Raw genomic sequence first — 69,907 nt, forward strand, 5'->3', positions numbered from 1 at the left:
CCAGGGACAGAGGAACCTGGTGGGCTGCCGTCTGTGGGGTCGCACAGATTGGACAGGACTGAAGCGACTTAGCAGCAGCAGCAGCAGCAGAGAAGCAGAGAACAGACCACTGCCTTTAACAAAGTGACTGCCCCGGGTGACATTGACATAAGCCGTTCAGTGGCTTGGAAGACAGAAAAGCTCCATTGGAGTCAACTGAAGAGAGAACGGAAGTGCGGAATCAGTTCAGTTCAGTCGCTCAGTCGTGTCCGACTCTTTGTGACCCCATGAATCGAAGCACGCCAGGCCTCCCTGTCCATCACAAACTCCCGGAGTTCACTCAGACTCACGTCCATCGACTTAGTGATGCCATCCAGCCATCTCATCCTCTGGCGTCCCCTTCTCCTCCTGCCCCCAATCCCTCCCAGCATCACAGTCTTTTCCAATGAGTCAACTCTTCGCATGAGGTGCCCAAAGTACTGGAGTTTCAGCTTTAGCATCATTCCTTCCAAATAAATCCCAGGGCTGATCTCCTTCAGAATGGACTGGTTGGATCTCCTTGCAGTCCAAGGGACTCTCAAGAGTCTTCTCCAACACCACAGTTCAAAAGCATCAATTCTTGCAGTGCTCAGCCTTCTTCACAGTCCAACTCTCACATCTATACATAACCACAGGAAAAACCATAGCCTTGACTAGATGGACCTTTGTTGGCAAACTAATGTCTCTGCTTTTGAATATGCTATCTAGGTTGGTCATAACTTTCCTTCCAAGGAGTAAGCGCCTTTTAATTTCATGGCTGCAGTCACCATCTGTAGTGATTTTGGAGCCCCAAAAAATAAAGTCTGACACTGTTTCCACTGTTTCCCCATCTATTTCCCATGAAGTGATGGGACCAGATGCCATGATCTTCGTTTTCTGAATGTTGAGCTTTAAGCCAACTTTTTCACTCTCCTCTTTCACTTTCATCAAGAGGCTTTTTAGTTCCTCTTCACTTTCTGCCATAAGGGTGGTGTCATCTGCATATCTGAGGTTATTGATATTTCTCCCGGCAATCTTGATTCCAGTCCACAGCAAATCTGGGCAACTTTTCAGATGACTTCTGTAGTGCGTGCGTGTTCAGTCACTTCAGTCATGTCTGACTCTGTGCGACCCCATGGATTGCAGGCTACCAGGCTCCTCTGTCCATGGGATTCTCCAGGCAAGAATAGTGGAGTGGGTTGCCATTCCCTTCTCCAGGTCACTTCTGTCGGAGAACAGGGAATTGGGAGGGAGAATAAAAGATAAACTACGAAGTAGGAACAGTTGCAGAGGCCACATCCCTGGGCTGTTTGAAGGGGCTGGGGTCGGCGCACGGGAGGAGGGCCTATGAACTCCATTTCCCTAAGCCTTCGGCCACCAAACACAGGAGCTCGCCGGGGCAGCGACCCTTCTATAGCCTTTGCACTGTTCAGCCAGGAGCGTGAGCAGTTTGTATGGGAACCACGGCTCCCAGCAGGCGTTGCGCTGAGTGGCCAATGCGCAGGCGCGCGCAGGCAGCCTTCGACTCTCCCCTTCCCCCAAACCCCGGCGCCAGGTCCAGGCTGGAGTCACCGACGCGAAGGGGGACGGGTTCCTCTTAAAAGAGAAACACCGGCGGCGCGCGCGAGGTGGGCCCCTGTCCTCCCGCCGCTCTCCGGGCCTGCGCGCGACACGGGGGAGGCGCAGGCGCAGTCGGGATGAGGGCGGGTGGGGGCGCTCAGGTAAGGCCGGGGTGGGGGTGGTTCGCGGCGGGAGCTCTGGGCGGCCGGGGAGCTGCCTTAGGAATTGGTCCATCCGACGCAGTGTGAGTGTTCAGTGGGGCGGCCCAGAACGGAGTGGGGGGGTGCCCTCCAGACCCCCGCCCCTCCCCCCGCCCCCCGCCCCGGCTCTACCCAAGTCGTCCCAACTGTGAGGAGCTCTTCCAGTGCAAACGACTTCTTCCCTCATTTACCAGTAAAGACTCAGGCCTTTTTCAATATAAAACTGTTACCTTACCCTTTACCCCGCTCTAGTTGAAATTTTCTTACCCCATAGCTCCAGTTCTGCACTTCAGTGTGCCGGGTATCAGGCCATTCTGACTTTGATGCTGTCCCCTTACCTCCCACCCCCACGATACCCACCGCCTAGCACTAGTTTACACGCCCTGACAGGTAAGCAGATGTGGTTTGGACCCGGTGGTGGCGAATGCTGTTGCAGTGGTTTGGTTCTGCCCCAGTTCACCGATGAGGAAACTGAGGCCCCGGCAAAGGGTGGAGTTGGGGCCTCTGGACCCGTATCCGATCAGCATCTCCTCCGGGGCCTCTGGACCCGTATCCGATCAGCATCTCCTCCACCCCGCAGGCCCTGGTACTCATGGCGGCCTCCCCTGCGGACGCGTCCCGCAGGCGGCGGGAGAAGCGGCGGCAGCTGGATGCACGCCGAAGCAAGTGCCGCATCCGCCTGGGTGGCCATATGGAACAGTGGTGCCTCCTCAAGGAGCAGCTGGGCTTCTCCTTGCACTCGCAGCTGGCCAAGTTCCTGTTGGACCGGTTAGGGCCCGGGTCAGGGGTTCTGAGGGAGGGGACCCAGGCTACGACACCCAGCACCTTACCCATCCCCTGTCCCCGACACCAAGTATAGTCCTGCTGCTCCTTCCCACTGGCAGATTTCTCATTTCAGAAGCAAGGCCAGTGTGGTTTGTGACCTCCCACGGTCTTCCCCCACCTCTTGGTTCCCAGAGGATAGAGGACCCCTTAAGTGTGTGAGTGGCTAGAACTGAGGGCAGTTGGTCACATGGGCCCTCACTTGACCTGCCTCTTGTCCCCCTGGCAGGTACACTTCTTCAGGCTGTGTGCTTTGTGCAGGTGGGTAGGGAATGGCTTGGGGTAGAGAATTAGGAGCCAGAGAGGGAAGAGGGGGCAACAGGGAGTGGTGTGACCTAGAAATACCCTCCCTATGGGGACTGGATCAGAGGGAGCCTTGAGTGAGTTTGGGAAGAGATGGGGGGAGTTGGACAGCTGAGAGGGGCCACCTGTGGAGAAGGGAGTAGGGGGTTGGGGTACAGGGCTGTCTGAATGTGGCTTTCCAGGATGAGACGAGAGGGCCTCCCAGCTCACCCTTGACTGTTGCCTTTACTGCTCTAGGTCCTGAGCCTGTGGCCCCCAAGGGACTGCAGTATCTGGTGCTTCTATCTCACGCTCACAGCCGGGAGTGCAGCCTGGTTCCTGGGCTGCGGGGACCTGGGGGCCAAGATGGGGGGCTTGTGTGGGAGTGTTCAGCTGGCCACACCTTCTCCTGGGGCCCCTCTTCAGGCCCCAAATCTCCAGAGGAGCCAAATCTGACCCCTCTTCCAAGTACTGATGAGAGGAGCTGGTGCCCAGAGGCCAAGAGTGGGCAGGAGCCTGCAGGTAGGCTGGGGGAAAAAAGAGTTATGGAGGAAAAAAGAGGGGAACTCAGAACCCTATTCTGTAACTCAGAATCCCATTCTTCAAAAATTATCCTTTCTCAGTGGAAAAACTCTGCTGATAAGGAAATATATCCTCAATATATTTTTAGGTATGAAAAGCAGAATACAGAATTGGATGTATTGTATGTTACCACTGGTGGATAAATAAGAGAAAAAAGGAATTTATTTGTATGTACTTATGAATGTATAAAAATTTCTGGAAGGGCATATAGGAAAACAGGTTACCTATAGGAAGACTGAGGTGGCTGGAATACAGATTGGAAAGGAGACTTTTCACAGTGTACCTTTTTATACTTGTTTCTTTTTTTGGGCCATGTGAAATGTACCATGTCTAAAATCAAACAATCCCTCCCACTCCAGTAGCCTGTTCCCCCTCTTCCTTCTTCCTAAGAGTCTTCCCACCACTTCAGGCCTTAGAACTTCACCTGTCCTCATCCCTCCAGTACAGAATTCCTTCCCTTTTGACCCTACCCATGCCCACAGGTTTGGAATCTAACTGTGATGAGAGGGCTCAGGAGGCCAGGATGCCCAGGTGAGTCTGGGGTTGGGGAACAGCGGGGGACAAGATAGACCTGGGTGGACAATGGAAGTGAGGGAGCAGGACTTCACACTTGCCTTCCTTGGACCTGCAGGGGGGCGGGACCCCCACCGGAGACCTTCCCATCCCTCGGAGAAGATGGGGAAGAGGAAGAGGAGGATGAAGAGGAAATGCTCAGTGATGCTAGTCCCTGGACCTACAGCTCCTCCCCAGATGAGCAAGTTGGGGCTGAGGGAGGATTCTGAACAGAGTGGGCTAGTTGCGGGGCAGGGTGGGGGTGGCTGGGGCAGGGGGCTCTTGGAGCTTTGCTTTGCAGACTTCAGGGAGTGGCTTGTTGGTGGAGAGGGCAGGGTAGGCTTTGGGGAAGGCAGAAAGAATTAGAGATTTTGAACTGGGTGGAAAGTGAGTTTGGGATCTTTGCAATTTAGGGATTGGGATTGGGCTGGGGCTGGCTGAGGATCCATGAGATAATGCCCTCCTCTTCATTCTCCTTTCAGCAGTGAGCCAGATGTCCCCAAACCACCCCCTTCCCCTGTCACCCATGCACTTAAGGATGGGGAGATAGCCCCGGCCCCTGCAGCTGTCCCAGCTCCTCTTGCTTCGCCATCCTCATCAGCATCCTCATTGGGTTCTGGAGCTCCCGGGCCTGTAGAAGTCAGGATCCAGCCAGAGCTCAGGGGGACCCCTCAAGCAGACCAGCAGACTGAGCCCCTGGCCAGGTAACCTGATGGCTGAGACAGAGGGCAGGGGCATCCTGGGACATGGCCCTCCCTCGAGGCCCTCTGCTCCCTCTTTGCTGCCCATAGCCCTGGGAGTCAGGCTCAATCTGCTCTGGCCTCGGCATGGGATGAGGACACTGCTCAGATTGGCCCCAAGAGAATTAGGTAGGACTGGGGAAAGAGGCCCTGGTAGGGAAGGGTGAGGAGGGAGGTGGAGGAGAGCCTGCACAAGTCCTCCCGCTTCCTGTTCTCCTTCCTCAGGAAAGCTGCCAAAAGAGAGCTGCTGCCCTGTGACTTCCCTGGCTGCGGAAGGATCTTCTCGAACCGGCAGTATTTGAATGTGAGGATGTGAGGGGTACAGGTTGGATTCTGTGTAGCCTCATGGGTGGAGGAGGAGGGCTGAAGGAGAAACTGAGGTAAAGAAACCTGGGGTGTGGGGGGAATTCAGAGCCAGGGAGAGAAGGGTTGGGATGGATGTGCAGAGCTTGCCTACAGTTATAATCACTAATCCAGATGACTGGTAGATAAGGCAGGACACCAAGCCTCAGGTGCACAGCTGCTGCCACTACTGCTTGTTGCACAGGCCCTCTGTTGACCACATGGAGATAATGGTGGCATTCCTCAGGCTTTGGAGGTGCTAGTGACTGTTCTAAGTACTTGATATGTGTTGAGTCTTTTGATCTTCTCAACATTCTTGTGGAGTGGGCGCTGATACTATTCTTGCTTTTCTGATGAGGAAAACAAGGAACACAGAAAGATTAAGCATTGCCCAAGGCTTCTCATTAGTGTGTCCTGGTGCTAGGGTTCCTCAGTCCATTGGACTGCCTTGCTCTGCTGGCTTATGTGGGTGGTCCTGCACTAGAAGGTTAAGGAGACAGTCTTGTCCTCAGCCTTACTACAGGAGAGGTGAGGCACAGAGCGGGAAGAGTCCAAGCCCCACACTCAGCGAGAGCTGTCACAGGGTTTTGAGGCTGGGGGACCCTAGACCAGAGGGATGGTGAGGCCTGGGTGGATGGGATTTGGGAGAAGGGGAAGGTCCCCATGTGGTTGCAAAGCTCTAGGCTTTTGATAAGAACAGCAGGGCTGGTCAGACATATTTGATTCTGTTAATGAAGGAGACTGAAGTAGCTCCCAGCAGTAGTTTAAATATGGGGAAATGGGATTATGGAGAAAGGGAAAGAGCTCATGCAGCTTAGTGAGCCAGAACGTGAAAATTAGACCAGATAAAAAGAGAAATATTTCCTAGAAATACTTGGGGAGTTAAGGTTGAAGAACACACTACCCTTAAAAGTGTTCCAAATTGAGAGAGTGCGTGTTTCCAAAGCACATTTAGGAGAAAATTATATAACCCCATGGTGAGCTATTAGTAAAATGTAGGCCATCTGAGAGACACTGTTGGGCATTGATATTGATATCAAGGAGAATAATCATAACCACCTAAAATGTGTTCCCATCCCTGGCAGATGGCAAATATATAGTTAGGGAACCAGGAATGTCAGCAGAACTGCATTTTGTTCAGGGAACTGGGCATTGCAGGGTGAGGTGACAAGGAGGTGAGATAATAGAACTTGAGGGCAGGGCAGAGTAAGGACAGGGTGGGATCAGGAAGGGATGGGATTGGGGTGCTCACGTATAGGTGAGGACTGGACTATAGGTGAGGCAGTGACAAGAATTGTTAAGGAAGAGGGCAGAAGAGCCTGCCTGCTGGGTCAGCTCTGGTGGTCTCCCTGAGAAAGCCATGTGCTTCCTTCCCTAGCACCACAAGAAATACCAGCACATCCACCAAAAGTCCTTCTCCTGCCCAGAGCCAGCCTGTGGGAAGTCCTTCAACTTTAAGAAACACCTGAAGGAGCATGTGAAGCTGCACAGTGGTGAGTGGTATAAATGCCTTCTCATCTCCCCACTGTGGGTCCTGTCACCTCCCCCTGTGGGTACCTTCACCTTCCCCACGAGGCCCATCACCTCTTATCTGCAGGTTTTGTCACATTGCTCTGGGATAACTCTTCATTCACACACTCATCCTGCCCTCTCTTTTTGTTGAGATCTTGCCTGCTTTAAACTGTTCTAAGTGCTGGGATTTGGCAGTGAATAAAGCAGGCAGTACTCACCTTGTAAGATGTCCACTCTACTGGCACTGGGCCACAAGAGCTGTGAAAAGTGCTTTGAGCAAAGACCTAAGTGAAGAGAGAATGGAGGCTTAGCCACACCCACAAGCAGCTCATGAGAGGACCCTAAACTGGCATCTCCAAGCATGATCCAGGAATGGAGAGGAAGACACGAGGTTAGAAAGGAAGGAAGAGAGGTCAAATAGGTGGTAGAGGCCTCCAAGACCATCTTCATGATGGCTTGGCTCCTGGCCACATATGATGGGCACCAGTATGTTGGAGGGAGGGACACAACTGATTTTAAAAGGAGCACTGTGACAGCCATGTGAAGAATAGAGGGACCGCAGAAATGTGCTGCACAGTAATGACGACCTGGACAGTTGAGTTGGTGAGAAGTGGCTGGAGACTGACGAGTGAAGATGGAGCCAGGGCTACTGTGGGTAGAACAGATTGTCCATGGGTAGGACTGTAGAGTCAGGGAAGACTTGGAAAAAGATTTGAACCTGAGCAACTGGGTAGAAGGTGATGTGATTCCCTGAAAATGACAGAGAAGCAGGTTTCAGGAAAGGGACATGACATTTTATTTGGGACATGCTAATCAGGTGTCCCAGAAAACATGAATCTGAAGTTCAGAGATGTTGGGTAAAAAAGAAAAACTTGTTCATCATGAGCACTTGGGTGGTGTTTAGAGCTGTGGGTGGAGTGTTTCTACAGGGAGAGACTGAACATAGGTAGAGAAGAGGTCTGAGCAGGGCAGGTGGGAAGGTCAGCTACAGAGGGGCCAGGGAGGCAGCTGAAGAGCAGTATCCGAGGAGCCAAGTGGAGAAAGCGCTCTAGGGAGGAGGGAGGGGTGACCTATGCCAGTGCTGCCGAACTGTGTGAGATGAGGATGTGGACAGGCCACCAGACAGGGTAGTGGAAAGCTATCCTTGACCAGATGACAAAATGGCATGTAACAAGGGAGATAACAGCCAGCAGTGGGTGGGTCTGGAGCAGAGAGGAGCTGAGGAAGTGAAGATAGTAAGTACGGACAACTCTTTGGAGTTTTGCTGTGAAGGCAAGCAGAGGAGTAGGTATAAGCTGGAGGGCAGGATCGTACAGAGATGATCCCACAGAGAGGAAAGGCTTGCTGATGCCAGGGTTGGGCAACCTCAAGTCAGTGAGGAGGGGGTGTGTCTGGGCACAGTTGGAAGGCAGCCACAGGGAAGCAGGGACTATTCACATATATGGGCACAGAAAGCAAGTTGCCTGGTGGATTAGGTGAGGGGAGGATGTGGGCCTTCTTTCCTGGCTCTTTTCTTCTGGGTGACTTATAAAATGAGGTCATTGTTGAGTGAGGTTGGTAGAAAGAGGAGGTCATGTGGAAAATGCCCTTCTGGACTCTAGAAAGTGGGAGTGAACTGACCAAGGAGATGCAGAGGTACTGTGGCAGGGCAGTGGGGAGGCTCGAGGCTTGCAGTTGTGTATGAAAGTAGAGCCCAAGGTGGGGTAGTGGGGAGTTGTAGGTTGTCTGCCCTGCTCAACACACATGTATGTGCAGGCCTGGAGCAACCAAGTGTTGTATTTATCCTGAGTTGGGTTTTAACCAGGAAAATATAGCTAAGGAAGAGAGAGACAGGTAAAGTGAAGGAAGGCCATGAAGATGCCTTGGAAATGGACTGGTCAGAGAAGGCAGGGAGACAGTGGGCCACTGAACTGGCAGCCTGGAGTTGTAGGATTACTGTAACAGGACAAAGGATGTGACTGGAACTACGATGCTTGAAATTGTGATTTCTACATGGGGCAGTGATGGTGCATAACCTGGGAGTGGTGGCTGAGGAGTGTAGGGGGGCCAGGTTAGTGAGGGTCTGGGAACCAGGAGAGTGGAGGGCTGGACATGTAGAGAACAAATTGACACCAGTTGTAGTGACTGAGGAGAGAGCCTGGAGCAGGAGTTGTGTGGAGTGCAAGTTAGTGATGGGGATGAAGGCTGTAGGTACATGTGTGTGTGGTCTGATGGCAGGGTATACAGAGCAGTGGTTGGGCAGAAGACTACAGGATGCATTGAAAAGGATGGCTATCTCCGCTGCTGCAGGAAGTGTAGGAGAAATGTACCAGGCTGGCGGTCAGGTTCAGGGAGAAAGGAGAGGGGATTGGCTCTTGATACCCACAGGGTGTCTGTCAGGTCACAGGGCACTGTTGTGGGGCTGGGAGGAGTGACATGCAGACTAAATAGGGACAGTACTCCTTTGGAGGACTGGAAGGGGTGGGCCAAGGAGGGCCTCAGTTTGGGGATGGATGCTTGGCTATCCCCTGTGTGCCCACAGACACCCGAGACTACATTTGTGAGTTCTGCGCCCGGTCTTTCCGCACCAGCAGCAACTTGGTCATCCACCGGCGCATCCACACTGGAGAGAAACCCCTACAGTGAGTGTGGGGAAGGGAGCCTGGTGTGGGGTGAAGTGGGGAGGTGCTGGAAGGACACCTGGGAAGCTGGGACCAGGAGGAGCCCCTGGGGAGGTCAAGATGGGCTGAGGCACCTGCCCTCACTCTTCTCCCCCTGGTTTAGGTGTGAGATCTGCGGGTTTACCTGCCGCCAGAAGGCATCCCTGAATTGGCACCGGCGCAAGCATGCAGAGACGGTGGCTGCCTTGCGATTCCCCTGTGAGTTCTGCGGCAAGCGCTTTGAGAAGCCCGACAGTGTTGCAGCTCATCGCAGCAAAAGCCACCCGGCCTTGCTCCTGGCCCCACAAGAACTATCCGGTCCAGTGGAGTCCTGTTCCAGCATCTTGGCCTCTGCATCCCTGGGGGCCAGTGAAGGATCCAGGTCCACTCTGGCTCCTCAGGCTCCCATTCTGCTCCCTTAGCAGCGAGCATTCCTCAGAATTTGGGGATCCAGGTCCCAGGGACTGGAAAGGAGCAAGAAGGGCAAGATGCCTGGTGTCCAGGAACTAGGGTGATGGGGAATGCAGGGCAGGGGCAAGACCAGATTTTAGGGGAGCCAGGCTACTTGAGTCTTCCTAAAGGACAGAATAAACCCAGTATTTTACATAGACCTGTGTGGGCAGAGTGAGTATTTTGGCACCTGAGGTACAGAAATCTTGATTCTTTTAGAAACAGGCTCTGCTGGAATGTGCCTGAGTGTACCCTAAGTGCAGTCCCCCACTTGCCCTCACTGTGAGGACCCAGCTTTCTTTTCCAATTCACTTTGGCTTCCCTTTTTTCTGTGGAGAGTCACACACACTCTTGCCTTCAAGCAAGGCAGGGTGTGATCACTAGGTCATTCCAGAGGGATGGGCTGGAGAAGGATTAGAGGTATGTGACTCGGGGCCACATTTCTATTCTTTGTTAACCAAGACAACCAGATGTATAGGGGCCCCTGAAGAGTCTTGCCTTCCAGTGAAAAAAATGAGGGGGCTATACATCCACGGTTGCTGATGTAGCCTGGGAAGGGACCAGAGACCTTGATTTTTGAAAGGTCCTGTTTCTTGGGTGACTTGGTGTCTGTGAATACAGCAGCCTCAGGTTTAACAAAGGGAGCTCTTGGCATCTAGAACTCAAACAATTCTTTATTTCACCACCTGCAAGAAAAAAAAAAGGCCAATTCCAGGGAATTTTCAGCCCTGCACTGTGGCCTCTGTGGAGCTGTTTTCCTATGGTTCCAAGCGTGATTTGTACATAGCATTCTCACTCCACTTGGCAGTGCCTAGCTTTGTGGACCCATGTGGTCTTGACTCAGGTCCCAGGCTATTGTCCCCTACCTGGAGAACACTATCCTGAGAAGCACCCTGATCTGTACACCAACAGGTCTGTCCCATGAGACAGGTGGGCAGCCATGCTGAGGGCTCATGCCCACCTTTACATGCTGTGAAGCACTTCTCTGAGTGCTTCTGATATGGAGATATCTTTCAGAAAAGTGAGGTCTCCCACTATTTCTCTGCAAATTTCCTATCTCTCAGAAGCTGAGGGAAAAAGCAGCAAGAGACTAACAGCCAAGTGAAAGGAAGAGGCAAGAAGACCACTGGTGGGATGTGACTCTAGCCACATCTATAGTCATTACCTGAAGAGATAGGATACCAAAAGTACCCAGAAAGAAAAGGTAGAGGGGACTCAGGCTGCAAAAAGGAGATGGAATAAGAGAAGACAGAACAATGATGGGAAGACAGGCAAGACCTGAGAGCACAGCAGCAGGGATGTGAAACATCAATACTTGGATGCTCTTCTACTCGTGGGGTCTGAGAGGTTTTCCCTAAACCTACACCTCAGAGGGGAAGAAGGAAGGGCTGAGGACAGGCAAGGAGCTGACAAGCGACATAGACGTAGGGGTGCGGTGAGAAGCCAGGTTTAGTTCTACCAAGAGAGATGGAGAAAGGTGATAGGCCATGCTGTCTTTCCACAGACCTCTGTCTGCGAGTTGTCCCACCGTCCCTGTGGCATTGTATGAGTGCTTGTCTAGCCCACCCCAGAGAAGTCTCAACAAGTCTCTCTCAACTGAGACAAAAAAAGCCCTGGCTTTTCCTGTCCTGCTTGCCCAGCAACGATGAGTGCAGTGCCTGCCTTGGGCTGAGTGGCAGCGGCAGCAGGAGCAGTGGAGGCACGAGCACGCCTGTGAGCTCGCTGGTGCTGTGACAGGGAGCGGCTGTGGCTAAAACATTTGCCACACTCCGCACATTCCGCTGGCCGCTCGCCCAGGTGCGTCTTGCGGTGCAGTGCCAGCTTGGAACCCACACTGAAGGCCTTGCCACACTCAGGGCACTTGTGGGGCTTGTGGCCAGCATGGTTGCGCCGGTGCACATTGAGGTTGGAGACGCATGTGAAGCACTTGCCGCACAACTCACAGCGGTAGGGTTTCTCACCTGTGTGTGTGCGCCTGTGCTTCGTGAGGTCTGAGCGGTCGCTGAAGCAGCGGCCGCACTCAGTACATGGGAAGGGCCTCTCACCTGTGTGGATGCGCTGGTGCACCACCAGGTCAGAGCGCTGCCCAAAGCCCTTGCCACATGTGGCACAGGCATGTGGCCGCTCTCCCTGATGGCTGCGTCGATGGCGCAGCAGCGTGGAGCTCTCACTGAAGCGTCGCCCGCAGTCGCTGCAGGCGTAAGGCTTCTCGCCCGTGTGTGTGCGCTGATGGCGCACCAGTGTGGCACTCTCCAAGAAGCCCTTGCCGCAATCCGGGCATTTGAAAGGTTTCTCACCCGAGTGCGTCTGCAGGTGTCGCGTTAGTGTGGAACTCTTGCCAAAGCTCTTGCCACACACACCACACTGGTGTGTGTCCGGAGCACCTGGCTGCCGAAGTGTGGAGTCACTGGGGCTCCTGGCTGCATGAACACGCAAATGGCTCCGAAGTCCAGCGACGCTGCGGAAGGCCCGCGAGCACTGTGTGCAGCGGTGGAGGGTGTCAGCAGGCACGGTAGGTGTTCCCCATGGGTGCGCCCGTGCCAGGTGGAAGCGCAGCGCGCTCTGGCGGAAGGCTCGAGGGCACAGCGGACAGCGGTGGGGCCTCTCGGGAGGGTGCCAGCGGCGCCGGTGCAGTAACAGAGCCGGGAGGTGTGGAAAGCATCCGCCACAAGCTCGGCAGCGGCAGGAGCGGATGCGCCGCCTGTGTACGCTCTGGTGCAGGTCAAGGCGGCCGCTGTGGCGGAAGCTCTGGCCACACTCACTGCAGATGTAGAGCGTCTGGCCCGCGTGAGCGCGTCTATGTGCACGGAGGTCAGAGGCCTCTGCGCATCGCTCGCCACACTCTAGGCAGCGGAAGCTGCTGTCACGACTGTGGACGCGCTCATGCCGCAGCAGCACTGAACTGTAGCGGAAGCTCTTGCCACACTCACTGCACCCATAAGGTCTGCCCGCTGCCACCTCTGAGGCAGCGAACATGGTGAGGGCCAAGTCGGGAGCCCTCAGCGTGCAGAGTGCCACTCACACTCTGGAGTCCACCTTCTCCATCTGAGTTATTTTTAAGGCATAGAAAGGGAGCAGTAGCAAAGGGAAGGGAGAGAGGCCTGGAAAATTGGTTTGTAGATTCCAGGGTTCCTTCTCTCATGGCAGGTGCTGTGGCTGTTTCAGAGGTGGGCTGCAGCCAGGTTTACCATGTATCATGAGCCCTGCAGAGAGAAGGTAATTGTGAGCTCCAGCAACATCTATGACAGCTACACCTTGGGGAATGGAGGGTCAAGCACAGGCTCCCTGTTTTCTGTAGCTCCCTCAGTTAGGTCATCCCTGAATTCCATTCTCCAAGAGAGGAGGCAAAACCACGGGAGTCTGAGAAATATAGGCCAGGGAGGGGTGTGTCCTTGTGCCACTAGGAAGGGCAGGAGGGACTCAGAGGGAAGTTTGCCTCCAGTACAGTGCTCAGAAGAGGAAGAGTGTCCAGCTTGTTTTAAAGCTTTGGACCAGGGATCCTGGCCTGGTGATGCACTAGGAAATGACCAAGGAGGGATGGGCAATGAGAAGTCCCCTAGGCCTAAACCAATCAAAGCCTTCTTCCAAAGACTCAGGATTTCCTGAGTAACCAATGTTAACTGAGCCAGGCCTAGACTGGAAGTGGTGAAGCATAACCCCCTCAAGCAGCAGCAGCTAGGGCAACAGGCTCAGGAATGGCTGGGACCTGAGCAAAGGAAGGTATTTGAGAAAACTGAAGTCTTGCTCCTTGGCTTTGGATAGCACCTGATAAGCAGTCACTCCACGCCAGGGCACAGTCTCAAGTTCCCTGGCCTAACTTTGAGAAAGTGAAGCAACTCAGGACCCAGGAAAGGGGTAAAAGAATATTATCAAAAGTTGATGGTATTATTAATGAAAGTGAAGTGAAAGTCGCTCAGTCATGTACGACTCTTTGCGACTCCATGGACTGTAGTCCATGGAATTCTCCAGGCCAGAATACTGGAGTGTGAAGCCTTTCCCTTCTCCAGGGGATCTTCCCAACCCAGGGATCAAACCAGGTCTCTCACATTGCAGGCAGATTCTTTACCAGCTGAGCCACAAGGGCAACCCATTATTGAAGAAGTGCCTTTCAAATTTCTAGGGAGGGCGAGGAAGGAAGAAGGAAAATCCTTTCTAATTGTCAGGGCATCCAAGTTGTTTGCAAACATTCTGGAGACTTTCCTCATTACCCCAGCTCCAAGGATCTGAGAACCTGAAGTAGCAAAGAAGCCCCTTTATGGGGATGAAATCTGCTCTGCTATTCTCTTTATCTCAAATGGTATCCCTGAATCCTTCTGACAAGTTGGCCCAGTTGGCTGTCCATGAGCAGGATCAGCATTTGTGCACAGAACTTCCTGTGCCCTCTATCTAAAGCACAAATGGGGCTGCTCTCCTAACCTGGCTGGCCTCACCACTGACTGCCTCAAGACCCACGGCTCTGTCCCCAGTTCAGTTCAGTGGGACATGGGAGACAGGTGTAGTCACTATCAACTACAGCCATGTCACCCAACAGATCAGAGATAGGAAGTAAACAATAGTCATCAGTCATTTTCTTATCAGCAGATGGCAACTCTAAATTTCCAGAGCTGTGGTTAAAACACCCCACAGATGGGGTTCTAATCTTCTGGATGCAAATGGACTCAATTTAAAGAAGGCTTTAAAGCTACAGACCTGCAGGAGTGGGCTCTGAAGCTTCTGCTCCCCTCCGTACTATTGGGCAGGAGTGGCTGATGTAGGATGTTTTCTCTCTGTGCCTCTGGAGCAGGGTGTGCTGAGCCCTGCAGGAGGGATAAAATAAGAGGAACAATGTGATTTTAAACTGAGCAGAGAGGATAGATGCAGGAAGAAAGAAGAAGGGAACATTTCCTGAAAGAGAAGTATTTTTTAAACAGATATTTTCAAGTATAAAAAACTTAACAAGAAGAATATCACAGATTACTCACTCACCTTCAGCATTTATTTATATTCTAAATTATGTTTCATCTATGACATCCCCCCAGCTTGCCCCAGCTCATACTTGTTTTTGGAGATGGGGTCAGGGAGGGGTGCACTGGAATATTTTAAATCCTGGTCATCTTATTCAAAGAGTTTTAAACAAAATCTGTAATTAGGAGCAAGAGACCTCTGCAGACCTGAGAGCAAACTTTAGAGGGAGTCTCTTGGTTCTTCCAGAAGGAGTTTTCAGCCCAGACACTTGCTTGGGTTGCTGATTCTAACTGGTCAAAATCAAAGGAATGTTTGCTCTCATGTGAATAAAACCTCTTAAGGGTCAGTGGTTGATCCCAAATGCCAAGGAAAGCAGGGCTTATGTCCTAGTGAGTGTTCCCCCTCACCTGAGTATCTCTGGAGACCCTGGCACCTCTCAGGCCAAATTTCTGGGATTGAACCCTCTACCAGGCTACCACTTTCAAGGGTACATGTCCAAGGAAAGTAAGACAAATGCACAAACATAAACACACACACATAAATGACATAAACAAAGATACCATTTTCCCCCATTACAGACATGGAATAAGAGACCCCGGTCTAGGGTGCAGGTTTGGTGCTTGAGTGTCAGGGTGTATCCTTCAAGTTTCACTTCTGTTCACCTTACCCCATACTGGAGCTTGCCCTTGAAGGAAAGGGTCTATGCCTGGAAGAAAATCTGGAAAAAAAAAAAAAAAAAGTATTACCCTGCCAACAGAACAATTTCCAGACTGTCCTAACCATCATTTTCCTGATTGAATTTTGAAGTGTTATACCACCAAATTTCTTTGACTTTCGGGAAAAAAATAAGTATGAGGGAGGCTTTAAAGAGGGAAGGGGATAATTATGTGTGAATTTACAAAAAATCATAGTTGTTCAATTTTAGTAGCTTTTAAGCATTTAATACGTACAGATTTATTATATGTAACTAATAAAAGACAAGTACTAAGAAGATAAGCTAATGGCAAAACTTAACATCACAATACATTTCTGAGTTTCGTTTACCACAAAACGTATTTGTTTCTTAATAGATATTGCCAGCATTTCATGTCATATCTAATGGTTCACATGAGTGTTGGACTAAATCAGGATTTGGTACATTTACTAACAATCTTCTGTGAGAGATGTGTAGTTCTTTTTCTTCTGAGTTGTACTCTTCAGTCAGAATAAAGATTTTCCTCCCTGGTTATCTTTTCTGCCAGGCCAACATTTCTGGGGCATTGTGAAGACTCTTTCAACCAGAGTTGGATGCAGATGTGGGTTTGAGGGCTGCCTCAGCTGTGCCACAAGCGACATGAGGCAACTGAAACTTGAAATATGGTTGGTTCCAAATGAGATGTGCTATAAGGGTCGAGTACGGTCCTAACTTCAAAGACTTAGTATGAAAAAGAATGCAAAATATCTCATGAATAATGTTTAATACTGTATGTTGAAATAAAATTTTAGATGTATTGGGTTAAGTGAAATAATGAAATATATTTTATAATTTATTTCACCTGTTTTTAAGACAAGTGATGATTACAAATGTGGCCAAATGGCTTGGAACACATACAAAGGGAGGCTACCCCACCTCACAATCCCTGGAGGGGACTGCATGGAAAGGTCACTAACTTCCCGGACCCTTAGAACCAGAGAAGATGGCCACTCTTCTCATCTCCTAAGATGAAGGGCTCTGGTCACACGCTCCAGAGGGTCCATCTGCTCTTTGGGAAAGTGAATATCTATAGTGCCATGTAGATCTGTTTGGGACTTGGGGTTGTGACTAGTGCAAAGCTACTCTCCTAGTTGTTACTGCTACTTTCCTAGTTGTTACTAGCATCAATATGGAATGGCTCTCGTATGTTCCTGTGTATGTACCACTTTCCTCCTCCTACCAGTCCTTTGAGGTGGGTACTACTGGGCACCCCTGTGTGACCTAAGGTTCCCCTGCGGTGTGAGCTTTTCTAGAGCCACTCGGGCGGCAAGTGGGTCCAGGGACAGGGAAGGGATGGCAGGCCAGGAGGCTTGTCTGATTCTCCCTGATAGTCTCCAACCCTTCTGGCCCCGGCCAGTTGATGGTAGCAGATCAGGAAGTCCCAGGCGACCTCACAGGCTGCCATGGGACTGGGGCTCACTTGTGCCTTGCATTCGATTCTTTGCAATCCTGGTAATGAGAAAGGAAACTGTTGGCCTTAGAAGAGGTTTGGAGAGTGGTAGCTGCATTTGGGAGAGAAGATTCTTCTGCTGGCCTCTCTCTATATACTTAAACTCCACCCTAGTCCCAGCTCTAAAGTCTGTTCTGTTGCCCCAGGCTTAATGAAAGTGTAGTCTCAAGGACTCTGAGATACCCCTAGAGGCAGACGAAATTTTACATCCATTAAGAGGCAAATGATACACTTTTCACGGCTGGGAGGAGGAGGGGGGAGGAATTGGATGGATGGAAAAGTTTCCCTTGCCCTCTGGAGCCTAATATGGGTCTTTTCCAGTTGTAGGTCTTTCTACCTGAAAGCCCTTTCCCTTCTTCATTCAGTACTCAGCCCCAATAATCCCTCCGCAGAAATCCTACTGAGCACCTCCACTCCTCCAGCCCCCTCCTTGGCTTTACTCTGAATAGTCAGTAAAAGTAACATTAAAGACTGATTCCCAGTCCACTCGGAAAGGTTTCAGTCTCTTTTCTAAGTGAGGATGAGGTATGAAATCCAGAGCAGCGAAGTGGCCACTCCTCACTTCCCTCTTTCCCTTAACAGAAACAAGGTCCAGTATTTTAAAAGACCTTGTCTCTTCCAGCTTCAGATCCAGTCCGTTCAGATCCAGATATGTTTAAAGAACTGGTGGAAACAGAAACGACAGTTCCCTCTTCCCCTCAACTGCCCAAGCCTGATCATGATCCAAGCGGATTCATTTGCAACTTTTTTCCACAAAGATTTTTTCTGTGAAATCTGGGAAGTGTGGAGAAGGTATGTATGTTGACAGGGAGAGAACACAGCAGTACAGTTTATTCTCTATATTCCTTTGACACACGGGCAAGACTACAGCTCAGAAGAGCCAGAGGAGCCCAGAAGCGGGATGAGGGGAAGGACTATAAGGTGGTTCGCATTCTTCCTGGGCCTAGCAAGAAGTTGGGCACACATAAGGCACCTAATGCTTTTTAAAAATGATGTATTAATCTGGAATGCTATTCTTTCAAGCATTAGGTTCCTGGAGGAGAGTGCCTCTCTCTAGTCATCTTATCCTCCATAGCCCTATCCACTGCATACACTGCAAATACTCTGCCTTGGTTTACTAAGTGGGAACTGCAACCTCTGTAGGGGAACTAGAGAGGCAAGTATCCAAGTTCTGGGTCTTCCATGGCTGGCTGTGTGACCTTGGACAGGGAAGTCGTGTGCCTAACACTCCTGCCTGAGAAAACTCAGTAGAGGAAACTATTATAACGTCTCCTATGAAAAGAGGTAGGTGTAAAGTCTGAGAACGGCAGTTGCTGAGTTTTTAGGATTTACTCTTCCCAGGACAGTTTTGAGGAACTCTGAAAAAGGGGTTTGACTCCTACCTGGTAAGCATCCTAAACGTTCTGCAAAACCTTTAAGTCCTTCCCCTCCCCGACTGCTCCCCAACCCCGCAAAGAACCCTACTTAATGGGATTAGAGAAGCGTGGTGCTTTCGCAGACCCTCGACAAACACCGTGGGCTTAGAGTAAGTAGTGACGTTGATTACTCATTTTAAGGCTTGGTGTCTAGTACTTAACGGGAGCTGAAAACAACTATTCGAGGAATGAGGAACGCCGCACCTGAGCAGGTCGCCTTCCCCGGCCCCTCTCCGCAGCGCAGCCAATCCCGGGCGCCTCAGTTAGTTTTCTTCATGAGTTGCTGGTCAGATTCTCCTTGGACGAAATTTCCCATCCCTGGGCCCACCTCAACTCTTTGCCCTAGGAGCCAGCCCACGCGAAGGGCAAGACAGGGCACCAAAAACGTAGTGTAGAGTAGGGGGCGTTTAATATGGTCGGGACCCGGAGGCTGCCGCTGCCCTTTTATTCGGACTCAGCCTGGCGATATTTGCGTCGTGTGGCCGCCAGCAACGAAGGTCACAGCGGTTAGACTGGCGAGGACAGATGGAGGGAAGGCCTGGGAGGAGCAGGCCGCGCGGCAGCAGCGGACACGGGCCGGCCAATCCCTTACTCCGCTGGGCCTCTGCGTCACTAGTTGCTACGGAGGCGTTCTTCACGGCGGCAGACGCTGGCCGCCCGAAGCTGAGTGAAAAAGCCGGGCGACAATTGGGGATCGCTGCCCCGCGCCAGCCCTCCCCCCCGCCCCTCGGTCCCCTCACCGGTCGCCGACTGGCTCCTCGGACACCGCGCGGCTCCCACTCAGCTGGGTCGCTGACCCCCGCCTCCCGGACTGCGGGACTGGGGCGGGGAAAGGAGGGAAGGAGCGCGGGGCGGCCTAGTGGGGGGAACTGGGAGGTGCCGCGGGATTGAGGATCAGGCTCCAGCCCCGCTCTCCCGGGTTGGCCAGTGGCCTGCCTCATGCCGGTGCGTCACCGGTTGCTGGGAAAACTACGAGACGTAAGACGGCTCCACTAACGGTTCGGCCTTAGCAGCACGGGGCAGAATTCCAGTAAGGGGGCGGGACCAATAGACGGAGCCCCAGGAGACTCCCGGTCCACCTCCCTCCGTGTCAAGGCCCCACCTTCTTCCTGGGCTCAACCAATCCCTGCCTCCTTCTTTGCCTACGTCCCACCGGGGTCTCTTCCCGCCCAATCAAGAGGAAAGGGCTCTGAGCCCCGTGCACAGCCTCAGGGCCTAGTGGCGGAGTCCGGGTGTATACTTTTGTGTTTCTGCGGTTCACAGGGGCAGGCGTGGACGCAGAAAGATATCCCCGCAGGTGCCGCAGCCTGGCTAGGGGTGCCCCGAGGTGGAGTGACCTTGGGGGCCACCGCCCGAAAGTCCCGTTAGTTAGCTAATGACTTCTTACCAAGAGGCCACACTTGATACCTGTTACCTTAATCCCTGCCACAGCCCTGCCAAGGAATTGATGACCCGTCCAATATTGCACTACCAATATTGGGGGGTACTCCTAGACGGCTTTCCAGTTATCTCTACAAAAGCATACTGGCTGAGCTCTCTGTTCAATGTCTTGTTCCACTGAGAAGTGCTGTTATTGTTGTTTTCCAGAAAAGCATTTGGGAATGTGACCCTCTGCCCTCAGGGCTGCCTATCAGGCTCCGGACGATGCCACTCAGGATCATTCTTTACCAGTTCTAATCTTCCTTTCATGGTCACTTAGTGCCACATATCTTGTCACCCATCCAGAGCTTCTGCCCCTCTCCTCTGCTCAGTTCAGTCGCTTAGTCGTGTCCAACACTTTGCGACCTCATGGACTGCAGCACGCCAGGCTTCCCTGTCCATCACCAACTCCTGGAGCTTGCTCAAACTCACGTCAATCACGTCGGTGATGCTATCCAACCATCTTATCTTCTCTTGTCTGCTTCTCCTCCTGCCTTCAATCTTTCCCAGCATCAGGGTCTTTTCCAACGATTCAGTTCTTAGTATCAGGTGGCCAAAGTATTGAAGCTTTAGCATCAGTCTCTCCAATGAATATTCAGGACTGATTTCCTTGAGGATTGACTAGTTTGATCTCCCTGCAGTCCAAAGGACACTCAAGAGTCTTCTCCAACACCAGTTCAAAAGCATCAATTCTTCGGTGCTCAGCTTTCTTTATACTCCAACTCTCACATCCATACACGACTACTGGAAAAACCACAGCTTTGACTAGATGGACCTTTGTCGGCAAAGTAACGTCTCTACTTTTTAATATGCTGTCTAGGTTTGTCAAAGCTTTTCTTCCAAGGAGCAAGCGTCTTTTAATTTCATGGCTGCAGTCACCATCTGCAGTGATTTTGGAGCCCCCAAAAATAAAGTCTGTCACCATTTCCATTGTTTCCCCATCTATTTGCCATGAAGTGATGGGACTGGATGCCATGATCTTAGTTTTTTGAATGTTTAATTTTAAGCCAATTTTTTCACTCTCCTCTTTCAGTTTCATCAAGAGGTTCTTTAGTTCTTTGCTTTCTGCCATAAGGGTGGTGTCACCTGCATATCTGTGGTTATTGATCCTGGCGATCTTGATTCCAGCTTGTGCTTCATCCAGCCTGGCATTTCACATGATATACTCTGCATGTAAGTTAAAAAGACAGGGAGACAATATACAGGCTTGACGTATTCCTTTCCCAATTTGAAACCAGTCCATTGTTCCATATCTGGTTCTAACTGTTGCTTCTTGACCTGCACACAGATTTCTCAGGAGGCAGGTAAGGTGGTCTGGTATTCCCATCTCTTGAAGAATTTGCACAGTTTGTTAATGATCCACACAGTCAAAGGCTTTGGTGTAGTCAATAAAGCAGATGTTTTTCTGTAATGTCCTTGTTTTCTCTACAATCCAGTGAATGTTGGCAATTTGATCTCTGGTTTCTCTGCCTTTTCTAAATCCAGCTTGAACATCTGGAATTTCTTGGTTCACATACTGTTGAAGCCTGGCTTGGAGAATTTTGAGAATTACTTTGCTAGTGTGTGAGAAAGTGCAACTGTGCGGTCGTTTGTGTACACTTAGATCCTTCAAGCCCTTCCCATTGCTTGTTAACAACTGAATAAACCCATGCAACCAGTATTCGTATTAAGAAATGGAATATTTCAAAATAAAAAGAAATGGAATATTTCCAGAATCCCCCAAAACCCTTTGGCTCATTTTTTGTCTCTCCTCCCATGTAAAGAGTAACCATAATTCTGAGAACATAAATTAGTTTTGGCTAATTTATAGTTTGGACTTCCCTGGTGGCTCAGACAGTAAAAATCTGCCTGCAATGCAGGAGACCCAGGTGGGGTTTTCCCTGGGTGGGAAAGATCCCCTGGAGAAGGGAATCTTCCAGTATTCTTTCCTGGAGAATTCCATGGACAGAGAAGTCTGGTGGCCTACAGTCCATAGGGTCACAAAGAGTCCTGTACAACTGAGCAACTAACACTTACACTTTTCATTGATACATAGAATCATATTATAGGTGCCCTTTTGGAATCTGATTCATTTTGCTTAACTTTACATGTAAGGTTTATTCATATTGTTAAGTGTGGTTGTGGTTAGTTCACTTTTGTTGCTGTATAGTATTCCATTGTGTAAGTATACCATATTTATTTACCTGTTCCACTAAATAAAGTTGATTAACATTTAGGTTATTTCTAGTTTGGGGCTTGTATTAGTTTTCTAGGGTAGTTCTAACAAAGTACCACAAACCGAGTGGATTAAGCAACAGAAATTTATTTTCTCACAGTTCTGGAGTCTAGAAGTCTGAGATCAAGTGTCAGCAAGGTTGGTTCTTTTGGAAGGATACGAAGAAGAATCTATTCCATGCATCTCCCCCTAGGTTCTGGTGGTTTTGGAATGCTATTCAACTCTACTTTGAATTCCACCCATTTTTAAAAGTTTAGTGAAATGCCATCTCCATATACCTGGAGATGCCTATGCTGGAATGCCCTTCTTCCCCATCGTTAAGAGAAAGGCTTTGCCCTGAAAACAATGCCCTGAAGCATGAGCACAGGGCCTGCTCATCACAAATACTCAATGAATGTCTGCTGATACATGTAGAGCAGCATGGATTAGGGAGTACATGTCTGGCAGCAGGATGCAAGGAAGTGGAAAACAGACACAGGCCTAGGGTGATGACAGCCTGAACCAGAAGGAACAGAGGCGGCAGATGCAGAAATGAAAAATGTGCCTGACGTAAGGTACCATACATTTTAAGGTAGCACTGTGTTGAGGATGACTGTGTGCTATGCTAAGTCACTTCATTTGTGTCTGACTCTGTGTGAGTCCACGTGCTGTGGTCTCCCAGGTTCCTCTGTCCATGGGATTCTCCATGCAAGAAACTGGAGTGGGTTGCCATGCTCTTCCCTAGGGGATCTTCCCCACCCGGGGATTGAACCCAGGTCTCCTGCAAGGCAGACAGATTCTTTACCATCTGAGGATAATTCCAAAGCTTTTCAAGACAAGGAAATGGACTAATTAGGATATTTCTGGACTCATTGGTCAGTATTGATGTCATGTGTTTAAGTGACACTGGTCAGTTCCAGAGGGGTAACTAAGATGGTGACAGATACAATACATGATTGAATGGGCTGAGACTATTTAACCTGGAAAAGAGAAACCTGTACATGATGACTGTGCACAGGTTTGACACACTGTCATGTGAAAGAGAGTTGGATTACATAACTTTCTTTTGTGTAGCTATGGAGGGAAGAACTCAAACAATGAAGGGAAATACAGGAAGCTATATTTTTGTTTCTTATGGGAGTCATTATAGATGGAAATGATAATTGGAACCATAATAATGAATGTAGTGAGAGAAAGTTAGAAGGTCAAGAATGAAGTTATGGGCATTATTTGTCAGTTTGAAAATATTGAATCCAAATGTTTGTCTTTCCCTACAAATTTATATCAATAAATGGGACAACTCCCAACATGGTTCCATAAATATTCAAGATATTTATGGAGGGCCTACCATATGCCAAGTGGTGTTCTAAACACTGGGGAATACAGCTGTGAACTGCCAGGTGAATTTCCCTAAAATAATCTCTGGCTGTGTCATACTCCTAATAAAAAACTGTCAAAGGTTTGTATTAACCATTACATAAAATTTACTCTCCTGATAGGACATTAATGCCCTTTCCTATCTGTTCCAACCTGGCTTTCCAATCTGTTCTCTCCAACTCTCTGCTAAACTCGATCAAGTTATTTAACCTCTAGTCCCTCAATTGTAAAAATGGAGGTACAATATACCTCAGTTGGTTGTCATGAGGATCAAATGAATAGACATAAACTACTCAGAACTTGGTGCCTGGTACAAAATAAACATTGCATAAGTGTTTGATGTTTTTTTTGTCAAGTGATATAAGCAAGTCAGGGAAAATAATTTACTTCTGGAAGACCCAGTAGATTTAACAAGGTAGAAATAATTCTGGGATTTGAGTTAAGGCTCTCCCTTTTATCTATCTGTATTAGTGGACGCTACACTATGTATTTCTTTTTTTTTTTTTGGGTTAGGATAGGAAAGGGCTGGGCTCCGGGCACCGGCGGCAGTGGAGGATTCTCCCGGCAGCGGGACCCCGTCCTCTCGACCCGGAGCTCCGGCGGCGAACACCCGGGACAACTTCCAGAGAGGCCTCGCACACCCTCACTTCCGGGTCCTCTACACTATGTATTTCTAAGAGCAGCAAGTATTCAGCCAGATTTAAAAAAAAATAAATAAAACTGCTTTATAATTGACATACAAAATTTCAGATATTGAAATGTATGGTTTGAAAACTTCTGACACACAAATTATATCCTCACAACAATCAAGATAGAGAACACATCCACTACCCACAGGTTTCTGTGTGCCACTTTGTAATCCACCACTCCCCTAGGCAACTACTGATCTGCTTTCTATCACTACACATCAGTCAACTAAAACATTCAATTAGCAATTGATGGTGTTATTTATTAAGTATTTGACTTATAGTAAGAAAAAAATCAACATAGAAGGTAGTTTCTATTGGTGAAAAAAACAAACTAAAAAAGGGTAGTTTTTAAACATGAAGGTAGCAGTATTTGAAGAAATTAAAAGTAATTTATGAGAAAACTTTACTTCATTGAGAAATAGATGACTTGTGATACTACCTAGTAATTGGTGGTGTTACTGACATCTTTATATGACTTTCATATTTTTATATTTCATTCATTAGACAACAGGGGTTAGTTATTTGTGTCAGGGACTGGAAGGGGGTACACTTGTAATGGGGAGAACATTGAAATTGTGCTGTCCAATGTAGTAGTCATTAATCACATATGGCTATCGAAATTTAAATTAAAATTTCAGTTTCTCAGTTGCACTGGCCACATTTTAAGTTCTCAAGCACCCCTCACCTGGCTAGTGGCTACTATACTGAACAGTGTGGATACAGAAATTAGTTATCATTGCTCCAAGCTCTACTCTATAGAGCTAATTTAGAAGATTCTTGAGTATATTATCTATATGGGAGGTGAGGAGGTTCTAAGCTGAAGCAATGGCAATGAAATGGAGAGAAGGTGTCTCTTCTCCAGATACTGAGATACTTAATGTGATGCTGAGTGAAGACAGTGGGATTCATTTAGGATGTAATCTAGGTTTGGAGTAAATAGGTTGATGATTAAAATTATTCACCAACCAACTAAATATAGGAGAAGTAGCAGGATTTGGGAAAAGGGGATGGCATCAGACTCGTGTGCAGTGAGTGAGAGGCAGCCATGGGCTGGCCATTGGTTTGAGAAGCTGCTGGATCTCAGAATCTGATCTGTGGGGATTCTAGGTAGAGACAGAGTTGCAAGGAAGGAGCAGTAGTCATGGGTAGGAGAGCCATGTACTTGGGTGAGGGCTTTCAGAGAAATTAGGCTACATAAGAAGGTCAGAGGCTAGTATCAGGGCCTGGGAAGAACTGACATTTAGGGCAGGATTTCCAAACTGTGAGTGGCTCATGAAATTAACAGAATAGGTCTTCACCAGCATTTAAAAAGAAAACAGTAAAACAAATATTAATACGCTTTGCATATTAAGTAAAGACCTTTTCCTGGGCTTTCCTGGGTGGTCCAGTGGTTTGAAGTCCACCTGCAAATGCAGGGCACATGGATTTGAATCCCCTGGTGGCTCAGAGGTTAAAGCGTCTGCCTGCAATGCGGGAGACCTGGGTTCGATCCCTGGGTCAGGAAGATCTCCTGGAGAAGGAAATGGCAACCCACTCCAGTATTCTTGCCTGGAGAATCCCATGGATGGGGGAGCCTGGTGGACTACAGTCCATGGGGTTGCAAAGAGTCAGACACGACTGAGTGACTTCACTTCACCTCTAGCAAGATTCCACACGCCATGGGGCAACTGGGCCCCTGTGCCACAACTAATGAACCTGCATGACGCAACTACTGAAGCCCATGCACCCAGAGCCCATGCGCCGCAACAAGAGAAGCCACTGAAATGAGAAGCCTGCATACTTCAAGGAAAAGTAGCCCCCTCTTGCTGAAACTAGAGAAAGCCTATGCACAGCAACAAAGACCTATTGCAACCACAAACAAAAATCTTCTTTTGAAAATTGAAATTCTTTTGAAACTTTTGTTATGAATATATTTACATATATATATATATATATATATATATATATATATATATATATATACACCAAGTTGCAAGGTAAAACATATTTCTGAGTTGATTAGGTTGAATATCACCAATTTATTAAATGACACCACAGACTATAAGCTACATACAAACAAACTCCTGGCATGTAGCAGACACTCAGTAAACATACTATTCAAAGGAATTAACCAATAGGTCAGAGAGAAAGAGGAAACTCAGGACAAGGGTGACTCAGAAGCTAAAGAAGGATGAGAGAGAAGTAACAACCCATTGTCAGACATCAGTCACTTGGTTATACTCAGAGCTTATCCCTGATATTTCTGTGGCAGGAGCAGAAGTCAGACTACAGAAGTAAACAAGAGGTGAGGAAATAGAGGTGAGACAAATGAGAGTGGAGACTGAGAGACATTTGTTTTGTTATAGACAGAGGTTCACTACCTGTCTGGAAAAGATTACATAGGAAAGGCATGGTCTAAAACTGTGCTGTCTAATAATGGAATCAATAGCTACACACAGCTATCTAAATTAAACTTAAAAATGCACTTACTTAATAATACTAGGTCCATTTCAAATGCTCAGTGGCTTACATATGGCACAGAGCTGATATAAACATTTCCATCACTGCAGGTAGGTCTATTGGATAGTGCTGCTGTAAAAAAAAAAAACAAAAAAAAAAACTCATAATGTTTATACCAGCCTCAATAAAACAAGCCAGTGCACAGCGCTCCCTAACCTCTTCCCACCTGAAACATTATCCAAACCTAGCAGAAAAACTTCTGCGGATTACACTACAATCCATACATGATGAGGGGCTTCCCAGGTGGCACTAATGGTAAAGAACCTGCCTGCCAAAGTAGGAGACGAGCACCGGTTCCATACCTGGGTTGGGAAGATCCTCTGGAGGGCATGACAACCCACTCCAGTATTCTTGCCTGGAGAATTCCACTGACTGAGGAGCCTGGTGTGCTATAGTCCATAGGGTAGCAAAGAGTCAGAGGTGATTTACCAACCACATATACATGATGATATATCACTTTTGCTCCCGGTGAGTGAGAGTTAACCCAAGGGTAGGCCAGTGGAGACATCAGGGAGGCAACTGAACTTCAGGATGTGATCTAGGGACAGTCTGGGTACTATGTGTGTTCAAGGTGTTTTCCCACCAAACGCAAGAGATATATGACAACTTGAAACTCATGACTGCTAAGGAATGAACACACAGGGAAAAGAAGTTGTGGAACAAGATATAAAGATTATAGATATTATAGCAGTGCTGAATAGTAAAGGTTCAGAAAATTCAGGATAGCACACACATAAGATGGTAGGTAAAACTGAATTATTACAGTGAAACTCCAGTTTTACAAAATTAAAGAAACTAGCAGACAATAATTCCTGATTTCTATATGTAATTTTCATGGTTTTTGTATGGCACCTTAATAACAAAAAGGAGTATGATATGAGACATTATTATCTATCAGATTTATCTACTTAGAATTGCTACTTAGGGTCTCGCTGATTCACTGGAGAAAAGTCAATTCTGGAATTTAAAAAATAATATTTCCAATTTGGGGGGAAGAAAATAACTTTTACTTAAAAATATATTTGGGTCTACTTAAAAAAAATTTTTTTAACATGGTTATTCATGGGGTGAGGGGATGGAGGGAGGGGTGCACAAGTGAGAAGGAAAATTCAGCCCATTTGATTTCTTCACCTCAGAGGAAGTTAAGTCTTTAGTAAAAGTAAACCTTCCAATCTGAAGCCTTCATTTCAGGTCTCTCCTGGTGACACTGGGAAGTGGTGACTTTAGGTCAGGTCCTTTCATTGATACACAAAACCATGTAACAAACTCCTCTTCCTCGTGGGCTTTCGAACAGAGTGCACGAGAGCACTGAATTCAGATAACTAAACTTCTAATCAGTGCTCACGGATTAATCGGCGATACCACTGCAACGATGTTCAGCGGGACAGAGCCTGGCTCGGGGAGGTGATGGCGAAGTGCAGCGCCGGAGCCATGGGGAGGACGCCGGCAAGAGAGGGAACCACTGACTTCACTTGAATAAGGGGAGTCATTTCTGAAAAAACAACCCCTCTCCCCCGGAGCGCAGTCCGCTGAAGCCGGACTCCCACAGACAAGTACCACAGCAGCCGGATGCCCACAAGCCCACTTCCGACTTCCTGGGAGAGGCCGGAAACGGTTTTGGGTGCAGCCAGAACCCGTCGCCGTAAAGCAAGATGGCAGCACTCTTTTTGAGGCAATTGTCTACTCTCCGTTTTATTTCCAACCTTTCCCTACTCACCAGGGTCTCTCGACTTTCATTATCCTCCGTAGTTTTTCTCGGCACAACCCTCCCATATTTAAGTTTCATTTATCAGTGGTAGAGGATGGGCTGGAAGCAATGTAAGGTGAGAGTCAGAGCTGTGAGACACCATTTTGTACGGAAACCGAAGGCCAGGCGGAGATGAGCGTTGAGGAATCCAGACGTGACCTGGATAGCAGGAGAGCGTGAGAGGGAGGGGCGAAAGGGAAGAAGGGCAGTGTTTTACAGGATGATGTATTTCCGCTTCCTTTCGGCCTCGTTGTATTTGGTTGGACCAGCTTGTTGCGGGGAGGGCGGGGGAAGATTGTTTGCAGCGGAGATCCGCGCACGGGAAGGTAAACTGAGGTAAAGTCGAACAGAGGGCGGGCTTTGCGCCTGGCCGTGTAGGAGGCTTGCGGCCAGGGTCCTTGTGATTTAGGAAGAGCGGGGGTTGGAGATGCGAGGCTCGGGTTGTCCGCAGAATTGGAGAGAGAAGAGGAGGTGGGGTGGGGCTGGGGGTTAAAAGGTGATTTGCAAAGCCAGACTGGGGTGGAATGACGCGGGGCTGGGGAAGGGTTGGGGGAAACGATGGAGAGGATTAGGATGCGGAGGGAAGTCTGGAAGGCGCTGGTGGGGGAGGGGCTTAGGCCAGAGATGCTGGGACGCGGGAAAGAAGTTGAGGGGGTTGGTCGGAATGTGGAGGTGTGGGAGGAAGGTAGTAAAGTCCTTTGGAGGCTGAGGGGTGGAAAGAGGCTGGTAGCCGACGTTCTAATTCTGACCATGTACTTGGCCATTGTTTCCCCTGCAGCTCCTCAGAGACTCTTAGCCAGCAGCCTCTGCTCAGGCCCAGCCTTCTCTCTCCAGTTGCCACCACAGCCTGGAGGCGCCTGCCTCCGCCCTCCCGAATGGTGCTCCTCCTCGCAGGCCTCGGCCCAGGATCCAGGCCCCCTTTGCCCCCCGCCTCGGAGCTATTGCTCCGGGTCTCTCCTGGTGGACTCCCTGTGACGGTCAGGGAAGGACTTTTGCATATACAAAGCTATAGTTCTTGGGACCCCGCTGGCCGCTTGAATCTCGGCCTCTAACCGAGTCTGAGGTTCTTCCTGTGCCCTCGTTTTCCACCCTGAGAAGAGAATCCCTTCTTGCCACCCAGAGCCCAAGAAGCCCCAAGCTGGGGCCCTGGTCCCAGCATGTCAGTCCTCTTTTATGCTTAGGGCTGTGCCTTCTCCCTGCCAGTATGGCTGAACTCAGGCAGATTCCAGGGGGGCGGGAGACCCCACAGGGGGAGCTTCGGCCTGAGGTTGTAGAGGATGAAGTCCCTCGGAGCCCAGTTGCAGAGGAGCCTGGAGGAGGTGGAAGCAACAGCAGTGAAGCCAAATTGTCCCCAAGAGAAGAAGAAGAACTGGATCCTAGAATACAGGTGAGAAACATGTATAATATCATATATGAAACGAGTCGCCAGTCCAGGTTCGATGCACGATACTGGATGCTTGGGGCTGGTGCACTGGGACGACCCAGAGAGAGGGTATGGGGAGGGAGGAGGGAGGAGGGTTCAGGATGGGGAACACATGTATACCTGTGGCGGATTCATTTTGATATATGGCAAAACCAATACAATATTGTAAAGTTAAAAAAAAAAAAAGAATACAGGTGAGAAGACTGAGTTGGGGGAGGATAGGGAAATTAGATTCTAGCTTTTCTGAAGAACTGTCAGATAAATGAGGAGTTAGACTTACTCTTTTCCCAGTGCACTGGGGCAGGAAAGGATTGTCAACAAATCATTGCAGTGTACTGTCACAAGTGCTAAAAGAGTTGTGTATGGTGGGAGTACAGAGAGAGGCTGGGCCTGAGTGCCTGGGATGTGTTGCTTCTGGCTTTACTGATAAATTGGGCAGCAGGTGTAGGACGCACACTTTAGGTCAGAAGAAAGTAGAACTGTTGTTTCTTTTCCAAATATGCCAAGGGGCTGTTGACTCAGAGATGCACCGTCAGTGGGATGTGAAAGAAGATGGCTTTGAGATTGGAGGCAATTTTGAATCTTTTTTCCTCTCCTGCTTTCTTATCAGTGCCTCCCAGGGACATTCTTATTTGTGAAAGGTGAGACTTTTCATGTCCTATAAAGGTGGCACCAGGCTTAGACCTGTAAGGAAATCTGATGTATGCAGAGAGTTATATCAGGTACGGTCAATCCTTCATAACACAAATTTCTTGCTTTGAGGATGCTGGGTCAATCAAATGAGTGGAAGAGCTGATCTGTTGCCTTGGGGCATTTACTCGTTGGTAGAGGGGCAGAACTTTGTGAAGGAGGCAGTGGAGGAGGAGGAGGACAGGCAGCACACGTGGTAGATGCGTGACTGGCTGAGGCTGGATTGTGGTGTTTCTGGACAGTGGCAGGGAAGAGTTCCCTGGAGAAGCTGTTTAGGCAGGTGAGAACCAGGGTGCTCTTGTATGTTTGGGGCCTGAGTCTGCTGTTTGGTATGGTAGCATCCCCCAGATTCTGATGTGGCAGTGATTCACACCTCTGCAGGTGAGCAAGAGCCTCCCAGCGCTCTCATTCCTGGGCTTCTCTGTCAACAGACCTTTATTAGGTTACTTTAGTGAGTCAGGAAGGTTTCAAAGCTAGTCCTAGCATCCTTCCTTCTTTCTCTTGGTGGAGTTTCCTGGGACATGTGTGGGGAAACTGTCTGTGCTGATAGTGTAGCAGTGGTGAGCCATTTGTTTACTGGCATGAGTCAGTAATTTATTTCTGCTCTGTTTCATGGGCATTGCATTGAAAACAACTCAATTTCTCCTGCTAGTTCTATATAGATTTATTGTCCACCTAGGAAACAAGTCGTAGTGAAAAAAGCCTTGGGCTGAGATTCAAGCATCCTCTAGCCCTATGATTTGTGATTTTCATGTAAGTTACATAACCTTTTTGAGCCTCCTTTTCTTCATTTGTAAGATGAAAGCTTGGTCTAGCTTATTTGCATAGCTCTTTGCCGCTCTGCTCTGACTCTGTCCTGTGATTCTTTTCTTTCACAAACTCTCTTGCCTATCTTTGATGAAAGTTTGTAGGTCTTGCTTTGAGAAAGAGATCTCTGTTTGTCAGGGAGGAGGGCCTGTTGATATTCTTCATATTCCCCTTTGCATCATTCCTTGCTCAACTGCAGAGGAGAATAAGTTGTGGTTTCTTTGCTCAGTCGCTTCTGCTCCTGTGTATTTTTCCATTGCCTACACAGGCAAAGGTGGTGGTGTTAAAGGGCAACTTTCATGCTGCACTGTCCAATAAAGTAGCCCCTAGCTGCATGTGGATACTTAAATTCAGTTAAGAATCAATAAAAAAAAAATTGCAGTTCCTCAGGTGTTGCTGGCAGGGCAGATGTAGAACATTTCCATCATCATCGACAGTTGTATTGGGTGAACTCTGTGAGGATCAGAGAATACTGAGCAAGAGTAAGATTCACTTTGCCTTGAGTGAGCTTGCAGTGTTAATGAAGCAAGAGGGACAGGAGGACCCTAGTCTCTGTTGCTAAACCAGGAGGCACGTTGTGGAATGTTGTAGGTTATGTAGGGAGGCAAGGTCTTATTGTAGAGGCCTCCCTCGCTGATGAGACTGGTCTAGTGCTCTGGCCTCAGCAGAGATGCAGCATCTTCTTGCTGTGTGGGAGAGGCAGCTTAATGTAAGGAGCACATTTCATAGTGAAGGCTGGTAGCCTTCAGATCTGGGTTTGGGCTCTTCTAGATGAGAAAGACATTGGGTATGTGTCTTTCGAGTTTCTTTGTAGTGTTGACAGTGTGCAAGATCATGTTATCCTGATCCTGTATTTTAGCACTTTAAATAGATTGGTGTGTTCAGTGGTTCTCTACCCACAAATCCATCAGTACCTACCAGGGAAGTTTAGAAACACTCGTTCCTGAGCTTTGGCCAGATGTGTATATTCCCCTCTTGTCTGGGGTGAGAAGTTATGACTGGTGGCCTGGGCGAATCCACAGATCCAAGGATAGCCCAAAGATGGAGACCCTATTCAGGTATTTTCTGGAATTCCCAGAAATGGTCCCTTAGGGCTAGGCTCTTTCTGGTGTGGGGAATGGGGATTCTTGGCAAACAGACAGCTTGTGCCTTCTTGTCTGGAAGTTGTCTAGAATCCTCTGGAAGTTGGAGGGAAACCAGGTGGTTGCCAGCTGTAGGCCTACCTAAAGTGTGCTGATCCCAGGGAAGTCCACTGGATGTCTCTCTGTGCCTTGACCTCAGCACAGTTTTTCTGAGGCATCCAGGCTGGGCCTTAGCTTTCTGAGAGGCAGGGTCCCAGTGGCAGGAAGGAATAGAGGAGGGTAGTACTGGGATGGGCCTGGGTCTTCTCTCCTGTGACCTTTCTCAGCCCTCTTTGTGATGGACACATTTCTTTTCTCAGGTAAGTAGATGATTTCATTCACCTCTTCCTCCTCAGAGTGACTTTGCAATCTCTGGATTGTCTGAAATGTTTAGTTTAGCTTGCTCTGGAGGTCATTTTTACTTTATTTCCAAGCCTTTAGGTCCTGTATCACCCTAATCCTCCTGACTGACTGTGGATTTGGTTTTTTTTTTTAAATCAAGAAATATCAATATTCGATTTAGGATATTTTATAAATTTCGGGTGTACAACACAGTTGATAAGATTATACTTCATTTTGGGCTTGAGTGTTTTAATGGCTTGCACAAGTTGGGGCAGAGCATCTGTCTCCTAACTGCCTTTGATTGAGTGGCCTGGCGTCCTGGGCATCAGCCTGGTGTGCTCCGGGAAGGTCACCCTCCCTGCGGGCTGCAGGCTCACTGATGGATGGTGAATGCTGACTCAGACTTCATCCTCCTCGAATTCGATTTCAGTCAGGGCCAGGAGTCCCTGGTGCAGCAGGCCAAATGGAAGGTGTCGCCAGTGGCCCAAAGCAGAGCCCTGGGTGCTTGTTGGCTTCCTGCTGTGCTTTGCCCTGGGTCTGCCTCAGCCTGGCTACCCCCATCCCCTAACCCTTTGCCCTCCAGCCTGCTCTCTCCCCAGTCTTCTTGTCCTGTTAGAGCCTTGTGACTCTGAGGAGCAGACCTCAGAGTCAATAGGAAGCATTTTTAAATTGCTGGAGGTGCTTCGTGGGTACAAGTTTCGATATAGAAAGACATACATGCCTGCTTCTGTAGACCAAGAATCAAAGTCTTCCGTTTTCTTTTCAGTGACGATGACTTGCCATTCACTCCTCTGATGATCTTGTCAGGGTCTGGGAGTGCTTTGGGCTGTGGAACCAAATGGGATCCTGTCTTAGACCTTGGTTCGCTCAGAGGAACATTACAGGGTGCCTTTTATTAACCTCTTTCTCCTCTGCCCCCAAATTATTATTGTCTTACCAAGACTGTAGGTTTTCTTAGGTGGTGGTACTCCTGTCTTTGAGGCATCCATCTAAGGACATCATTAGTCCTAGGAATGTAATCAATAGTAGCAGGAAAGCCAGATCATAGGTCAGGTCCTGGGTCCTAACTCCATCTCTGATTCCCTGCCCCATTGTTTCTTGTCTATCAAATGTGAATGGGTTGAGATAGAGAATATTCCAGTGGGAACTGCTGAAAGGACTGGTCACCTCCTCCCTTAGATTATCTGAAACTCCTGTGGACCAAGTTCAGCCACAGAAAGCAGAGCCCAAAGAGGGCCTGGTTCCTCTCACCCAGACAGGAATTGTCTTTTCTGACAGTTTCTTTGTGGTGATCTCATTAGCCGAAGGGGACATCCCTGTCAGGAAGGCACTGTGAAACTCAAAGCTGTGTGCATGTAGGGTGGTGTTGGCACTGCCCCAGGCTTCCTCTGGGGTCCTCTGAGCCATGCCGGCGGCCTCTTTTCCACAGTGGCCAGTTGTTACCTTATGAGCACTGAGTTGTGTGACTAATCAGTGGATCTTGTGCACTTCTAGCTCTACCCAGACCAGTACAGGAGCTACATCCAACTGTCCACGTTAAGGTGTGCTCTAAGGTCAGATGCATGTGGATTTCAAAGCCATGGTTTAAAAAAAAAGTTACAATATTGGTAGTTATTATTTTACGTTGATAACAGGTTGAAATTGTGTTATTATTTTAGATATATTGAATTAAATGAAATGTACTGTTAAAATTTTATCTTGGTGGTTTTCTTTCTTTTACAAATGTGGCTTTTATAAAACTAAAAATTCCGGATAAGGCTCATATTATATTTCTGTCAGATATCTCTGTTCTGAAAAGTTGAGAGACAACAAGTTTGTGGTCCTCTCTGAGGCAGAGTCTACATTGTTGTGAGTATGCGTATTTTCATATCATTGTTCCTGGTTTTGTTGTATGTTTCCTCCTTTGTGTTCTATCTTATACTGTATTTAGAGCACATAACTTGATTTCTTGCATTCTTACTTGCTGACTCAAATCTTTCAGAGCTTGAGGTGAGGTACAGAAATAAAAGGACTAAAGGGAGATCACACAATGGGCTTTTGAAAGGGCCAAATGAAGTATGCAGGAGCAGTGATGGCGGCGTTCCTCACTTCCAGGTGCAGGTGGAGTGTAGGGCATGGCCATGGGCGCAGGCAGACAGCAGGCTGGCTACTGCTGGCCTGCCCAGGGCCTGGAGGAGGAAGCTGTAGCTGAGCACCAGGCATCTCTCTAGGCACTGCTCCTCCTCGGGAGTGTCATTGGCTCCCTGGGCCCCAGGAACTTGACCTAGGGGAGGGGAGGATACTCAAGGCCAGCACCCTCCCTGCCACTGAAATGCACGGGTGGTTTTTGCTTCTTTTGCCAGTGCTTGGGCCAGTGAGGAGTTCAGGCCAGTGTGTCTGGTGAACTTCTTCCTGAGGCTCTCCCTCCTTGCCATAGGATCTACTATGTGGGGACCTGGGGTCCTGTCACCACCACCCAAGCAGTTAGAGGTCTCTTGAACCATGTATTCTTCCTGTGACCTTAATTGTTCACGATGTCCTAATGATTTTTGCATCCCGGATTTCCCAGGGATCTGCCGTCTCCTTTCCCACCTGGAGTACTACAGACAGCCTCCACTTTTGTCTCTCTGGCCCCTCGAAGCTTTCCCTACATTGCCCAAGTCTGCCTTCCTAAACCACTGGGGGCATCAAGCTCTGAGGGGTTGCCCCTGCCATTGGGAGAAGTCCGAGTATCCTGTCCCTGTGCCCCAGCCTCTCTGGCTTCTCCTGACAACCTGCCTGTCCTGGTCACCTGCTCTCCTGTTGATTCCCAGCCCTTACCATGCCCTCCTTTCCTGTGGCTCCTCACATGACCAAGGGCCTGTTGCTTACTCTTGGGCTGTGAGCTGCTGCTGCTTTGTGCTCTAAATTCTAGGTTTCATGGTGCTGAGTGTATAAGTGTGTAGTAAAAATGTGCTGGGTGAGTAGGGCCCAGGGGTTTCTCCTTGACTGGGACAGAGACCATTAGCTCTGAGGAGACTCCTGGCTGGAGTACGAGGAGGAGGTGGTGGTGCAGTCTGATGGCCGCAGACTTGTTGCCACTGTGTTGTGTGTGTAGGAGTTTTCCATACTGAACCTCAATTCTCTTGTCCTTAAAATGGGGATTTACTGCATGATATAGAGGTGGAATTGTGAGGATTACAAGAGGCAGTATGTTATTAGATCTCTGACAAGAAGGCATTTGACAATGACCTGTTCCATTTCTTCCCTTCCCTACTTAGCTGGGCTTTCCATCTGTACCCATGTTCCTGCCCTGCCTGGTTCATCTGAGGCTGCTTTCCTCTGCTGCTCTAACTTTCTGCCTCTCTCTGTGGCAGGAGGAGCTGGAGCATCTGAACCAGGCCAGTGAGGAAATCAACCAAGTGGAGCTGCAGCTGGATGTGAGTGATGCTCCTTTTCCTCACACTCTTGGGCTGGTTCCAGAGGTGCTTTCATCATTTTCTGTCCTCTTTCAGTACAGTGGCAGGGGAAGGGGCATGTATGAAAAACGAGAGGGGTTAGGACCCAGGCACATGCCTCCCTCTGCCCGTGTCTCTATCCTTTTGCCAGGAGGCCAGGACCACCTACCGGAGGATCCTGCAGGAGTCAGCAAGGAAGCTCAACACGCAGGGCTCCCACTTAGGGAGCTGCATCGAGAAGGCCCGGCCCTACTATGAAGCTCGGCGGCTGGCTAAGGAGGTGCGGCCAGCTGACCCACATTCTGGGGTGGGGGCTGCATGCAGAGCCTGGCCCTGAAGTCTCCTGTCTCTGTATGGGGTGTGAGACAGAGCACCTTCTAGTTATCTTTTCTTCTTGTATCCCCTTTGGTTCATGCTCTCTTTGCTTGCTTCTCCACTCATTTACCCCATTTCCTTCTTTTTAAATTTTTCTTTATATAAATAATATGGGGTCACTATTGGAAGGCTATAAGTATAACTTGTAACTATAAAACAAGATAAGAGAACCAGAATCTCCCCAGATCCAACCACATGCATGTTTTGTGATTTTTGTACCTGAAAGTTGTTTTAGTCAATGTGGTAAGGTGACAGACACAGAGACAACTGCCTTAAAAAAGTTTATTACTTAGTTCCTAAGAGAATAGAGCCTGTCAGATTATTCAGGACTACATGGGGAAGCACCTGAATGGGTGAGGAGGCAGAAAATGTGAGGGGAAAGCTTATCTCAGAGCTTTTATTGTAGAGCCTTTATTGTTGTTTTCACGGGAAGGAGTGGGTAAGACAGTGTAAGCAGCTTTGAGCAAATTTAGGATTGGCCAGTTTGAATAACAGAGGCAGGCTCTGGACTATGGGGAAGGTCTCTAGTTTTCTGGTACCTAGCCTTTCAGTGATTTAGAGCAGGGGAAATACTGGCTTAAGAGAGTTAGATAAAGGAGGTGATGGGCTTCAGATTGGTGGATTTGCATATAAAAAGTGTGCTCACAGAGTAGTTCACTGTCTCTCGAAGTTAGGCAGCCCTAGGAGGGCCAGCAAGGCCTCCAAGATATCAAAACACCATGAAACATAGAAAATAAAAATGCAATTAATACAGCACAGATAATCTCTAAAAATATATATATATATATATATATCCTGCCAAAATGGGATCATACATGTACTGTTTTTATCTCTTTATTTTTTGAGGACATGATTCCATGCCAAGAATTACCCATCCATGCCATTGCTTTTAGGAACTTAAGATTTTCTTATGTTAGATGTACTATTATTTGTTTAACCAGTTTCCTGTAACTGAAAACTTAGGTTTGTTTCTAGTATTTTGTTTGGTAACTATGGTTATGATGAATATCTCCAAGCAGTTGTCTGGTTATTTCATTCAGCTTATCTGCTGGACTGGAGCTGATGGTCTCAACCATCAACTAACCACCTTCCAACTAAAAGATGTGGATTTTTCTTTGTTCTTCCTAGGGCAAAAGACCAGCAGCCTTGGAGAGTGCTGGATTTTATATGCTTTGCCCTCCACTGGCAGTATCCTTCTATTTCTACATATATTTCTTCTCTTACTTACCCTTGGAACATATTCTTTGTAGAATTTTGCTTCCTCAGCACTTATCCTTAGTGCAGTTTGGGAGGTGAAGCCAGCATTACAGTGGGCCTTTTTCCTTCTCTTGTCCTTGCCCAGGGAGGGTCTCCATGGGCAGCCAGGGGTCTTTTGCAGCTCAGTCTCCTGATGGTTCTTCCCCACGCCCCCTCCCAGGCCCAGCAGGAGACACAGAAGGCAGCACTGCGATATGAGCGGGCTGTGAGCATGCACAATGCTGCCCGGGAGATGGTGTTTGTGGCTGAGCAGGGCGTCATGGCTGACAAGAACCGGCTGGACCCCACATGGCAGGAGATGCTCAACCACGCCACCTGCAAGGTGAGCCAGGCAGTGCCGCTGGTCCCTTCTGCCAGTTCTGGTACTTCGTTTGCTTTCCCTGAATCCTGTCACCTTCCTCACTCCTTTCTGTCTCTCTCCTGCTCCTGCCTTCCCTCAGTTTTGATTCTGTTTTAGGAAAAGTCTGGTCCTAGCTCTCTGCTCTGTTTGGCCTCCTGTGTGTCCCATATATACTTCCTTTTGACTTAGAAGGTCCTTCTTGGCTCTTCTTGAATCTTTGCCTCCAGATGTGGGAGTGACTCAAGTTCATTCCTGAATGTTCTGGATTCAACTCTCCTTTGTTATGTTTAGCTGTGACCCTTTGTTTCTATTTTCTGAACGTTCTTCCTTTCTTGCTTTTAAGCTCTGCCAGTGTACCTTGGTTTTCAAAGTATAATTTGTGTATTATTTCCAGTCTTTCCTATGGGGATTCCCTTGTGGCTCAGGTGGTAAAGAATCCACCCGCAATGTGGGAGACCTGGGTTCTATATCTGGGTTGGGAAGATCCTCTGGAAAAGGGAAGGGCTACTCACTCCAGTATTCTGGCCTGGAGTCGGATGTGACTGAGAGACTTTTGCTTTGCTTCTGTGGCGGTTGGGGAGTGGGAGGATCCCTGGCATCAGCTCTAGTCTCCCACCTTCACCTTGTAAAGAACAAGTGTTTTAGTCCATTGGCTTTACTACAAAATAACAGACTGGGTGGCTTAAACGTCAAAAGTTTATATTCTGGAGGCTAGGACATCTCAAGATCAAGGCACAGGCAGATTTGGTGTTTGCTGAGGGCCTGCTTCTTGCTTCCCATATGGCCAGCTGTCTTCACTATTTTATTACATGGCTGAAGGACCTGGGGAGCTCTCTGAAGCCTGTTTTATAAGGCAGATAATTTCATTCGTGAGGGCTCTCCGCTCTTGAGCTAATCACTTCTTAGAGGGCCCACATTAAGGTTAGGGTTTCAACACAAGAATTTTTTTTGTGGGGCCCGGGCGGGGGGTGGGGGTGGGCTTCTCTGATGGTTAAGACTTCACCTTCTAGTGCAGAAGGTGTGGGTTTGATCCCTGGTCGGGGGACCTAAGATCCCACATGGCTGGTAGCCAAAAAAAACCGAAAGATAAAACAATGTAACAAATTCAATAAAGACTTTAAATATGGTCCACATTGAAAAAAAAAGACCTAAAAAAAAAAGTTTGAGGGGACACATTCATTTATTCTGTAGGAGTAAGTGTCAGCTCCTGGGGAGTGGTCATTTCTCAAGCTTTTTTGTGTGCTCCTTAGTCCAGGCCTATGGGTCACATGAGAGCAGGAGTTCCACTTCTCTGGAACTCACACAGCACTGGGGGAGGGGTTGCTGAAGCTGTGTGTGTGTGAGGTCGACTCCTTGGTCTTGGTGGATGCGGTGGCTGGAGCCCTTGCCTGTTATCTGCTTGGACATGGAAACCTGGAGAACCCAGTGCAGAGCTGTGGCTCTCCCAGTGAGGTTCCTCCCTCCCCCCAACCCCCAAGGGTGAGCTCTGAGGACCACGATGTGGCAGATGTGTCACAGATGGATGGACATTTCCTGCACGCTCGTGAGTGGGCTAAGGACCTCAGCACTTCCTGGCAGCAACACAGCTGAGAGGTGGCGGGTGGTGCAGGTAACAACAGGCAGGCGCGAGGACCCACAGTTCTCTTGTGCCTTGGGAGCTCAGTGCCCTCTCCGGGCTCTGTAGACAGTTTACCATTTGGAGTGACAGACTGGGCAGGCTATAGGGGCAGGAGTGTGGGTCCGTGTTCAGTGGTGTGTGTGCTCCGCCCCACCTGGCCCAGGTGAACGAGGCAGAGGAAGAGCGGCTTCGTGGTGAGCGGGAGCACCAGCGCGTGACACGGCTGTGCCAGCAGGCTGAGGCTCGGGTTCAGGCCCTGCAGAAGACCCTCCGCCGCGCCATTGGCAAGAGCCGGCCCTACTTTGAGCTTAAGGCCCAGTTCAGCCAGATCCTGGAGGTAGCTGAGTGTGGGGGGAGGGGCGGAGGATGGGAGGGGGCAGGCATAGAAAGGGAGGGCCGGTAGAGGGGACACTAGTCTGTTTCTCTGGGCTATCCACCAGGCTGGTGTCGAGGGGCAGGTATGCTCAGAATGACTCCACAGGAATGGGAGGTGGGGGTGGGGAATGGATGCTGACAGAGAAGGGACGTAAGGGAGAAGTGAGAATTGGGGGAAACCAGAGAGAAAGGGGAGAGGAATTGGCCAGATAGGGAACGGGAGCAGTGGGTGGGAAAGAAGACCTGGGAGAAAGACCCTGGAATGCCAGGTAGGACCAGGGCAGGTTGCTGGGGAAGGAGGATCCCAGGAAGAAGAGTGGAGAGGGGCTGGGTAGCGTTGGTTCCGCACTGCAGATTAGTGGTTGGGGATGAGCAGAGCCAAGATTGGAGAAGGAACATCTCAGTGGGTCTGAGAGGACTTGGTAGCTCCAGGGGCCTCAGACAGTTGCCCAAAGGGTCACCTGACTCTGACCCTCCCTCTGCAGGAGCACAAGGCCAAGGTGACAGAGCTGGAGCAGCAGGTGGCCCAGGCCAAGACCCGTTACTCAGTCGCCCTGCGCAACCTGGAGCAGATCAGCGAGCAGATTCATGCGCGGCGCCGGGGCCAGCCTGCTCATACCCCGGGCCAGAGGCGCTCCTCTCCAGTAGGGGCGGAGGCTGGGCCTGATGGTGGCGAGGATGCGGACAGCGGGATCATCGAGGGGGCGGAGGGTGGAGGGCTGGAGGAAGGCGTCAGCTTGGGGCCTGGCGCTGCCCCGGACACCGACACGCTGAGCCTGCTGAGCCTGCGCACTGTGGCTTCGGACCTGCAGAAGTGTGATTCCGTGGAGCACCTGCGGGGTCTCTCGGACCACACCAGTCTCGATGGCCAGGAGCTAGGTCCCCGGAGTGGGGGTCGTGGAGGTCGCCACCAGCGCAGTATCAGCCTGTAGCCCGGTACTCAGGGTGGCTGATGCATTCATACCACCACTGGCCCAAGGAGGGCCCTGCAGGTTCCTAGCTCCCTCTCCTCGGGTCCTTGCTTCCCTCAGAGAGGTCAGGTTGGCTGTGTCTTGAGTCTGTTGTATATGTCCTGGCTTTCTCACCTTGCCCTGCCCCCCACAGGTGGCAGCTCTCTTTGCCTTACCCTTTCAGAAGGCTTGTCTTTGGCTCTGACATCTCCTTTCCCCGTGTTGGTCCTTCACAGTCTGTCTGTCTGCTGCCCTCATTCTGACTTCTGTCTGGTTTTTCCCCTCAGGGAAATTTGTCTGGGCAGCACAGGGAAGCCATCAGAGAAGATGGGCACTGGATCTGGGTCCCAGCATCTTGGTTCCCCCAGCTTGAGTGAATGGATGGGTCCCCCTCCCACCTACTCATCTCCCAGGTGGTTCCTGGGATGTTGCGGAACCCTCCAGCAGCCCAGCAGCCCATCCTCTGTCCCAGCCTGCTCATGGGTAACACGTAAGAAGTGCTGCGGGACTGTGTGCCTCTGGAAGACACCACCCATCCCTTTAATGCTCCCTCCTCATGACCGAAGCCACCTGTGCCTCAAAGCAGGACTTGAGGGATACTGGTGTCAGGGAAGGTGAAGGCCAATCCCACTGTCAACCAACACTACCAACTCTAAACAGGCTCCCGTGTGCATTGTGTTTCCCAGCTGGGCTGTGTCCAACATTGCCAAGGTGCTAGTGGGTCAGTGTTAGGGGGTGGAGATGTAGTGAGGTTCTGATGGCTGAAGCTCTTCCCATTTCTGCTGTGGAGTTAGGTCTGTTTACTTTTTCTGGGTAGAGGATGCTGAACCAAATCTTGGCATTCTTCTATCGGGTGGAGTTAGGGAATTTGGTGCTCAATTGCTCTCCCTCACTCTTCCCGAAACCAAACCATACCTAGTCCAGAATCCCTTGGGGTATGCTCAGGTTTGGCTGGAGAGCCTCTGCTGATACAGGGCAGGGTTGGCCTGCAGTGAGGGAACCCACCCTCCATAGGGAGCAGTTTCAGGTGTCTGATGGCACTCCCATGCTGTGTGGGGGAAAGGCAGGGAAGCTACACTGGATCTGGGTGCCTTGGGGAACCGATCCTCCTGTCCCACCCCAGGAGGGCTGAGAGCTGGACTCTGGACAGGAGAATTTGTGCCTAGGCCTGTGTGCTGCTGCCATCAACTAGGAGGGCAGGGGTGGGGTGGGGCAGGGCCTTCAAATAGAGGTTGTGTCTCTGTCCCAGGGTTAAAACAGGATGGTCATGATGAGAACTGCCAGGTTTGAGGTGGCCATGGGTGGAGGGAAAATGGAGGAGGACGTGGGCGTGCGTGCGTGCGTGCATGCATGTGCCTGTGTGTATGGGGGGAAAGGATCTGCCCCTGATTTTATTTAAATAAAATAGTTTATGTAACAGTAATGTTTATTGTCCCTTTCAGGGGAGGGAAGAGGAGAAAGGGGTGAAGATGAAGAGAAGGGAGGAGCAGGGTGAAGCGAGGTGCATTTTGATGGAGTAGTCAGGGAAGATCTCTTGGGATGTGAAGGATGAGGTGGATCAAACTTCCAGCCATGAGAGGAGGGAAGGTTTATGGCCACAGGGCTGGGGTGAATGCACACCAGGTCAGTGGTGTCTGGCAACACTCTCCCCCACCCCCCACAACCACCAATCTGCTAGCCGGGAAGGGCTCTCTGCAGGGTGGTGTGGGTGTGTCAGCCACTGATGGTGTAGATGAGATGATGGTGCCAATCCTGAACATGAGCATAAAGGGGAGGGACAAGTAGGGTTGTGGCATTAAGCAAATATACAGGATGCCCCACTCCAGTACTATTGGCCGGAACATCCCACGGACGGAGGAGCCTGGTAGGCTGCAGTCCATGGGGTCGCTAAGAGTCGGACATGACTGAGCGACTTCACTTTCACTTTTCACTTTCATGCATTGGAGAAGGAAATGGCAACCCACTCCAGTGTTCTTGCCTGGAGAATCCCAGGGACGGGGGAGCCTGGTGGGCTGCCGTCTATGGGGTCGCATAGAGTCGGACACGACTGAAACTACTTAGCAGTAGTGGCACAGGATGCCCAGTTAAACTTGAATTCCAGATAAAACAGTATTTTTGCCTCCCTGCAGTGTTTAGGACATATACATTGTCGTTTGTCTGAAATTAAAATTTAACATAGGTAAAAGGTGACTCTCAAGTCAGGGCTTGACCTGTTGTGGTCAGGAGGAGTTTGAGTACATTTGGACCGGCAGCCTGTGAAATATCGAGTGGAATCAGGTTGGAGAAAAGACAAGAACTTCAAAAGCTGCGGAGGTGGAGTGAATGAAGGCTTTCAACTGAGCCCTACCAGAAGTGAGCCTGCATAGCCAGCTGAGGAGCAAGTCAACTGAGGGATGGAGAAGATGCTAACAGGGAGGAGGAAGGGGAGAGACTGGGAAATGGGTATCTTGACCTTTAAGTGGCAAGATGAAGGCCAGCAGTTAAAGGGACAGGAGGGCAGAGGAGTGACCCTGGTGTTCTCAGATGGTAGATGGGCCATTAGGGGCCTCCATGTACCCTTTGATAAGATTGCCTTTCCTGACCTGACTTAATTGAGAAATAAATTTGATAAGGTAGTTGGGTGCCAAACACTTGCTTTATCACTGGAAAAGCTGCTCTGAGTATATGGCCTGTGTGGGTCCAGGGTCATGCTTCCCTGTGCAGTCTATGGCAGTGTGGGACCTGTAAGGCTCCTCATTCAAAGGAGCCCCCAAAAGAAGGGCTGGCCTTGCCTACCAGTTTTCTTGTGCAAGATCACCTACCAGATGAGGCAATAGTGGAAAGAGAACAGGAAGGTTAACGCTAACGGTTGAGCAGGGCAAATGTGCCCCCAGCCCTATTGTAACAGTAGTGGAGTGCACTGTGTATCCCACGTACCAGGGATATGCACTGACCCATTTAGCACCACGACCACATTAAGGGGTAGACATCACCACTATTGCCTTTTCATAGATGAGAATACAGGCATAGGAGAGGTGCCCAGTCTGCCCTTAGCCTTATAGAAGGTAATGGAGGCAGTTGGACTCTAGAGTGGGGGTCCCCAACCCCTGGGCCATGGACCAGTACCCGTCTGTGGTCTGTTAGGAACCAGGCCACACAGCAGGAAGTGAGCAGAAGGTGAATGAGCAAAGCTTAATTTGTAGTTACAGTTGCTCCCCATCACTCACATTACTGCTTGAGTTCCACCTCCTGTCAGATCAGTGGTGGCATTAGATTCTCATAGGAGCACAAACCCTAGTGTGAACTGTGCCTGTGAGGGATCTAGGCTGCGTACTCCTTATGAGAATCATTCCCAAACCATCCACCTCTCCAACAGTCCGTGGAAAAATTGTCTTCCATGAAACTGGTCCCCTGGTGCCAAAAAGGTTGGGGGATCATTGCTCTCAAGTCCAAACTCTTCAGCCTTTGAAGGTGCCAAAAGGAACTAGAGGTGAGAAAGTGGAGGGTGTAGGTGTAGTCAACTCTTAGGAAGTTTTACTGTGAAAAGAAAAAGCTGAGAACTATCAGGGTGGTCAAAGAATATTAAAGTAAGCAAGAGATGAAGTTATGGGGACCTGGAGTCTTCTCCATTTTTGTACCATGTTACATCATGGTCATAGTGATAATGACTTTGGAGTTCTGGCCTTCTCAAGTGGGCAATGGGGCCTCAGTCTCCCTGGCACCCAGCACCTAATAAATGTGCTTTTGTGTCTCCCTGCCGTGATCCAACGGAGAAGGCAATGGCACCTCACTCCAGTACTCTTGCCTGGAAAATCCCATGGATGGAGGAGCCTGGTGGGCTACAGTCCATGGGGTCGCTAAGAGTCAGACAGGACTGAGCGACTTGACTTTCACTTTTCACTTTCATGCATTGGAGAAGGAAATGGCAATCCACTCCAGTGTTCTTGCCTGGAGAATCCCAGGGATGGGGGAGCCTGGTGGGCTGCCATCTATGGGGTCTCACAGAGTCAGACATGACTGAAGCAACTTAGCAGCAGCAGCAGCAGCAGCCGTGATCCAAATCTATACCAGGTTATAGGTGGTCCCTGACCTACAATAATTTCATTTGATTTTTTGACTACAATGATGAGAAAGCTATACACATTCAGTAGAAACTGCACTTCAAAATTTGAATTTTGTTGACTTTTTTCCCTGGGGTTAGTGGTGTGAGGTACAATATTCTTGTGATGCTGGGCAGCGACCACAAGCTGTAGTTCCCAGTCAGCTGCATGATCGTGAGGGTAGATGACAGATACACACAGAGCCATTCTATACTCATACGGCCGTTCTGTTTTCCACTTTCAGTACACAGTAGGGGCTTCCCTGGTGGCTCAGCGGTAAGGAATCCGTCTGCAATGCAGGAGATGTGGGTCCAGTCCCTAGGTCGGGAAGATCCCCTGGATAAGGAAATCCACTCCAGTATCCTTGCCTGGGTAGTCCATGGATAGAAGAGTGGCAGACTGCAGTCCATGGGGTTGGAAAGAGTTGGACATGACTTAGTGACTAAAAAACAGCAGTGTTCAATAAACTACATGGACTATTTTATTATAAAATAGTCTTGTGTTAGATGTTTTTGCCCAATTGTAGGCTAATATTAGTGTTTTGAGCACATTTAAGGTAGTTTAGTCTAAGCTCTGATGTTCAATGCACTAAGCATATTAAGTGCTTTTTTGACTTAGGATATTTTCTACTTACGATGGGTTTGTCAGGATGTACCCTCCACTGTAGGTCTAGGAAGATCTATTCTTTGTTAATACTTCAGTTAGGAGATAGGGATCTGTATCTATAGTCCTAGAAACTCCACATCTCCAGGGGGTAGTTTTCAAATTTATGCTTCAATTTTATGACCTGTATGATGAGAAAATCAAATGTGTTCAGCACAATGCCAGGTCAGTGATCCATGTTAGCAGTTCTCTGAAGCTTCATAATGCAATGAAATTCTCAAAGGAACCCTCTTCCCATCTTGTGCTAAACCAGGAGGCCCTTTAAAAGATCCCACTGAAGTTTGGATTTCCCTATTTGGATACAATTTTCGTAGTCTTCCTTACTCTGCCTTGCATGTGGAGGGGAGATGGGCTTCTTGGGCTGTTATGGTCCTTCTCTGTCAGTAGGGGGCAGCAACCACCAGGAAGCCAGCAAAGTGAGCTCTTGGGTCTCCAGCTCTGTCAGCATTACTATATTTAGTCCTGCAGCTTTATGACGTTCGCCTCCTGGGCACTGGGCAGCAGGGACTGGGAGCAGTGGGGTGTGGGTTTGGGTCCATACCCACGAGTTGAACCCTGGCTGTCCCCACATGGGCCTCTTGCCTTCTGGCTTGTCTTGGAATCAGCAACTGGGTGAAAGCTGGGCCAAGTCTGCTATGGGCCTGTCGTTTGAGACCACATGTTCTGCGCCTATTGAAATACTAGTGTTTCTGCTCAGAGCTCTCTTCTTTTATTTTCCTTTCTAGTGTCCTGTCCCTTTCCCTCCCTTACCTTCTTTCCATATTACCCTCTTGGGAAATCCCATTGACTTCTCCCCCCACACTGTGCCATAGCCTGAACTAAGGGAACAAGGGGACCATTTCAATGGTTGGCGAAAGTACATGTGGTTTATTAAGAAATATTTGGGCTTTCCAGGTGGCATTGGTGGTAAAGAACCCACCTGCCAATGCAGGATATGTAAGAAACGGAAGTTCAATTCCTGGGTTGGGAAGATCCCCTGGAGAAGAGCATGGCAACCCACTCCAGTATTCTTGCCTGGAGAATCCCATGGACAGAAGAGCCTGGTGGGCTACAGTCCATAGGATCGCAAAGAGTCAGACACGAGTAAAGCAACTTAGCACAATAAATATTTACCAGGATCTTTCAGATTGCCAAACACTGGTAGGGCTTGTTAGGAACACAGAAAATATACCATGGGTCAGACGTCCAGGTAAGGAAGACAGGGGTGCACTTAGCTAATAGGTGGTGCAGGGCAGTAAAAATAGGTCATTAAAGAGGGATGCAGTCAAGAAGGCTCTGGGAGGTTATTCGAGCTGAGGATACTCAAGTTCTGAAACAGCCTCTGGCCTTTGGGTGGAGGTGGTAGCAGGAAGACCCACCGCACCCCCACGCCCCCACCTTCCAGTCCTCCTGTCCCTATGCTTCAGTCTTCTGGAATCTGGCCTGAGCTCTTCTAGCCAGGGCCTGTGTCACCCCCATGTTGGTGTTCTCAGGGCCTGGCTCATGGCATTCTTCCCCAGACGTTTGCCCCACAGGCTTGCTTATACTCCTGCTATTCTCTGCATACATTTCCACCCTGCTTAACTTATTAGACTTCTGCCTGTGGCTTGAGGCCCAGCTCATGTGGAATTTTGACCAAAGGCCTTTCTGATTTCCCAGCTTTCCAGCCAGGTCTGAATTAATCCCACCACCCAAGTTCCACAAGACTCTTATGACTTAATGCAGGACTGGTCCAATGTCACCCCTGGGGTCTTTCCTGACTCCGTCTTACTCAGTATGTAACAGTACAATAGACATTGTGATTATATGTTACTCAATACAGTGATTCTATGTCATGTATGGTCTAAAGTGGGATACTTGAGGGAATTCCCTGCAGTCCAGTGGCTGGAACTCCATGATTCCACTGCAAGGGGCACAGGTTTCATTCCCAGTTAGAGAACTAAGATCCTGAAAGCCACATGCCGCCCCCCCCCCTCCCAAAAAAGGAGACTTGAGTGTGAAAGGGGGGAAGATGTAACCCAATACTGAGAGGCACTGACCACACTGTCCACAGAGGGCGGTCATTGACTTGCCTTTGCCAGAAGGGGCTATGTGCACATTGCATGAGCAACTTAGCTTCTCTGGGATTTGGTGTTCCAGTCTGCAAGAAGTGGGTCTGAACTGGGTAGATAATCTCTGAGGTTATCAAAAACAATGAAATTATATGGCCAGTGAAGGAGATTGGGCCTGTCAGAGATATTTTGGTGGAGAATGTGATACAGTGAATGTGTTGGGGTCAGCATGAGAACGCAAGACTAGGGTTGATTAGGGCCTAACCCAGAGTTAGTGGAAAGATGCCGGACATTTCTGTTTTGGGCTTGAGGTGATGACTGTCCACTGTGGTCAAGGAACTTGGAATGGTGGGCAGTGGCTTCTCCTTCCCCATGTGAGGCAGGTGGTGGTTGCAGCCCAAAAGGGATGAATCAGCTTATTCATTGATATAGTTCAGAAGAGAGGGTTTAAAAATGAGTTTTTTCCCCCATTTAGGGCAGAGGAACATTGTGATCTAGGATGGAATAAAGGTCAGAGCTGTGGAGTTTGGCAAGACAAGGCAAACTCTTCTTTCCTCAGCTGCTGCTTCATCTCACATGCTTTCTGTGCCATCCTGTCCCTCCTTATGATTTCCATGATAACATTAGAAGGGCAGGGTCTGCTCCATATCCAACAGGAGGGAATTTCATTCTTGCCTTCTCCAGAGGTGGTGCAGGAATTCTGTGGGAGGAGTGATTGTGGAAGCTCCTGGCCTGAAAGGCTTCCTGGCTTTTAGGACTTGCTGCTATTTAGGGGGAAAATGAGAGGCCCTCACCTAACATCACCTCTCCCTCCTTCTAACCTCAGTGTTGCTGCTGTGGTTTCAGCCTCCCACTCTTGGAGAGAGAAGCCAGAAGCCCACCTGCCCCTTTACCCCTGGGTGTGCGTATGCATGCTGAGTTGCTTCAGTTGTGTTTGACTCTTTTCATTGCTATGGACCATAGCCCACCAGGCTTCTCTGTCCATGGGATTCTTTAGGCAAGAGTACTGGAGTGGGTTGTCATGCCTTCCTCCAGGGGATCTTCCTGACACAGGGATCAAACCCTTGTCTTCAGCATCTCCTGCATTGGCAGGTGGGTTCTTTCCACTAGCGCCACCTGGGAAGACCAAACTCCTGGGTGGGAGTGTGCACTCCTGCTCTCCTCCCATTTGGCCTTCTTCCAGCTGATCCTTACGCAACCCCTGCTTTCATGTTGGATAGGATTTCCCAAACTTCTAAGTACAAGCTAGTGCTTCTCTCTCAAACGGTTGCACTTAGCATAGACTGTGGCTATCCAGTTGGAAGGGACCTGTCAAGAAAGGCATGAGGCCTTAGGATGGTCACCCTTAGAGAGCAAGGCTGTGTATTCACAGCACCAACAAAAACCAAACTCAAGGTTAAAATTGCAGCCAGGTATTTAGTTAACTTGTCATCTTCAGTATACTATTTATTTTTTTTCTGAATTGGTTATATATATATATATATATACATACACACATATTTTAAAGATACATGCAGAGAGACTATGACAGGTAAAAAGGCAGAATCTGAAAGATAGCAAACTGATCTGAACACATACATGGAGAGAGGTAAGAGGAAACACTGCAACTAGAGAAACCACAAGAATTGGAGAAAGTGAAAGAAGTGGAATAGAACAGAGGAAGCAAGACAAAGATATATGTGTGCACTCAGCTGGAGGGAGGGACCTCAGAGATAAGAAGAGGGCAACACCCCCAGGTGACAGAGCTGGTAGCAGAGATGGTGCTCAGAGGTGCCTGGACACTAATTGAGCCAAGTCAGATTTATAGCCCTCCCTTATCTTGACTTGGCTTAAGTTTTATAGGGGTGGGACCATTCCTGGAGCTCTGTACATTTACTGCAGCCGTGTGCTGGCCAGATTTATGACTCTGATGTCAGGGAAATCACTGATAAATCTTGTCTCAGACATGCCCTGCCCTCCATTGGCTCCAGCAGTGTTTGATATCCAGTAATGGAAAAGCAGATCCTGTGAGCTGTGAAAAAGCAACATTCAACTGAGTAAATTTTAAAGATCTTACTGGCTTTATTCAATGATTCATGAATCAGGTAGTATTCTACCTAGTAGATGAAAAGGAGCTCCAAGGAGCTGTACAAATGAAAGACATTTATAGGCAGGAGGGAGCGGGAAAAGGGAAGACATACTGGCAAAAATGGACTGGTTGTAGCAAGATGACCTTCCTTAGGGGGCTGTGGAAGTTCATCGTGCAGATTACTTCACTAATGACCAGATAATTCCTGGTTGACTGGTTTAAAATTCCATTCCTGGGAGAAGCTGAAACTATAATTACATTAAACATTGAGTCCATGGGGCTTAGCATAAGTGACTACATTTTGGGCCTGTTTTCTTGCTATCCAAGGATGAATTCAAGACATAGGCAGAGCCCATGGAAGACGTAGAGGAGAGAGGCTGCCATCCCAGGAAATTCTTGAATTCTTTCTTGGAAGTAGCTATCCTATTACCGGAAGAGGACCAAGGGGGATGTTCCTTAGGACATGCCCAAGGACCTCTTGGCAGTTCTGCACCAAGAGGATTTAATTGCCTGAGGATTTGTATGCTGGAACCCAGCCAAAGCTGAACAAGCCACTTTTTAATCAAAACAGTGTTGTTTTCTTGAGTTCTTGTGGGATTTAAGAATTTTGTGCATGAAAATGTCAGTGCACTGAGAACAGAAAAAATATTCTCTTCTCACCTGTCCTTCATCTTAAACATACCTCAGTAGGGAGATATCACCCAGAGACTCTGGCCCAAAGAGGATTCTTCTAGAACCCTGGTTCCTAAAGTAGATTTGTCAGACCAGTAGCATAAATATCACCTGGAACTTGTTAGAAATGCATGTTCTCAGGCTGCAGCATTCCAGACGTACTGAATCAGAAATTCTGGGGGTGGCACCAGGACCTGCTAAACAAGCCCTCCACATGATTCTGGTGCTCACTGGAGCCTGAGAATAGGCGGGTATTGGGGATGTGGTAAATGCATATGGGGGCCCTAAGATTTGCACTTCACTTACCTTTTATTTGCCAAAATGAGTAACTTGGCCTAACTTTAAAGGCATGGGAAGTACAACTTACAATGTGCCCTGGAAGTGGGAGTTCTGGGTGTTTTAGGCCATGTGTGTGAGTGCATGCTAAGTTGCTTCAGTTGTATCCTAATCTTTGTGATATGGGCCATAGTCTGCCAGGCTCCTCTGTTCATGGGATTCTCCAGGCAAGAATACTGGAATGGGTTGCCATGCCCTCCTCCAGTGGATCTTCCCAACCCAGGGATCAAACCTGTGTCTCATGTCTACCTGCATTGGCAGGTGAATTCTTTACCACTGGCACCAACTGGGAAGCCCATTTTAGGCCATCAAGTCAAGTCAAAGTCACTCAGTCGTGTCCGACTCTTGCGACCCCATGGACTGAAGCCCACAAGGTTCATCTATCCATGGGATTCTCCAGGCAAGAATATTGGAGTGGGTTGCCATTTCCTTCTCCAATTTTAGGCCATAGATAGTGTTAAATAGCAAAAATTCAACTGGGTAAATTTCCAAGATCTAATTGGCTTTATTGAACGATTCGTGAATCACTCAGCATCTCATCTAGCAAGGGGCAGCAAGGGGCCCCAAGATTGGAAGAATTAATATTCTTAAAATGGTCATACTACCCAAAGCAACAAAGGTCCATCTAGTCAAAGCTGTGGTTTTTCCAGTAGTCATGTATGGATGTGAGAGTTGAACTATAAAGAAACTTGAGCCCCAAAGAACTGATGCTTTTGAACTGGTGTTGGAGAAGACTCTTGAGAGTCCCTTGGACCGCAGGGAGATCCAACCAGTCAGTCCTAAAGGAGATCAGTCCTGAATATTCATTGGAAGGACTGATGCTGAAGCTGAAGCTTTAATACTTTGGCCACTTGATGGAAAGAACTGATTCATTGGAAAAGAGCCTGATGCTGGGAAAGATTGAAGGTGGGAGGAGAAGGGGATGACAGAGGATGAGATGGTTGGATGGCATCACTGACGTGATGGACATGAGTTTGAGTAAGCTCCAGGAGTTGGTGATGGACAGGGAGGCCTGGTGTGCTGCAGTCCATGGGGTTGAAAAGAGTCAGATATGACTGAGTGACTGAACTGACCCAAAGCAATCTACAAATTTGATGTGATCTTTGTCAAATTACCCATGACATTTTTCACAGAACTAGAACAAATAATCCTAAAACTTATATGGAACCATAAAAGACCCAGAATTTCCAATAGAATCCTGAAGAAAAAGAACAAAATAGGAGGCATAACCCTCCCAGACTTCAGATAATACAACAAAGTTACAGTAATCAAAACAATGTGGTATTGGGATTTCCCTTGTGGTTCAGTGGTTAAGAATCCACCTGCCAATGCAGGGGACATGGGTTTGATTCCTAGTCTGGGAAGATCCCACATGGCTCGGAGCAACTAAGTCCATGCACCACAACCACTGATGTCTGCACACCTAGACCCTGTGCTCTGCAACAAGAGAAGCCACTGCAACGAGAAACCTGTGTGCTGCAATGAAGAGTAGCCCCTGCTCACTGCAACTAGAGAAGGCCTGCATGCAGCAATATAGATCCAGCACAGCCAAAAATAATAAATAGATAAATAAAAATTTAAAAACAACAGTGTGGTATTGACATAAGAGCAGACATATGGATCAATGAAACAGGACAGAGAGCCCATAAATAACCCCACACATCTATGGATAATTAATCTTTGACAAAGAAGGCAAGAATATACAATGGAGAAAAGACTGTCTCTTTAGCAAGTGGTGTTGGGAAAGCTGGACAGTGGGATGCAAATCAATGAAGTTAGAGCATACTATCACACCATACCCAAAAGTAACACAAAATGGCTTAAAGAATTAAATAAAAGACACAACACCATAAAACTAGAAGAGAACATAGACAAAACATTCTCTAGACATAAATTGTAGCAATGTTTTCTTAGGTCAGTCTCCCAAGGCAATAGAAATAAAAGCAAAAAATAAACAAATGGGACCTAATAAAGGAAAGGAAGTCATAAATAAAAGGAAAAGTCAACCTATGGACTAGGAGAAAATATTTGCAAACGATGAGATTGACAAGGGCTTAATTTCCAAAATATACAAATAACTCACACAACTCAACAGCAGCAACAACAACAACAACAACAAATGCAAGCAAAAAATAGAACAACTAAGTATATATCCCTTCTCCAGGGGAACTTCCCAACCCAGGAGTTGAACTGGGGTCTCCTGCATTGCAGGCAGATTCTTTACCAGCTGAGCTACCAGGGAATCCCAAAGAAGATATACAGATGACCAATAGGCACATGAAAAGATGCTCAACATTGCTAATTCTTAAAAAAAAAAGAAAAAAGGCAAATCAAAACTATGAGTTACCACCTAACACTAGCCAGAATGGCCATTATTAAAAAGTCTATAAGTAGCAAATGCTGGAGAGTGTGTGGAGAAAAAGGAACCTTCCTACACTGTTGGTGGGAATGTAAATGGGTTTAGCCACTATGGAATGCAGTATGGCGATTCCTCAAAAAACTAAAAATAGAGTTATATCATTCATCAGTCCCACTCCTGGGCATATACCCAGATAAAACTGTAATTCAAAAAGATACGTGCACCACTATGTTCACAGTAGTAGTATTTACAGTAACCAAGACATGGAAACAACGTAAGTGTCCACTGACAGATGAATGGATAAAGAAGACGTGGTGTGTGTGTATATATATGTATATATAATGGAATACTACTTAGCTATAAAAAATGTTTTAAATAATGCCACTTGCAGCAACCTAGAGATTAATTACACTAAGTGAAGTCAGTCAGAAAGACAGATACCATATGATATCATTTACATGTGGAATCATGGGACAAATGAACTTATTGATGAAGCAGAAACAGGTTCACAGACATACAAAACAGACTTGTGATTTCCAAGGGGGAGGGGAGGAGGGGAAGGGATGGCTTAGGAATTTGGGATTAGTAGGTACAAACTATTATACATGCATGTATTACTGAATCACTTTGCAGTATGCCAGAAACGTAACACAACATTGTAAGTCAACTATAAATGAAATACATTTTAAAAATATTAAAAAAAGAACAGAGCTCCATGGGGGCCCAGGGCCCAGTCCATCATGGGTTCTCAGGAAGTAGGGGACAAGCTAACCCTAGTGTGCCCAAGACAGTCCTGGAAGCACTGGAAGTCCCATGTCCCAGAAATAGCCCAGTCCTGGGCAAACCAGGACTATTTGTCCCCCTGTTAGTGTGGTAGTGAATGAATAAATGCCCAAGTCATTCAACATACTTATTGTAAGACTCAGTGAATTGAGCCCATGCTCGTCCCTCTGCAGGGCATTTCTGTAACAGGAGGGGAAGGGGCAGGTTTGTGGTAAATGGATTCATTTCTACAGAGCCCAGCATCTCTTCCAAACAGCCCCACCACTCAACATTGCAAAAGGACGAGTCTTCCCTGTTGAATGAGCATTAAGTCCATTAGGCACCTTTCCTTGGCCCTTGTTTATCTTCCTGGCTATCTCTTCTGGCAAGTAGCTACACTGTTTACAAGGTATCTGTTGACATCTGCCTTATCTTCCTGGATTTGCCCTGGGTCTCCCTGGGTCTGCTGCCCTCCAAAAGGATGAGCCCTTTAGCCCCACAGTTGAATTCTTTTCTAAGTCAAAACGTCCATGCTAGAGCTTTGGTGTTCCCTGGACCTCCCTGGTGGCTCAGATGGTAAAGCATCTGCCTACAATGTGGGAGACCCGGGTTTGATCCCTGGGTCAGGAAGATCCCCTGGAGAAGGAAATGGCAACTCACTCCAGTACTCTTGCCTGGAAAATCCAGGAAAATCCCATGGAAAATCCCAGGAGTGTGGTAGGCTACAGTCCATGGGGTCGCAAAGAGTGAAGTCTTTGACTGAGCGACTTCACTTTCACTTTCACACAGACTCCAGCCCCAGGCCCTCAGAACAGAAGGGTTGCAGCCTGGCCCTCAGACCCTCAGGCGGCTTGGACCCATCTGTTTTCCAGTTCTAGGTGAAATCAAGCTGAGAAGGAATTGGGCTTCATTTGACTTGAGATGTGAAAAGATGTTAAAAGATGTAAAAGATGTCAAAAGATGTCAAAGCCAGCCTAAGTGACATCTGGCTGGCTCCTCCATCCCACCTCCTCCCCATCCTGGCCAAACAAGCTGAAATACCTCCACCTCACTTTGGTGGGCTTTCAGGGACGCTGTCTCTCCTGAAGCTTCTGGGAAATGTGACCCCATAGATGCCACAAAGACAGACACATCTAGCTTGAATCCCAGCTCACATTTAACTGGGTGATTTCAGTCATCAAAATACAGGAAAATGGATGCTGGGGCTTCTGATGGGACTGAGTCCCTGGGAGCTGCCTTACAGAATGGACACAGTGACAACCAGAGAAAAATTGGTTGATGCTGAGTGCTCCAGGAGGGCTCCTGAGTCAGGGTATGATTGTCTCCACACTTGAGAAAGAGTTTTCAGCTCCTGTTACAGCCATTCCAGAAACCTCGGTTGTCATGGAGGAGCCCATGCTGGGAACCACTGAGCCCTAAGTGTCATTCCCAACACCTCTGAGCCCACTGACCAAGCCATGGGAGCAAGTAGTGTTGAGAGTTGGACAATAAAGAAGATTGAACACCAAAGAATTGATGCTTTGGAATTGTGGTGCTGTTGAAGACTCTTGAGTATCCCCTGGAGAGCAAACCAGTCAATTCTAAAAGAAATCAACCCTGAATATTCGCTGGAAGAACTGATGCTAAAGCTGAAGTTCCAATACTTTGGCCACCTGATGCAGAGAGTCGACTCATTGGAAAAGACCCTGATGCTGGGAAAGACTGAGGGCGAGAGGAGAAAGGGGCAACAGAGGATCAGATGGTTGAATGGCATCAGGAACTCAATGGACATGAATCTGAACAAACTCTGGGAGATAGTAAAGGACAGGGAAGCCTGGTGTGCTCCAGTCCATGGGAGTCCAAAGAGTTGGACATGACTTAGCAACTGAACAACAAAAACATACTTCAATTTAAAAAAATAAACAAACAAAAGCAAACAGATCCCCTTGACTGGCATCCCTCAGCCAGGGAAGGCTGCCTAGTTCTAGGCATAAAGCTTCAGGATAGTATTGTTAATAGAATAGCTCAGATATGGTGGTGAGTCCCAAAGCAGGGTTCAGAGGGTTCTTGCAAATTCAGAGGCACCCTGGTTAGCTTGTCAGTAACCTTCTGCATTTGCTGTTTTACAAAGCACGTATATAGCCATATGTCTTATGATACCATCAGAGACAAGTAGAGAAGGTGTTTCCTCCCCTGGGAATGGCCTTCACCACTCACCTGGCTGGTGTAGTCCCACTCATTTATCTTGCAAGACGCAGGGCAAATGGTTTTCCTTCTCTGCAGACTTCCCCAACTGAACTCCTCCAAAGTGCTCCCACCATCCCTTCTGCCATATGCTATGCCTGAAACATTATGTCTTATCATGTCTGTCTCTCCTCTGGGCAAAGCCGTTTGTCACCCATCACTGGATCCTCAGGACTGCTGCAGTATCTTCCACCTAGAAGGTGTTCTGGAAGCACTGAGTGAGAAAGTGGGAGAAGACAGAGATCAATTTATTAAGAAAAAACTGCAGAGGCATTTATTTTAAGTGGGGCATTTATGAGGCAGTTAGGGAAACACTAATTAGGCCAAATTAGTGGGTGGTCTTCAGGGTCCAAACATTGCATTGGGGATGTTAAGTGGCTTTAGTGTGGTCTATGTCTCTGAGGTTGTCATTTCCAAGGATCAAGTGGGGGACAGTATTAACACACTGTGAAATAAAATTTGTATTTTATGGCTCCTGTCACTGTGCATTGTGTATCTGACTTATACATCAACCAAACTCTCCCATCCACAGAAATACCTGCTCAACCCTAAACAGCAACCATTCTCTTAGCATCAACAAGACAACTACTTAAAAGATAAACTACCAGGCTTCCTTGGTGGCTCAGTGTTAGAGAATCTGCCTGCCAATGAAGGAGACACAGGTTTGATCCTCTGTCTGGGAAGCTTCTACTCACCACGGAGCAACTAAGCCCATGAGCCACAACTATTGAGCCTGTGCTCTAGAGCCCGGGAGCCACGACTACTGAGCCAATGTGTCACAACTCCTGAAGCCCTCACATCCTAGAGCCTGTGCTCCACAACAAGAAAAGCCACTGCAATGAGAAGTTGGTGCACCACAACTAGAGAGTAGCCCCTGCTTGCTGCAACTCTTGCCTGGAAAATCCCATGGACGGAGGAACCTGGAAGGCTGCGGTCCACGGGGTCGCTGAGGGTCGGACATGACTGAGCGACTTCGCTTTCACTTTTCACTTTCATGCATTGGAGAAGGAGGTGGAAACCCACTCCAGTGTTCTTGCCTGGAGAATCCCAGGGACAGGGGAGCCTGGTGGGCTGCCGTCTATGGGGTCGCATGGAGTTGGACACAGCTGAAGTGACTTAGCAGTAACTGCAACTAGAGAAAGGCCCATGCAGCAACAAAGACCCCGCATAGCAAAAAAAAAAAAAAAAAAAAACAACCTAAATATTATTTTTTTAAAAAGACTAACTTGTCGATTTTGTAAGGGGTCACATGGCCCACTACTTTATACTTGTGGATTTGAATTGTGTAAATTGTCAGTAATACATCATTTGATGTACAGCCCTGTCTCAAAAAACTTAAATAAATGTGCTTTGACTTCTATTGGGCAGAACAGTTCTTGGAACTTTTTGAGATGCTGTTGCTACATTCTTTTGTAGATTGATTAACTTTTTGTCAACAACAGAGATTCTGACTTAGTAGATCTGGAGCCAGGGTCCCTGAGCATCTGTGCACACTTGGAGGAGTGAGTCCTACATCCTCTCCAGAACCCCACTGCAATGTGTGCAACAAAACTGCTGCTAGCGAGGTACTTCCACCTAACTGTACTGCATGGTTTATGTTATTTAAAAGACCCAGGTCTGGGAAATATATTTGTGGACAAAGAATACCATTTCAGAGAGTCCCTTGGACAGTAAGGAGATCAAACCAGTGAATCCTAAAGGAAATCGGTCCTGAATATTCTTTGGAAGGACTGATGCTGAAGCTGAAGCTCCAATACTTTGGCCACCTCATGCGAAGAGCCAACTCATTGGAAAAGACCCTGATGCTTTTCAGGGCAAGGAGGAGAAGAGGGTGACAGAGGATGAGATGGTTGGATGGCATCATTAACTCAATGGACATCCTTGACTCAAACGTAAGTTTGAGCAAACTCCAGGAGACAGTGAAGGACAGGGAAGGCTGGCATGCTGCAGTCCATGGGGTCACAAAGAGTCAGACACAACTGAGCAACTGAACAACAATAAACAAAAGATGTTGTGGCCACAAAGCCATCAGCTAGCACAGTTGCCCCAAAGATGCACACTGAAGGGAACTGGAGAAAAACAGGATAATGACCCCAGATAGTTAAGGTGCATATCAAAGGAATAATTTCAATGAGCCCAGGCTCTTGCGTCTTCCCATACATAGAAAAGCAGTAAAATCATTAACTTGAGATGTCTGTATTTTTGCCATTAGCAGTAATTTTTGGATTTCAACCTACATTTTTTTTTTCCCCCAGCAAAAACTCCTATGTATCCTGGCTCCTTTCTTACCTCTTTGGAACAGCTCCTCAGAGCTATCTGAGGGGCTATATCTTGAACTTAAAGTCTTCAGTAAGTCTGCTGAATAAATCATAATTCTCAGCTTTTAGGTTGTGCATTTTTTTCAGTTGACATTGATTTTGGTTTTTGTGATATTGTGATATCTATCTATCTATCTACCTATACATTGGTCTTCCTCCTATTCCTGGCACAGAGCTCCTAAAGCTCTTGGAATTTCCTAAATGATATGAACTATAAAGGTGTCTTTTGTTATATTGATGAGGTGACTCTTGGAAAGCCCCTAGGTAACCTAAGGCTGGAGACTGTTTGCCCGGGTAACCAACCATGTGATTAGAGAATTGGAAATTTTGGTCCACACCGAACACCCCCCCACCCCCACCCCGCCAAACCTATGAGAAAGTGTCTGGAGATTGAGTTCAAGGATCTGGAGATTGAATTCAACCATCAGTGGCCAACCATGCCTACGTAATGAAGCTTCCATAAAAAGCAAACAATGTTTGGAGAACTTCCAAGTTGGTGGACATGTGGAGTTTGGGAGAGAATGAAGATTCCAGAGAGCATGGGAGCTCTGCACCCCTTCCCACATGTCTTGTCCCATGCATCTCTTCCATATGACATTTCCTGAATTACATCCTTTTCTGATCCAGTACATAAAGTATTTATCTGAGTTCTGTGAGCTACTCTAACAAACTAATTGAGCCCAAGGAGGACCATGGAAACCCATCTACAGCTGGTAGTTCAAAAGCATGGGTGACAACCTGGACTTAGGATTGGTGTCTGAAGAGGAGGTGAGGGCAGTTTTGTAGGACTGAGCCCTTAACCTGTGGGATCTGATGCTATCTTCAGGTCGATAGTGTCAGAACTGAGTTAATTCCTTAGTGGTGTTGAAGAAAATACATATCAGAGGTATGTTCTTCTAGTAATTCTATTTTGATTTAGAAGCCTAAAATATTGCAAAACAAATTGATATACTAATAAATTCTTAGAACCATATTGAGTCATTAAATAAGTAAAAAACCAATTTCTTGAACATATAGTAATGTACTGTTATTAAGATCTCTATCCTAGAAGACTTTTAATGTTAATTCAGACTTGTACAGAACTTGGAGTCCTTACACTCTTACCCATATATCAAGAAAAAGCTGGACAAACTGAAAATCAGTGTCTCTTCTTAGACTCATCAGAGAAAATTTCCAACCTGGAATCTGGAGAGACAGGCAAACAGAGAACATAGCCAAGATCTGTTAATCTAGAAGGCACTGAAGCCATATCCTGGTAGGAATACTTATACGGTCATTTTGACGAATTGCTGGAATTTGAGTGTGGATCAGTATGAGACTGAGAAACTCCTGGGGTCACAATCTTAGGTGACCCCTTACTCTTGCAGGTGTCACCTCCAGAAATCCCAAGAGGTTTGCCCAGGGAATTCTACATAACAGGCTACTATCTAGGGAAAAGACTTTACCAGAGTTTCTTCCACCAGGGGGTGTTTTGCAGAAAGTTTTCACTTTTGTCTCAGGTTCGAAGGATTTGTTAACAAAATAAGCCACTCATTATATACAAATAAACAATACCAATATTTATTAAAAATTACTTATCTTACTTTCAATGCACTAACATTAAAAGAAAAGAGAAATAGAAACAGCAGAGGACACATCACCAAATTGGGTTTTGACCAACATCAGGACTTAAGCGGTGGTGGAAAGTCCAGTGACACAGTACATCTGGAGTCTCAGTTGGGAAAAGGTCCCAGGCAGTGTTTCCACTCCATGAGTGAGACTTCAAAGATTGCAGTTCAAGGTTCCTGTTTATAATCCCAGGATGCAAGCAAGCTACATTACTCTGTGAGCAAATTGGAGTTCTGGTTTCATGTTAATATTGTTTGTTTTGTTGTGGAAAACTTGGAATGTTGTTAAACTTGGGCTTTGGTTGGCCAGACACCCTCCAGGAGCTCAACAATCTCAAAGTTCCTCCCCCATCTTATCTAAGGTACTGTAAGGCTTGCTCTCACAGCAGGCAGTCACTCGCAGTCATTCACAGGGCAGTCAGTGTCCAGGCAGGTTAGAAGCAAGGTCAGAGGCCTGCTCTGCTTTGTCTCTGAAGCCTAAACAAGATTATTTAATTTCCCTAACAGAGGAAAGGGCATTTTCCCCACCCCAGCCCTGTGTAGTTTTCCTAACTCACCTAAGGAGGGAGGGTTTTGAAGCTTTAAAAGAAATGTTTGTAAAGACCACAGGCTCACTAAAAGACTAAAACTTGATTGGAAGATTACAGAATGCTTCTCCTTCTCACACCTTGCAATGACACCAATGTGGCTCTAATGTACTAATCATGAATTACAGTTGAGAGAACTACAAGACAAAGGCTCTCTCTCTCTGAGGAGGAATACTTAGGGAAGCTCAAACTAACAAAGGTTACAAAATCAAGGAAACTAGTGGAATTTGAAGTCTCTAGTACCTATAAATTTAGAATGCATTAAACAAAACCCAACTCCAAAGCCCAAATTCTAGTCGGGTTAATATAAATTCTCATATTAAAAGATTTACCTCAGTTCCTATTCCTAGGTAAAGCATTTTAAGATTTCTACAAAAATATTACACATTCATGCAAAAAGAGAAAAATTTAGTCTAAAGGGATAAAGTGAACATCAAAACCTGATCTATACATTGAAATTATCAGAGAATTTAAAGTAACAGTTATTAACATGTTAAGGGTTCTCATGCAAAAGGTAGACATCATGCAGGAACAGATGAATCACTCAGAAAAAAGAGTGGAACTTAAGAAAGGATAAAAAAGAAAGGCTAGATGAAACAGAAAATATAGCAGAAGGAATAAAAAGGGAAAATGATGAAACAGAAATGAAGATGGCTCATCAGTAGTCTTGACAGGGTTGAGGAAATATGATCTTGAAGAAACATCATTAGGAACTTCCCAAATCGAAATGCAACAGGAAAAAAGAATTGGAAAACATACCCAACACCAAAGAACTGTGGGACAATTTCAAAGCATTTAATATATGCATATTTGGAATACCAGAAGAAAGAGAAGAAAAAGAGACCAGAATAAAATAAGTATATGAAGTAGTAATGATGAAAAATGTTCCCAAGTTAATGGCAGACCTTAAGTCATAAGGCCAAGGATCTTAGAGAACATTAAGCAGAGTAAATACCAAAAGTAAGCACACTTAGTCATCATATTCAAACTGCAGAAATCAAAGAGGAGAAAATCTTGAAAGAAGTCAGGAAAAAAGAAAACAAAAGCCATACCAACCTACCTTGACTATAGCGAAACAAGGTAAAGAATTACAGCAGACTTCTCATCAGAAAGCATGCAAACAAGAGTGAAGTGAAATATTTAAAGTGGTGAAAGAAAAAAAAAAAACAAAACACTAGAATTCTATATCAACAGAATTATTTTTAAAAAGTGAAGGACAGATGAAGACTTTCTCAGACAACTGAAAACTGAGAGGATTCACCAACAGACATGTTAAAAGCATTTTCTTGAGGTAGAAGGAAAATGATAAAGCATAATGAAGGATAGTGACACTTGGATCTACATGAAGAAAACAAGAACACTGCAGGAGAAATATATTAAATGAAAAGAAACCTGGGACTTCCTTGGCAGGTCAGTGGCTAGGACTCTGCTCCCGGCACAGAGGTCTGGGGTTCAATCCCTGGTCAGTCTCACTTGCCACAACCAAGAGTTTGCATGCCACACTAGAAGGTCCGGTGTGCCGCAACCAAGACCCAGCACAGCAAAGTATATAAATAAGTAAATATTTTAAAAAAGAAATCTTTTGTAGTAATTTTTCTAAAAGCTAATTTGTTTAATATAATAAAATAAGGGGACTTTCATGGTGGTTCAGTGGTTAAGAATCTGCCTTCCAATGCAAGGGACATGGGTTTGATTCTTCCTTGGGGAGTTAAGATCCCACATGCCATAAGACAACTAAGCTTGTGTATGCTGCAACTACTGAGCCTGTGTGCCTCAATTAGAGAGCCCATGTGCTGCCAGCTATAAACCCCACATGCCTGGAGCCTATGCACCGCAGGTAGAGAGAAGCCTGCGTGCTGCACCAAAGATCCCATGTGCTGCAACTGACTCGACACAGCCAAAAATAAATAAATAAAATAAATATTAAAATAATAAAGTAATAACAGTATATCAGATGGTTTAGCAAGTGGATAATTCTGTCATCCATGTTCCTGCTGCTGCTGCTGCTGCTAAGTCGCTTCAGTCGTGTCCGACTCTGTGAGACCCCATAGACGGCAGCCCACCAGGCTCCCCCGTCCCTGGGATTCTCCAGGCAAGAACACTGGAGTGGGTTGCCATTTCCTTCTCCACCATGTTCCTGAAATAGGCATAAAGTGGAATAGTGTTATTGAAGGTAGAGTTAAATTATTTAAAAATGTGTATTGTAAGTTCTATAGCTAATTTTTTTAGGAAGTAGAAACGAGAGAGAGGAGATGAAATATAATTATTTCGAATACTCTATTTACACCAGAGAGGACAGATAAAGAAGCCTCTGACAATGAATAGAAAACAGTTATAAACATGGTTGACATTCAATTATATCAGTAATCACTTTAAATGTGAATGCTCTTGTGTGTGTGTATGTGTGCTCAGTTGTGTCCTATTCTTTTTCAACCCCATGGACTGTAGCCCACCAGGCATCTCTGTCCATGGAATTTTCCAGGCAAAAATACTGGAGTGGATTGCATTTCCTTCTCCAGGGGATCTTTCTGACCCAGGGGTCAAAATTGTATCTCTTGTGTCTACTGCATTGGCAGGTGATTTCTTTACCACTTTGCCACCTGGGAAGCCCTGATCTTAGTATACTAATTAAAAGACAAAATTGTCTTTTGGATTAAAAAAAACCCCAAACCAATTATGCCCTTACAAGAAACCCCTTTAAATATAAAGACCCTGATAAGTTAAAAGTAATGAAAGAGGGAGAGATATAGGATGCTAACACTAATCAAATGAAAGCTGGGGTAGTTATATTCATTTTAGACAATAATTAAATTTACCAAGAATAAAAAAAGATTCCTACAAAATGATAGTGGAGTCAGTACTTCAAGAAGACAGCAGTCTTAAACATGTATATTACAAAGTAGTATAAAGATATGTGAAACAAAAACTTATAGAATTAAGTTAAATAGACAAATTCACTGTTATGGTTGAGATCCCAATACCTGCTTTCAGTAAGTGACAGATCAACCAAGCAGGAAATTAATAAAGATATATTTGACTTGAATAGCACTATGAAGTAGCTAGATCTAATTGGTACTTTTAAAATACTCCATCCAATAGCATGTCAAACTTACTGAAATTCAGTGAAAAAGACCATTTCTGGGTCATAAAAGTTACTTGTCTCACAACTCCACTCCATGAAATTAAACTACACTTCCTCCTTGGAAGAAAAGCTATAACAAACATAGACACTGTACTAAAAACTAATACAATATTGTAAAGTAAAAAAAAATAATAATAAAAAAATTTTTTTCAAACTTAAAAAAAAAAACCAAAGACATCACTTTGCTGACATTCATATAGTCAAAACTGTGACTTTCTTAGTAGTCATGTATGGATGTTGGACCATAAGGCTGAGCATCAAAGAATTGATGTTTTGGAATTGTGCTGGAGAAGACTCTTGAGTCCCTTCGACAACAAGGAGATCAAAACAGTCAATTCTAAAGGAAATCAACACTGAGTATTCATTGGAAGGACTGATGCTGAAGCTGAAGCTCCAATACTTTGACCACCTGATGCAAAGAGCCAACTCCTTGGAAAAGACCCTGATGCTGGGAAAGATGGAGGACAGGAGGAGAAGGGGGTGACAGAAGATGAGATGATTGGGTAGCATCACTGATTCAATGGACATGAGTTTGAGCAAACTCTTGGAGATAGTGAAAGACAGGGAATCCTGGTGTCCTGCAGTCCATAGGGTTGCAAAGAGTTGGACATGACTTAGCAACTGATCAATAGCAACTCTACTACTGGATATATGACCAGAATAACTGAAAGTAGAATCTTGGAGATATTTGCACATCTGTTTTCGAAACAGCACTCTTGACAATAGCTAAGAGGTAGAACCAACACAAATGTCCATTTACAGATGAACAGATGAAATGTGGTATATACATACAATGGAATATTATTCTACCTTGAAAAGGACATTCTGACACATGCTTCAACAAAGATTAACTTTCAGAACACTGTGTTAGTAAAATAAGCCAGTCACAAAAAGACAAGTACTGTATGATTCTGCTTATATGAGTTACCTAGAGTAGACAGATTTATAAAAAAAAAAAAGTAGAATGGTAGTTTCCAGGAGATGGAGAGAGGACAAAAAAGGGAGTTATTATTGAATAGGTACAGAGTTTCAGTTTTGCAGTATGAAATAATTTTGGTGATTGGTTGCACAGCAATGTGGATATGCTTAACAGAACTGTACTGCACACAAATCATTAAGATGGTAACTTTTATGTCATGCACTAGGTTCATCTACCTCATTAGGACTGACTCAAATGCCTTCTTTTTTATAGATGAGTAATATTTCATTGTATATATACCACAGTTTTTGTATTCATTCATCTGTCAATGGACATCTAGGTTGCTTCCATGTCCTAGCTAAAAAGTGCTGCAATAAACATTGGGGTACATGGCTCTCTTTCAATTATGGTTTATTCAGGGTATATGCCCAGTAGTGGGATTGTTGGGTCATACTGTAGTTCTATTTTTAGTCTTTTAGGGAATCTCCATACTGTTCTCCATAGTGGCTGTATCAGTGTATGACACAGGGAGATCAACCCAGTGTTCTGTGACAACCTAGAGGGGTGAGATGGGGAGGGAGATGGGTGGGGGGCTCAGGAGGGAGGGGACATATGTATACCTGTGGCTGATTCATCTTGATTTATAGCAGAAACCAACACAGTGTTGTAAAACAACTATCCTCCAATTTAAAAAAATCAAAAAATAAAAAGCTATAGTAATAAGGTAGGGGTCTGCCAATTTTTTTTATCATTTCCATAAAGCACTTAAATAATCAGTGTACAACATTAATAAGTCTAAAGGGAAAGCAAAAATATTATTTTGAAATAAATGAAGATACAATTTGTCAAGTTTTGTGAGATGTAGTGAAAGTAGTGCATGGAGGGAAATTTACAGCATATAATGTATATATTAGAAAAAATCATTAACTCAAGGTTTTCCCTTAAGAAACTGGGACAGGGAAGCAATAGCCTAAATCAAGCATAACAAAAAGAATAATAAACATTAGTGTAAAAACTATAAACTTTAAAATGGGAAACCAGTAGAAAAAAATCAATGAAACCAAACCTGGTTGTTGGAAAAGATCAGTAACATTGATAAATCAGGTTAACCAAGAAGAGGAGGGAGGAGCCACACATTACTGATGATCCCATGGACATTGGAAGGATAATAAAGAGATACTATGAACAACTCCATGCTCACAAATTAGATGATTTTAATGAAAAGAACCAATTTCTTGAAAGATACAAATTACTAAATCTCACAGAGGAGAGATTGATAAGACTAATAGTTCTGTATCTATTGAAGAAGTGGAACAATAATTATTAAACTTCAAAAAAAAGAAAGCACCAGGCCCAGGTGGTTTCATTGGTGAATTCTAAAAAACATTTAAGAAAGAATATGTAACAATTCTCCGTATACACTTCCAGAAAATAGCAGCACTGTGAACACTTCCAAACATATTCTATGAGGCCAACTTTATCCTAATATTAAAACCAAATAAAGACATCACAAGAAAGGAAAATAATTGACCAATATTTCTCATGAACATAAATTCAAAAAATCCTCAATAAAATATTAGCCAATCAAATCCAACAATGTAAATTATACACCACAACCACATTAGATTTATTCCAGGTGCATGTGAGAATGCTATGTCACTTCAGTGTTTGACTCTTACAACCCTATGGATTGTAGCCCACCAGGCTCCTTTGTCCACGGGATTCTCTAGGCAAGAATACTGGAGAGGATTGCCCTGCCCTCCTGCAGGATCCTCCTGCAGGGGATCTTCCCGACCCAGGGATTGAACCTGGTCTCAGGCATCTCCTGCATTGGCAGGCAGGTTCTTTACCACTAGTACCACCTAGGAAGCCCTTTATTCCAGATATGCAAGTCTTAGTCAACATCTTAAAATCAATCAGTGTAATTAATCACATTAACGTACTAAAGAAGGAAAAATCATATGATCATATTAATTGATGCAGAAAACCAGATAAAATCCAGCACTCATTCTTGATAAAAATTCTCAGCAAATTAGTAATAGAGCAAAACTTTTTTGTTTGACAAAGAATATACAAAAAACTTACAGCTAATAACATACACAATGGTGAAAATTGAATACTCTAAGACTTGGAAGAAAGCAAGAGTGTCCTCTCTTAGCATGCCTTTTCAAAATTGTACTGGAAATCCTAGCTAGTGCAATAACAAAATAAAAAGAAATAAAAGGTTAAGGATTAGAAAGAAAGAAATAAAACTACTTGCAGAAGATATAATTGTCTATAAATAAAATTCCAAAGAATTGACATACCAAAAAAAATATAATGATACAAAACAATTCATGGAGCCAAGCAAATATCGCAAGATCACAGGATACTAAAGTTAATACACAAAAGTCAACTACTAATGTAGAGGATATTATGTTAAATGAAATAAATCAATCATAACAAGACAAATATTCTGTGATTCCACTTATATGCGGTACTTAGACAGTCAAATCATAAAAACAGCAAATAGAATGGCTGTTACTAAGGACTTGGAAGAAAGTAAATTGAGAGGGTATTGCTTAAGTGTACAGAGCTTGTTTCTCAAGATGAAAAAATTTTTGAGGTTGGCTGCACAATAATGAGAATGTATTTAACACTTGAAAATGATTAAGTTGGTAAGTTTTATGTTATGTTATATATTTTACCATAATCAAAACATAATGAAGACAAAGCATATGAAAAAGAATTGTGTGTGTGCTTAGTCACTCAGTCATGTCTGACTCTTTGCAACCCCATGGACTGTAGCCTGGCAGGCTCTTCTGCCCATGGGGATTCTCCAGGCAAGAATACGGGAGTGGGTTGCATGCCCTCCTCCAGGGGATCTTCCTGACCCTGGGATCGAACTCAGGTCTCCTGTATTGCAGGTGGATTCTTTACCATCTGAGCCACCAGGGAAACCCCCAAAAGAATTACATTCTTGTATACTAACAATGAACAATTGGAATTTGAAATAAAAAATGCAGCCACAATGTTGTTCAGTCACTCAGTCATGTCTGACTCTTTGTGACCCCATGCACTGCAGCATGTTCTGTAAGGCTGCTCTCTTAGCTGCCTGATCAGCTGCTTGGTTCCCTCATGCCACTTCTGTGTTCCCTTTTTGGTGTCCTTTACAATGGGAGACTGAAACCTCAGTGGGCGGATGGACTGCCTCCAAGAGCCTAAGGATTTGATCACCATATTTGATTGGGAACCCTTGGGTGGTCAAGTGGCCTCTTTCTTTCCAAATAGCAGCATGTGCATGTAGCATCAGAAAGGCATGCTTGGAGTCAGTGTAAATGGCTACTCTTTTTCCTTTTCCCAGCTCTGAAGATCAAATCAGAGCTATGAGCTCAACTAATTGGACTGAAGTACCTGGTGGCAAACTTTTAGCCTCGTGGTCTCAAAATTGGAGACTACTGCATATCCGGCTCTTCTTTTTCCATCAAAGACAAAGCTGTTTCCATCAGTGTACCAGATTTCCTCAGGATTGGTCAGAGGATCTTCTGACAATCCCTCTTGGGATTTTGTCCAGTGGTCCAAAGTTTCTAGGCAAGAGTGCAAGGGGAGAGAGCCCTCGGGGGTAGGCAGGAGAGTGGCAGGGTTAAGAACCTCATAAGGGGATATAGTTAGACCTGGATTTTCCACCAGCACTACTTGATACCTGAGGATTCTTTGATCAGACATCCATAAATGGCCTCTCCCATTTAGGAGTTATTTCACTAAAAATAGTTTGCCCCCAAAAGAGAGTTTTAAAGCATCTTCTATCAGTATGTCAATAGCTGCAAGATTTCAAAGGCAGGGAGAGATCTCTTCCCAATAAGGGAGTCGGACAGTCAGGGACCACCAGAAACTTGTGGGAAAATATTTGTCCATTCCAGCAACAAAGAAGTGCTTGGGTGAATCTTTTTGTAATTGTTTTTCCTGTAGCACCCTGAATTGTACAGGCTTGGGAGGAGAAGGCTCCGGAGTAGGAGGTCAGGACAGAGTAGGTATCCCCTGTGTCAGCCAAGAAATTCTGGGACCTACCTGCCACATCCAGTTGTACCCTTGGCTCCAGCTCTGTGATGGTTATCTGTGAGAGGCGGGCTGGCTGGAGTGGGCTGCTTCAGTCCTGTTGAACCATCATGAGGGAAGGCTTGGCACTTGACCTTGAGGCTCTTGGTCCCGAGGGCAGAGTGCAGCCAAATGTCCCAATTGATGGCATTTGTAGCAAGCCATTTTAGGAGACTTGCCATGGTTTGGACACTCTTTGGCCCAATGTCCCACCTGTCTACAGATTAGGCATTTGCTTCATGCCTTGTCCTTCAAGGACTCGGGGTTTGCCATAGTGCTTCCCTAAAGGGTGGCCAGCATCTGGGCATGGCTTGTCTCTTTCCTTTCCTACCTTTCCTGGGCCTTGGCCTCCCTCTCCTGTTCTCTGTTATAAAATGTATCAGTGGCTGTCTGGATCATCTCATCTAAAGACGCAGCAGAATCCTGCTGCTGTAACTGTTGTAACTTTATCCTGATGTCTGATGCACATTGGGACAGGAATTTGTCCTTCAAAATCACACTTTTGGAGGGCCTCTTTTAGACTTTCCAGAAAGTCAGTGGGGTTCTCGTTGGACTCCTGAGTTATTACTGAGACTGGGCATGGTCCCACAAGTAATAGGCTTCCTTCTGTTTCCATGAGTGGACTTCCTTAGGGGTGAGTCTTTCTGAAGATTATCCTACCAGTACTGTTGCAACCTAAGAGCCGGGTGTCCCTGGGTCAGGATGGAGATTCCCAGGCAGGCTGAGACATGACAGCCTCCTGGAGATCGAATCCGTGGGCAGGTCGAGGCATGTTGGCCTCCTAGGACCCCTGGACTGGCGGATCCCTGAGCAGGTTGAGGCATGACAACCTTCCGAGGACCAGATCCCTAGGCAGGTTGAGGCAGGTTGACCTCCTGGGACCCCAGGCTGGAGTTGGGCGTCCCCAAGGCCTCCAGCATGACCAGTGCTGGGTAGGATTAAGTGAAAGTTGCTCAGTTGTGTCCGACTCTTTGTGACCCCATGGACTATACAGTCCATGGAATTCTCCAGGCCAGAATACTGGAGTGGGTAGTCTTTCCCTTCTCCAGGGAATCTTCCTAACCCAGGAATCGAACTGGGTCCTGCCTTGCAGGCAGATTCTTTACCAACTGAGCTATCAGGGAAGCCCATGATTAAGGGGTTGTAATCTTAACTCATTGCTGGTTTGTCTACCAAGGAGGGGAATAGATACCATGATGTAAAGCAATC

General features: G+C 46.9%; 3 protein-coding genes across 21 annotated transcripts; 2 read left to right on the forward strand and 1 right to left on the reverse strand.

Annotated features, from left to right (window-relative positions):
• Positions 1-1,517: 1,517 nt before the first annotated feature.
• ZNF692 (zinc finger protein 692) lies at positions 1,518-9,838 on the forward strand. 14 transcript variants are annotated; one of them, XM_027546735.1, is made up of 12 exons: positions 1,518-1,625; positions 2,338-2,525; positions 2,809-2,840; positions 3,120-3,383; positions 3,926-3,974; positions 4,075-4,197; positions 4,478-4,699; positions 4,787-4,864; positions 4,961-5,039; positions 6,456-6,570; positions 9,111-9,210; positions 9,353-9,838. In XM_027546735.1, the coding sequence occupies exons 2-12, from the start codon at positions 2,350-2,352 to the stop codon at positions 9,648-9,650; spliced, it is 1,536 nt and encodes a 511-aa protein (XP_027402536.1). In that variant the 5' UTR covers positions 1,518-1,625; positions 2,338-2,349; the 3' UTR covers positions 9,651-9,838. The 14 variants fall into 14 exon arrangements, 12 of the variants coding, with proteins under 12 accessions (XP_027402536.1, XP_027402538.1, XP_027402541.1 ...); XM_027546737.1 differs by having other exon boundaries at positions 4,481-4,699; XM_027546742.1 differs by lacking the exon at positions 1,518-1,625 and adding an exon at positions 1,731-1,801.
• A 471-nt stretch (positions 9,839-10,309) lies between these two features.
• On the reverse strand, positions 10,310-26,480 carry ZNF672 (zinc finger protein 672). Of its 5 annotated transcripts, none has more exons than XM_027546745.1 (4): positions 26,369-26,480; positions 15,290-15,340; positions 14,368-14,474; positions 10,310-12,881 (listed from the first exon to the last, which is right to left on the reverse strand). In XM_027546745.1, exon 4 carries the CDS (start codon positions 12,652-12,654, stop codon positions 11,257-11,259), a length of 1,398 nt encoding a protein of 465 aa, XP_027402546.1. In that variant the 5' UTR covers positions 12,655-12,881; positions 14,368-14,474; positions 15,290-15,340; positions 26,369-26,480; the 3' UTR covers positions 10,310-11,256. The 5 variants fall into 5 exon arrangements, with proteins under 5 accessions (XP_027402546.1, XP_027402545.1, XP_027402544.1 ...); XM_027546744.1 differs by lacking the exon at positions 26,369-26,480 and adding an exon at positions 18,961-19,249; XM_027546743.1 differs by lacking the exon at positions 26,369-26,480 and adding an exon at positions 18,425-18,952.
• A 1,889-nt stretch (positions 26,481-28,369) lies between these two features.
• Positions 28,370-42,282, forward strand: SH3BP5L (SH3 binding domain protein 5 like). 2 transcript variants are annotated; one of them, XM_027546749.1, is made up of 7 exons: positions 28,370-28,471; positions 28,924-29,532; positions 35,864-35,926; positions 36,096-36,224; positions 37,737-37,898; positions 39,698-39,871; positions 40,395-42,282. In XM_027546749.1, exons 2-7 carry the CDS (start codon positions 29,350-29,352, stop codon positions 40,839-40,841), a joined length of 1,158 nt encoding a protein of 385 aa, XP_027402550.1. In that variant the 5' UTR covers positions 28,370-28,471; positions 28,924-29,349; the 3' UTR covers positions 40,842-42,282. The 2 variants fall into 2 exon arrangements, with proteins under 2 accessions (XP_027402550.1, XP_027402549.1); XM_027546748.1 differs by having other exon boundaries at positions 28,374-28,481.
• Positions 42,283-69,907: the final 27,625 nt, after the last annotated feature.

Source organism: Bos indicus x Bos taurus, chromosome 7, assembly GCF_003369695.1.
Source record: "Bos indicus x Bos taurus breed Angus x Brahman F1 hybrid chromosome 7, Bos_hybrid_MaternalHap_v2.0, whole genome shotgun sequence".
NCBI classification, from domain to species: domain Eukaryota; kingdom Metazoa; phylum Chordata; class Mammalia; order Artiodactyla; family Bovidae; genus Bos; species Bos indicus x Bos taurus.

Bases quoted from the DNA above. Each gene is read 5' to 3' on its own strand.
- ZNF692 (XM_027546731.1), top strand. From the start codon at position 2,081: ATGCTGTCCCCTTACCTCCCACCCCCACGATACCCACCGCCTAGCACT. The intron at 2,526-3,119 runs GTTAGGGCCCGG...TTACTGCTCTAG, and splicing joins GCCAAGTTCCTGTTGGACCG to GTCCTGAGCCTGTGGCCCCC. The intron at 5,040-6,455 runs GTGAGGATGTGA...TTCCTTCCCTAG, and splicing joins CGAACCGGCAGTATTTGAAT to CACCACAAGAAATACCAGCA.
- SH3BP5L (XM_027546749.1), top strand. From the start codon at position 29,350: ATGGCTGAACTCAGGCAGATTCCAGGGGGGCGGGAGACCCCACAGGGG. The intron at 29,533-35,863 runs GTGAGAAACATG...TCTCTGTGGCAG, and splicing joins AACTGGATCCTAGAATACAG to GAGGAGCTGGAGCATCTGAA. The intron at 35,927-36,095 runs GTGAGTGATGCT...TCCTTTTGCCAG, and splicing joins AAGTGGAGCTGCAGCTGGAT to GAGGCCAGGACCACCTACCG.
- ZNF672 (XM_027546745.1), bottom strand. From the start codon at position 12,654: ATGTTCGCTGCCTCAGAGGTGGCAGCGGGCAGACCTTATGGGTGCAGT.